The 72089-nt window shown below is 38.5% G+C and overlaps 1 protein-coding gene and 2 pseudogenes across 3 annotated transcripts; all 3 read right to left on the reverse strand.

The window, feature by feature from the left end:
• Positions 1-7512: 7512 nt before the first annotated feature.
• On the reverse strand, positions 7513-45992 carry LOC146466281 (allene oxide synthase-lipoxygenase protein-like; annotated as a pseudogene). The gene is made up of 11 exons (XR_014868069.1): positions 45959-45992; positions 45535-45899; positions 25777-25918; positions 24952-25058; positions 23957-24161; positions 16805-16911; positions 14483-14737; positions 11895-12001; positions 10143-10233; positions 9370-9590; positions 7513-8180 (listed from the first exon to the last, which is right to left on the reverse strand). The product of XR_014868069.1 is annotated as an allene oxide synthase-lipoxygenase protein-like (transcript).
• On the reverse strand, positions 26920-33743 carry LOC146466282 (uncharacterized). Its single transcript, XM_085127543.1, has 3 exons — positions 33588-33743; positions 29022-29128; positions 26920-27286 (listed from the first exon to the last, which is right to left on the reverse strand). The coding sequence occupies exons 1-3, from the start codon at positions 33741-33743 to the stop codon at positions 26920-26922; spliced, it is 630 nt and encodes a 209-aa protein (XP_084983669.1).
• On the reverse strand, positions 45756-54084 carry LOC146466283 (Golgi SNAP receptor complex member 2-like; annotated as a pseudogene). Its single transcript, XR_014868071.1, has 8 exons — positions 53939-54084; positions 52629-52693; positions 50496-50606; positions 49920-49998; positions 48994-49047; positions 47773-47916; positions 47193-47279; positions 45756-46166 (listed from the first exon to the last, which is right to left on the reverse strand). The product of XR_014868071.1 is annotated as a Golgi SNAP receptor complex member 2-like (transcript).
• Positions 54085-72089: the final 18005 nt, after the last annotated feature.

The raw sequence follows: 72089 nt of genomic DNA on the forward strand, positions 1-72089 counted from the left end.
TAAAAAAATAACCCCCAAAAATAAGAATTACTTACCCCCAAATGTAAGAAATCTAACCCCCATATGTAAGAGTTACTAGCAACCAAACATAAAAAATCTAACCCCCAAACGTAAGAATTACTAGCCACCAAACATAAAAAAACTAACCCCCAAACGTAAGAATTACTAGCTCCCAAAGGTAAAAATTAGTAACCCCCAAACGTAAGAATTAGTAACCCCGAAACGTAAGAAATCTAACCCCCAAACGTAAGAAATCTAACCCCTAAACTGAAGAATTACTAGCCACGAAACGTAACAAAAATAACTTCCAAAAGTAAGAATTACTAACCCCCAAACGTAATAATTTCCACTAACCAAACATAAAAAAAACTAACCCCCAAACGTAAAAATTATTAACCCTCAAACGTAAGATATCTAACGCTAAAACGTAAAAATAACTAACCCCAAAACGCAAGAAATCTTACCCCTAAACGTAAGAATTACTAACCCCCAAACGTAAGAAATCTAACCCTTAAACGTAAAACTTACTAGCCCTTAAAGGTAAAAATTACTAACCCCTAAACGTAAGAATTACTATCCTTGAAACGTAAGAAATTTAACCCCCAAACGTAAAAATCACTAGCCCCCAAAGGTAAAAATTGCTAACCTTCAAACGTAAGAAATGTAAACCCCAAACGTAAGACTTACTAGCCCCCAAACGTAAGAAAACTAACCTCTAAACGTAAAAACTTACTAGCCCCCAAAGGTAAAAATTACTAACCCCCAAACATAAGAATTACTAACCCCCAAACGTAAAAATTACAAGCCAACAAAGGTAAAAATTACTAACCACCAAACGTAAGAAATCTAACCCCCAAACGTAAGAATTACTAGCCGCCAAACGTAAAAAAATCTAACCCCTAAACGTAAGAATTACTAGCCACTAAACATAAAAAACCTAACCCCTAAACTTAAGAAGTACTAACTTCCAAACGTAAGAAATCTAACCCCCAAACGTAGGAATTACTAACCCCTAAACGTAAAAAAATGTTACCCCCAAACGTAAGAAAACTAAACCCCAAACGTAAGAATTACTAACCCCCAAACGTAAAAACTTACCAGCCCCCAAAGGTAAAAATTTCTAACCCCCAAACGTAAGAATTACTAACCCCCAAACGTAAGAAATCTAACCCTCAAACGTAAGAATTACTAGCCCCCTAAGGTAAAAATTACTAACTTTCAAACGTAAGAAATGTAAACCCCAAACGTAAGAATTACTTGCCCCCAAAGGTAAGAAAACTAACCCCCAAACGTAAAAACTTACTAGCCCCCAAAGGTAAAAATTACTAACCCCTAAACGTAAGAAGTAGGAACCCCCAAACGTAAGAAATCTAAACCTCAAACGTAAGAATTACTAGCCACTTAACGTAAGAAAACTAAACCTTAAACGTAAGAATTACTAGCCACCAAACGTAAAAAATTGACCCCCAAACGTAAGAACTACTAACCCCCAAACGTAAGAAATTTAACCCCAAAAGATAAGAAAACTAACCCCCAAACGTAGAATTACTAACCCCGAAACCTAAGAAATCTAACCCCGAAATGTAAGAATTACTAACCCCTAAACGTAAGAAATATTAACCCCCAAACGTAAGAAATCGAACCCCCAAACGTAAAAATTACTAGCTCTCAAAGGTAAAAATTACTAACCCCCAAACATAAGAAATCTAACCCCTAAACGTAGGAATTACTAGCCATCAAACGTTAGAAAACTAACCCCGAAACGTAAGAATTACTAACCCCAAAACGTAAGAAATCTAACCCCCAAACGTAAGAATTACTAACCCCCAAAGGTAAGAAATTTAACCCCCAAAGGTAAGAATTACTAGCCCCCAAACGTAAAAAGTACTAACCCCCAAACGTGAACAGTTGATAGTTTCGTGTACCATTTACATATTACTACCGATGGAATAGGTTTTACTGATAATTTTGTGAACGTTAAAGCGAAAATTTTCAACAACTAAACTGATTCTGTTTTTAAACTGTAGTCGCGGCAAGATTTGGGAGTCACTTTTGCAAAAAATGCCAAGGAGGGAAGGGGTGGGGAAAAGCAGTGACTTCATTTTGGAGGTACTGGACGAGGGACAAAATGGAACGTCTTTTGAAAAAACAGCACTCGTAACTTGTAGATGTGTATAAGCCTTATGGGTATGTGTGGCCCCCAAGGGTATGGCTTTTGAGCCCTTTTGCTGTGAAAATGGTTATTTTAACCATTTTGGTCTGAAAATGGGATGGATTTTACAGAAACGGGCAACCATTGTAGAAAACAGGTCTGAAAATGGGTATGAATTCTAGATGCCAGGGGCCCGTTTCTCGAAAGTCCCGGTAACTTATCGGGCCCGGTAAGTGGCCCGTTAAGTCCCCGATAAGTTTACGGGTGTTTCTCGAAACTCCCGTTATTTACGATCCCGGTAAATTTCCCGGTAACTTGCCCGGTAATTTACGGGAGGTCATGACCTCCCGTAAACTTACCGGGAAATCGCAAATGTTGCGACACTAAACAAAATGGCGGCCGGAGGCGGACTTTTTTGTTTAGTTAAAAGACCTCGGTCTTGTCAAAGACAGCTAATTCTGGCCGATATGGCTGACTGTGAAGTCATAGAAAGATTCAGGCTTTTGCGAGCGAGAATCGAGTGGCTCGTGAATGAACTTGGAGACGAATTGCGGAGAAATAAAGCGAGAAGGTGCCCGCTGGCTCCGGAAGCAAACGTGAATACAGGCGTAGTACTATTATTGCTGTTGTTGCTGTAAGTGTTGTTTTAAATGTTTGAAAAGCGCTTAGGGTGTTTGCATATGGGCGCTATATAAATTTGAAATTATAACTATTTTATTGTTATAAATTATCAACCAACGGCGGAAGAAAAATAAATATTTTGTCATGTAAACACGGCTCACTCGCCGCACATTATTACTTCGAAATGGCTTCCTTTTTAGCATAAAATGGATTCCTGTCATGCAAAACAAATCCTACCGTAAGCGATATTGTTTGCTTTCTTGTAATGTACAGAATTTTCATAAGAAAGAGGAAGTTAGAAATCTGATATGCTGCACTGAGATAAATGTAAACATAACCATTGATATAAACAGAGCGATGGCGATGAGAGTCGAATTGTGCGCCGGCCGTCCTCGAAATACACAAATGCAGTGTTTGCTGCATTAGCTAGAGGGATAAAGAATAAGAAGCTTACACACGATAGATAAACGAGAATAAAGAACTTCAAAATCGTTCCACTTTCGCAAAATAGGTTCAGTCGCATTTCAATTGATCGAGCCTTGTGGTATTATACAAAAGCCGATTTCGGATCGGTAAAAATAGTGCTTGATGTCTGCCGGCGAAGACGATCAAATCACGCCAGTTGAACTATAGCTATTCAATTTTAAAACTTGTACGAGATCCTTCCTTATTGCCAATATTCTCTATACTAAGGCTGCTAAAAGTAAATTTGTATCAGTACGAACTGTTGAAATAGAATAGGACACTCGGCACGCAGACACTGTTTCCCCGGCGATCGCCATAGCTTGCTTAGCTTCATCTCTTCTACAACTTTGAAGGAATTACATACTGATCCTGACTATTAGTGTAATGCTCACAACAAGAATTCATGATGATAACATTCATAATCCTTTTCAGGTTCTATTTCGCATCAGGGAGTTTCCTGAAAGTAATTGCCGATACCATGCATGATGCAAAATAGTGATCTCTCTTGGTTGCTACCCTTTGATAAAACGAAAAAGTTAAACTTAGAACGTATTGTATTGTCCTTCAAAAAGCATGAAGACAATCCTGTCTCATCCATAACCGTGCTTTTCCGCACAAATGAATCGAATGGATTAGTGTAGTCCTAAGTCGTTCTCCTTGTCTTGCGAACGAGCGTGAAGCGCGCAAGAGCCTGGCAATGGCTTCTATTTTACCGGGCCCGGAAATTACCGGGAAAGTTTACGGGTGCTTCGAGAAACGCATCATCGGGCCCGGTAAAGTTTCCCGATAACGGCCCCGATAAGTTAACGGGCCCGGAAGTTACCGGGACTTTCGAGAAACGGGCCCCAGGCCCCAGTTTTTCAAAGAGCGGATAACTTTATCCACTGGATAAGTCACTATCCAGAGGAGCAAATATTAATGTACTCCAACGAATGCTTTTGGCAAGGTTTCCACACAATTTCATTCTTAAATTTGACATATGCTTGTACTCTATTCACAAATCATAGGACTATAGGGAAAATCTTGCACACTTTCTCATTTCATGATCATCTGGCCCCAGTTGTTCAAAGGCTGGATAACTTTATCCGGTGGATAAGGCGCTTTTCAGGGTCTAAAAAATTCTTCACGTTAAATGTTGTCCAAGGTTTTCGTACACTTCCAAACTATGCTGTGGTTAGAGCGTTCATATTCGCTTGTACAAGAGGAAATACTGAAATCTTTGCACATATTGAAACTGGCGGATAGTGACTTATCCACTGGATAAAGTTATCCGGCCTTTGAACTATCCAGTGGATAAAATTATCCGCTCTTTGAACAACTGGGACAGGTCTAAAAAAGTGAAGCAGAAAATGGTATATTTTGGTCTGGAATAAGGTGAGGGATTAGAGAACCAAGCCGCAACCCCCCCCCCCCCCCCCCAAAAAAAAAAAAAAAAAAAAAAAAAAAAATTCGAGGAGTTTCCTATCCTCCCCCCTCATCTTTATCCTCGACATGATCATGAACTCCTTTTTGGTTCTAGTTTAAAAATAGTAAACTTTCTTGGTAGTCTTTTGATTACATATTGGTAATACATTAGTGGAACTATTGCGTAAATCATTTCAACTTGTGTAATTTATTAATTAGTGTAATAGGTTTTCAATTGAGTGTTGTAAAGCCAAAACCAAAGTAATTTCGCTGGCCAATCACCAAAGATGTAAACAGCACAATCAGCCAATCAGAACTCGAAGCAAGTACATGTAATATGCGTCAAGCGCGGGAAAACGCGTGCTATCAAGCGCGATTGGTTTTGGTCCTGCTGTTGATTGGTTGAGAAAATGGCGCGAGCTTTGATAACCAATCATATAGTCTAGAACTGTGAAAAGCAAAACCAAAGCAAACGCGAAATTACTTACGACACTCGATTGAAAACCGCTCTAAATTAAGGAGTGCATTTGCAAACTCCTCACGTGGTAGAAAATGGTATTAAAAGATTGAACCTTGCACCGCTTAGCGTGTTTTATTCAATTTTTCAGAAAGTGCGTAAAATTAGTAAAGAAACTACATGATGCTTTAGGCACAAAATATGGGAGAACATCCAAGCGAGTTTACTATAAGCAAACATGACGTAGCGGTTACCAGCAACTTATGCGTTGAGGGCGTACGTATGCGCGCTCGATAGTTGACTTGGCATGTCCTAATCCTTAGCGCATACCTACAATTGAAAAATGCGTTGAAATGCGTTGAAATCAAATGGCAATTAATCAGCAACTATATCGAACATCCTAAAGAAGACTTCGACCCCTGAAATCATCCCTTCCCCTGAAGAGTTAGTGGGAATGTTCTTTAGGTTGATAGACCCACCAGATTCCCAGAATGGCTTTGCAGTTTTACCATACATCAAAGGCGTTACTGAAACACTTACAAGAATTCTTAACAAGAACGGTATCCGAGCCACCACCAGACCGGTCAAGACCCTGCAACAGGAATTTGTGTCTCCTAAATCTAGACCCCCAACAGATCGGGAAACGAACGTTGTCTATAAAATCCCCTGTGCGGACTGCACATGGAGTTACATTGGAGAAACGAGCAGATGTTTACACACTAGAAAAAAGGAACATATTCGAAACACCAAAGTTTTTAAAAGTGGTTCCAATGTTGCCAGCCATGCGTGGCTCGAAGGCCATACTATTGATTTTGAGAATGCACGTATCATCGACAGAGGCAATTCACGCGTAAGAAAAACGCTGGAGTCTTGGCACACAGCGATAACTAGCCAGGCAGACAATAATGCTAAACATTTGCCAAGACAATACTCAATTTTATTGTAACTTTATTCATGTCATCAATATTTTTTCTTCACACTAGTATTTCCCTTGTATTATTGTATTTATTCATATTTTTCGTTATTTTTTCTCACCTCTCTGTATATATATTTCTGCCTTCGCTTTGAACATCTCACTTTTTAAAGATTGCTGACTGGCAATCGAAAGCTTAGTGTTTTTATAAACTTTTAACCAGAGAAAGTGTTTAGAAAAAAAAAATTTAATTATACCTGGTTACTTATCGATTTTTAAACAGCTGTAATATCGCAGGAAACTTGGATTTATCATTGAAGGGTCGCATTTCTCAAAATTCAATGGAACAAAATACATTAATTGGAGGGAAAATGGGAGCAACATGCTCTTTTAAGAGAAAACGACCGGTCATTACTCCTTCATGATATTGAGCCTCAAACCAAACCGTAATGTCGTATATGTGCGCGCTCTTACGGCGTAAAAAAATAATCATGCCGGCGCAATGCAATAGGCCATTTCCAAGTTATTTTGAGCCTCATTATGAAAGCGAGGCTTCGTGTAAAGTTTTTATTATGAAAATTAGTTTTTATTCCTATGCAAAAAAAAAAAATTGTCAATGAAAAGCTTTGCACTTTGCCTCGCCTTTGCAATGAGGTTCAAAAAAACTCTGAAATGGAAATAGTATCCCTCGAATAGAGCATCTGCATATTTTTAGTCCGTGATAATGAGATTGCTTGGGATCATTAACTACTATCACATTGGTCATGAAAATTAATTACTCGCTCACCCTTGAATGCAATGAAGAATCCAGAAGAGGTTCCTTCACCCTGATCGATTGAGTTCCAATCTCAGCCATTCTATGCATTCCTCACCCCCCCCCCCCGCCCCACCCAACTCATCTCCTCCCCCACCCCTTTCCGCTTGTTAAGAGCACTGTGGGTTCCCCACTACATTGAGGTTTTGTGTTTAGGATGGAAGCTATCAAGTTGAATTTCATCTTGGATCTGGGGAAGGCATTGTGCAGTTAATCATGTCTAAGAAAAGAATATGAGGTCTATAGCAAAATAAAAAACGAGAACAATATCTTTGTCAATATGGTCCAAACAAGCTACTACATTGGACACAAACCGTGTTAAAGTCACAGCTGAATGTTGTTGTAGAATCTGATCGATTGAGTTCCAACATTGAAGGGGATGCAGGAGAAACCGGACCAGTAGTCACGAAACGTCCAAGGATTTAGTTCAATTAAGGTTTTTTTTTCTTTCAGGAATTTCCAACAGTTAAAAACATGACATCGGTAAGCTTTAAGCTTTGCACGAAAAAGACTGAGGGAAATTCTTTCACACTACTTTCGCAGACTTAATTTTGCCAAAATGGTAGACCAAAACCCTTGAAAAACATTCTACTTTAGTAGAAACAGAGGCCGACGACATGTCACCTCTTGTCATAACATGATAGAGTTTACTTTGATGGAGCAACCACTGAATACCTCAAACAAAATCTGTCCTGCAAACACTGTTTAATTTTTGTTTAATCTTAGCTCGAATGACTGAAACGTCAACACACTGATCCTTACTTCATCCCGCGTTTCGGCTGCAAACTGAAAATTCACACTCAAGTCAAGTGTTACACTCTTATGCTGTAACTTAAACACGATAAAAACCTGACTACGAATCGATTCATGGCTGGCTTGTTTGTTTACTATTTTTTTTGCGCAGCAGACTTACAAAGTGCAAAAGGTAACTATAACGACCGTTATAACCTCAACTAACTAATCCCTACTGTTATTACAAGATCCACTCTTGTGGACAATGAAACTTGACACATGCCGGCTTATTAGCTATTACCATTGCAACTAAATTACGCTACTTTTTCTCGACAATCTTGGTTACGCCTCAAAACGTATGCGCTGATCTAAGCACTAAAATGATCAGCTAGGTCTGAATTCCACTGGGCAGCCATTTTGGAATAAGATAGGGATAGGTCAGGTCACCTCTCTCTTTCCGCTCTTCATTCTTTGCTTGCATACGAGGCTGAACATAATATGTGAGGTGACTATAGGAACTGTTCACGAGTCTCGCCGCCTTGAGATCCTCAAGATTCTTCCCGTATTCGAACAAAGAGTCGAATCGATACAATCCCAGTTTGTTGGTAAAACTCGCTTCGATCTGTAAAATTATAAAAGCCAAACCATTTGATTATAACTGACGGATTAACTGCAAAGAGCCGTGAAAATTACGGGTAATTAAAACTAAAACACGAAAATATTAATTGGTAAAGAAATTCTTAGTCTTAAATTCACCAAGAGTTGAAGAAGACCTAATATAATCAGAAAGGGAATTCCAGAGATTTTAAAGGGGCACTGTTACGGAGATTTTGAACCTAAAAACCTCTTTTCTAACATGAAATTGCTCTCACAGCATTGGGAAGAAAACATGAAATAACTTCTCCGAAATAATAATAATAATATAATCAACTTTTGGCAGTTTTTCCAAAATAGTCAGAAGGAACTTGAAAAAACTGGCCAATTTTTTCAAATTGCAATCCATTTCCATCCTAGCCATCCACAGTCAAACATAATTGATACTAGTTTCTGTGCACTAGTAAGGTTGTTGTTAACAAAACCGAACCATTATTTTACAATAACTGTCCAAATTCACGCGCGCTTATTGGCTCGTAGGTATTGTTTATAAGAGTACAGACAATAAAAATGACGTCAGATGTAAAACGCGCGCTTTCTCAACGAAAAAATAACCAATTTTGCTCGTACTTTTTGCATGTTATTGTAAAAAAAATCGACGGCAGTTTTCTGTGGTCTATACTTTTATAGACCATAAAATGACGCCATAAAATGTCCAAAACTTGACAGTGAAACCACTCGCCTGTGGCTCGTGGTTCCACTTGAGTTTTGAACATTTTTTGACGTCATTTTATGGTCTATTTAACAATTATTCCAAGAGCGCGCGTTGTGTATGAGATGATAGATAGACAACGAGGCGCGTAGCGTCGAGTTGGCTGTGATCATCTCATATCCAACGCGCGCTCGTGGAATAATTGTCAAGAGACTATGAGGTAAGAGCGCGAATCCCTGTGCCACATGATAAATATTTTCAATCTTTTTTTAGTTCGCGCCATGCTATTTTGGGAAATTATAATCCGCCATTGAGTTTAAAATTAAATGACGTCACTCTAACTGACCAATAAGATGTCGACATTAAAATAGCAACGCAAACAAAAATAGATTGAAAAAAATTTTCATAGGAAGAGGGGCATATATGGGGGATTCGCTCTCTTACCTCATAGTCTCTTGCGCAAAATGCTATCCAGTCTTCAGGTAAACAATGAAATCACACTTACAGCAGAAGTCTTCCCATTTGGCAGCCGCAAAAGAGAAAACTTGTCATCATGTACCACATTGGTATCATCGTAGAGCTTGGTTGGTAGGTTTGGCGTGTATTGAGCATAGTCTGTTAAAGGGTAGTTGACTGCAGCATGTTGAATGCTCACATGTGAGATGATGCGGGTTACAATATCACAGAGTTCGTCTTTTTTTGAATGCTCGCCGGCAATCCTTGAATCTATTAAAGTTAAGGGTGGTTCAATGTTTCAGTATTCTGTACTGAGAATAATTTTATTTGAACAGTTAATTAGACTGTGACGTGATATATCTTATTACTCCCCAAGTATCTTGTTTGTTTTTGTTGTTGTTTTTTTATATTTTGGTCTAACAGCCCCTGATTATTACAATTCGATGGCCCAACGAAGTAAAGTCATGTTACAATTTAATCAACAGTTCTGTAGTGACCTAAACCACTAAAGAAAAAAAATTGTAGACCAGCATTAAAAAAATATATATATAAATCAATCAATCGATCAATCAATCAATCAATCAATAGAAGAACCCGGAACATTTCAGGGAAAGAGTATATTCTTTTCGCTAATTCTGCATAATGATGCTCAGTCTATTTCAAGGCGGCAGTGCATTCAAAAAGCAAATGTGCATGCGTCATAAACCGGTAATTAAATTTAAGTGTTAGGAATTCCGTAGGACAACGTTGTAGTTAAGGAAACAAAAACAGAAAACAACAACAATTTGATCAATAAAAACACATGGGTGATTTTGTACTTACTCTTCCAATACCTCTGCCGTTAGTAGACAAGTTATCGAGGTACCTTTGAAGTTCGTGATCTTTTATTGCGTCTTCATCGTCGTGATAATACCTTAAATAATAGTTTACACAACACAGTGAAACAGTTCAATCGACGATTCTCTCCAGGAATTTTCGGAGACAATGAATGATTAGACTCAGAGCGAAGTTTATAATAAGTTTACAATAAAAAAAAAACGATAAAATGCCAGTAACATAGAAATAGGAATAAAAGCATCACATAATTTTGTAAAAACTTGATTAACCAGACTCCTGAGCGTGAAATATAAATGATAATTCAAAAGCACCGTGTCATGATTTTTATCCATGCATATTTACTAAACTTAAATTTACTTAGCTAGTACCTTGCTCATATATGACTTGTACACTCCAATGACATGAAATCAAGTGAATTTTGTTCAAAACAGGATGCGCCCCAAAACTCGTTTTGGCAAACTTCAAAAAGTTGGCAAACTCGTACCTTCACACGTCAAACTCGCGTCTAATCACAACACGTTAAATTTGCAACATGGTCGACGTAGTGCAGTGGCACTCGCGAAGAGTTGCCGCTTGTGTCTTGGTCCGATTGTATGTTAATCGCCGAAGAAGAAACAGAAAGCGCTGGAAAAATAGAAAGGTTTGAACGAAACCTTACATCAGTAGAAATCCCACCCTTGGAGCGTCAAATACGAGTTTACCGACACGAAAAAATTGGAGAAAAAGTTGGCGAGAATAGAGGCTAGTTCTATTTGTCGCCGACAGTTTGTCAACGTGTTTGCCGACTGTTTTTGTGCCGTTAACACACACCAATTTGAGTTTGCCAACACAAGTTTGCCAACTTTAGTTTGCCGTGTGAAGGACGCTTAAGACACGAGGAAAGAACTTAAAATAGTCCGCCCAACTTTTTCCAAGCTTTGGCCTGTTTACAAGGAGGGAGCCCTAGTGCTATCTGCCTTGTAAACAGGTCGCGTAAAAAAGGAAGAAATGTATTCATGAGTGCTAAGGCACCCTAGGACAACCTCTTGCTAGGATTACCCTTCCCCCTTGTAAACTAGCTCTCTGTTTCCATTCCGTAGCCAAAAACATTAATGATCCGTTTTCAAGAAAATTTGGAGATTATTTTTCGATTGCTAACAAAAGTGAGCAAAGGCAGGTAATGTTATATTTCTGTAGGTATATGTTTAATTTTACTACGTATTAATATGTTAATACCTTCCCCTCCTTATTATGTTTTCCTTTTACCTTTAAACCTTCATATTTAATGTACTAATTTCTCCAAACATCAAGAAACTGAATTTAGGAAGGCAGGAAGGAAGGAAGGAAGGAAATATATTTGTTCTGTCGCGTATTTACATGTTCTGTAAAATGTCTTGAAATGTCCTAATCTAGTGATCGAAATCTTCTTACTTTAATTATCTCAGCCCTCGGCAATTGATCAACAACAACAACAACAACAACAGCAAGACTTTATTACCACGTTTTAAAGTTATTCATACATTTAGTTTAAAAGATTTTGAAATGTAAAGGGCTTACCAGCCCCCTGAAATAACTAAGAAGCTAAAAATGACAGGGAGCTGGTTTAAATAATGTAAATTAAATATTTACAACGGAGGTAGAACAGTTAAACAAAAAACACTTTCTAGCAAAGCCAAACACACACACACAAACACCAATAACAATATTTAGAGCAAGACAACTTGTCTGTGTCTGTGGCCGATAATCGATCATACTTACAAGTCCACGTAGTCCTTCACTATCTGTTCAATGACTTCTAAGATTTCCTTGCCGTCATCCCGGTAAGGAAAGTATGGCAGAAGATCACTGTCATCAACTCCACGTTTCTGTTGAAGCAAAAACAAAGTTAAGAGATTACTGACATATATTCTATATCAATTTTTTCGCCTGCTTAAAGGGCCAGTGTCACCTGTTTTAGTATTACTGTGAATGGCCACAAAACATACTTCAATCGATGGAATCGTTCAAATAACGGTTCGTTCTTGTTAACAACAACCATTCTAGTGCACAGAAACTAGTTTAAGTTTAATATGTTTAACTGTAGATGGCTAGGATGGAAATGGATTACAACTTGAAAATTTTTCTTGGATTAATCTTGAAATATCTGCTTGTGTATTTTAGAGAAGTCGCGAAAAACTAATTATGGTCAGTTCTTCCTTGGAGAAATCCCTCAATATTTTCTTCCTGGTGTTTTAAGAGCAATTTCATGTTAGTAAAGAGGTATTTCGTCAAATGTCTGTGCAGTTTTGACCAAAGTACAGCAAAATCACCGTGACACTTCCACTTTAAGGGGAGCCATGTGGCGGACACGTTAAACAGCTCAGTTTCTCGTTCAATATCGTGGCCAAGAGAGAGCTATCGTTCCATTTTTTGGAGCCTGTTGCGGCCGCATCCTTTTTAACGAACTTATTTGTTTTCTAGGAACATTTTTGTGTCACGCTGGTATGTCGTTTTTAACTCGTGAATGCGCGCATGCGCAATGAACGAGTTATAGCGATAGCTGACTCTCGACTTGGTCGATCAGTCGATCAGTCGATCAGTCGATCAGTCGATCAGTCGGTTTTGTCGTTAACTTTCGGGCGTGCGCAGTGAATGAGTTTTAAATTCAATTAGTGGAAAAAACACGCGAACATTTGTTGTTCATGGCGCATCAGGAAATTCTTATTCAATATGTAGAGAATAATTTGACGATCATTTAGTGCAAGAATGGCGATTTTTCGTTCAATCTGAGCAAAGTTTCAAGTTTTTTCAGTTTTTCAGAAAGTCCAGGGTCGTAAACTCAATTAGTGAAAAAAAAAAAAACGTGAAAATTTGTTTCACGACGCGTCAGAATTCTCTCATTCATTCTGTAGAGAATAATTTGACAATCATTTTAGTGTAAGTATGGGGATTTTTCGTTGAATCTGAGCAAAGTTATAGGATTTTTTCGTTTTTTTCTACGAAGTGCGGTTTCTTTCAAGAATTAAAAATAATTTAATTTAAAAATAATTTAATTAAAAAATAATTTAATTTGTCAGTTTTCACGCGAAAGCGGAACGTGCCATGTCACGCATCATTGACGTCGTAAACAAAATTATGCAAATTTCTGGTGAAATGAACACTTTTAAGATCTTGTCAGCTTTCATAGAGGTTTCAAAGGGAAAAAATGTTTCATTTTCGAAATTTACAACTGGTAATTTATGGGAAAGCAAAAGGACGCGGTCGATAAATAATTCTTATTTAGCAAGAGCTTGTCATAGTTCATTATTTTTACTTGATGATTGCGTGGACTGAACTCCAAAGGAAAAATTTCATGCATTTATGTCGGGCATGAATCGTAATGCGATACTTTGTTGAACATATTTCCCTTTGTGAGATCGGCTTGCCCTACAGTAATTTTGTAATTTTAATTCCCAAAAAAACTTCACTTGCCCATCGGGCAAGTGATGGTTAGAATCCACTAGCCCGATCGCGAAATCCAGTAGCCGCGGACTATCACACGAATTTGCATGACGTAGCTGCACATGGCGTGCTCCTATAAACTTTGAATAAAAAGAACACGTGATATTTTTTAATCGGCGCATCAGAATAATCGGCTTATTCAATCTGTACAGAATAATTTGACAATCATTTTAATAGTACAAGAATGGTCATTTTTCGTTACATAATCGGGCAAAGATATAATTTCTTTTAGCTTTTGAGGAAGTTTCCGTAGCCGTCTAAATTGCAATTACTATGTGTCATCTGCATTCACGAGTTGGCTCACAGGAGCCTTTGATTATTATTATTATGTTAGCTTTTTCTGCATAACTTCGTCTATTGTTCCATAGTTCATTAGTATAAAAATTCGCGTCTTTGCTTTTTTATTTATTCTCGTTTTGTGCTTTGGAGAATACAGTTTTAGGTTTTTTGCGTTTTCTAAATCACTTTGTTTTTCCGCTTTTAGAGGTCATATAACGTTTGTAAGTATCACTTTAGCTCTTTCTGCTTATTTTGTTATTCCTATGTTTTTTGCTATTTTTTTGTTCGCCCTTTTTGCAGTTAGTAGTAACTTGTATTTTCTTTGTTTAATTTTCTAGCAACCGCATCGATTATCGCATCCGATTGATTTTTGCAACGTTTGCCGTATCGTTTTCTTTTTATAATTTACGGATATTTAGCATTAAAGAACAACAAAAATAGCGAGTTAGAGTAAGGCTTTCATGGCCCCTTCAGAGCCACATTAAGTTGAACTGAAATGGCACCAGATTTAAGCTAACCGTTATTTACCTCTGCTATCCCCAAGTCACAAAAACAGTAAATAATGGAAAGATGATGGAACAGCGCACCTTTAATTCGCTTCTAAAATCTGTGATGTCCCACGTGGATAATGGATATGCATCTTTAAGGAGTCGATATGTTCCTTCATGTCCAAATGCAAACAACTGATCCATCAATGCTCCGTTGTCAACAAGTTCTGGAGTTCCAATCGTGTTCGGGACCACTACCTCTCTGCAATGATACCTCAGTATTTGATGCAAAGGATGAAGGACCGACATGGTGAATTTTAATATCACACAGAATGAATCCATCAGGAAATGAACCTTGAAAAGGGGAAAAGCAAGGTTAATCATATGGTAAAAGAGAAGTTGAAGGTTACAAATTGAAATGTACGTTAAGAAAATATATCAGTTATTATTATTATTATTATTATTATTATTATTATTATTATTATTTTATTTTTTTTTATTATTATTATTATTATTATTTTTTCGTTCTTTTGGAATTTTTATTACTTAAACTAAGGGCATTTGTTGATGCAATCAATAAAATACCTACTAATCCTACTTCCAATCGTAGTTCATAGACCTCGAAATACAGTTTTGAAAACTGAAAACAAGAAATGCATCACCGCCATTCGGGGTACGTAGGCATAAAGAGGTTAAAAAGTCTAAGTAAGAATTCAAGGCATTAGAATTCAATGAATTGAACAATTACACTCTCCTATGCTTTTTGTCCAAGGTCTTTGTTGTGCGTCGAAAAGAAAGGTAAAAAGAATTAACTGAAAAACATACCTCTTACTAACCGAGTTCGAGGTTCGTACTGTAAGTTATGGAGCGATTTTTTTTCGCGCGTTTATAAATCAACGGGAATAAAACGAGGATCCGTAACTTACAGTACTGACCCAGAAAACGAGGTTAGTAAGATGTTTATCATAACTCTGAGTTTAATTGGGTATAAGACGTTCAAATTTAGCGGGTTGTACAGTGAAATACGGCAAGCAAAATTGACCAATCACACCGCGCGTACTAAGATAAGATACAAAAAGTTAAATTAAATTATTTTAAACATTAGATGTAAAATTCCTTTTAGTAAGAACTTTAGTAAGAAATTTTCTTTGACAAACAAAGCGAAGAACCCATCAAGCAACTGGTCAAACGTGGTTTTAGCCGCTATTCCCTACAAAGAGATGCAAATCGCGTGCGAGCCATCCCACGTCAAGCAACTGACTACAGTCACAAAAACAGAAAGCCACAAAAACAGACAGAACACCCTTTGTCATATCCTTCAATCCTGCTCTTCCCAAAATCTCATCTATTGTAAAGAAGCATATCAACATCCTCCAGTCCTCCGCCAACTGCAAACAAGTTTTCCCTCATTCGCCAGTTATCGCCTACAAACGCAACGCAAGTCTACGTGATCTCCTGGTGAGTGGTCCATTCCAAGCTACGTGAAAACGAGCCCTCCAATCAACAACCCGCAGGTATTCATAAATGCAACCACCCACGATGCCTAACTCGCTCATTTCTCCGAGAAGGTCATTAGAACTACACGTTTTTCGCCACTAACGAAACACGTAAAATTACTGACTACATATCTTGCCATTCCAAAAACCTCATCTATTTAATCCAATGTAAGAAGTGCCACTCGCAATACATTGGGGAGACAAAGCGCCAACTCAATGAACGTTTCGGGGAACACCGCAGATCTATTCTGAATCACCATCAACTAATCAACCCTACTCCTTTTGCGCTACATTTCAACCAACCTGGCCACTCAATCAACGACGTCCACCTATTCCCGCTTGAACTTATACGCAGCAAACGTGACTCAGTCTGGAAGGCTCGTGAAGCTCTTTTAATCAACAAAGCTAAAACATTGCACCCTCTTGGTATAAAATAGACGTGACGAAACACGCCAATGACATGTCTCACATTTGTAACTTAGTCCTAACCAACCAATCATTGTCATGTATTTTATATTTTAAATCTTCATATGTAACGATCCTTTCATGTTTCTTACTTTTCCTTTTCGTTCAGCCCTCGAGGAAGGTTTGTGTTGCAAACCAAAATATCCGGAAAAAATTGTTTTTTACAAACAAATATATTTCAGTTATTCTAGCCTTTGTTGTTTTTATTCTATCAAGCTCGTCACCTCTGTCGTTGGGATCAGTCTGCCGTTAGTACTTAGTCTTTAATGTCCCCACAACTGATTTATTTATGGTTGAACTCTACTTTGGGTGATGAAGATATCAAGAAGTCGATCCGAGATCGATAAATTGACTGTCTTGAACTTTAAAGCCTAAACGGCCGAACTCTAAATCGGATGGGGTGGGGGTGGGGAGTGGGGGTGGTGAAGTCTCGAATTGATTAGAGCAGAAGAAGGTATACCTTCGCAAGGTGCTCCACAATTTGTCCATATCCGAGATCAGTGACCTGAACATTCAGTTTGGCCAACATCCAGTTGCCACCATCGTCTGGAGTGTACACAGGCGAATCTGAGGAGAAATAAATTACAATTTTTAGCCGGTTTAAAATCTAAGCTGTGTTCACACTTGTCCCCAATTATAATTAAGTTATATATGGAGGGCGTTCACATCAACTAATTACAGTTCTAGGTTCGGTTGTTCGAAAGCCGATTAACGCTAATCCACGATTAAAAGTTAATCGAGTTTTTCATCTTGCCCGTTAAAAATGATTTAAAAGGCTTATTTCAAGCAAAAGGCTAAGAGATCTAAGGCAAAACTGACGCACAAAAATCTTTTGGGAAAATATTTATTAATTATTAATTAAACTCGCATCGAAGTTCACGTTAATCCGGGATTAGCTTAATCGGGCTTTGAACAACTTGGCCCTGGATTATAATCGGATTATGATTAGTTCAAACGAGCTCAAGGAGGTTGTTTGAAGTAATTACAGAGCGCCGGTGATTGACCAAAATGGCGGACATGTGGTAACACGCGTACAAAGAGACGAAACTGCTTATTGGCTTGTGGAGCGAAAAGGCGGTGCAAATCGATTTAAATATCAGGCATAATAAGAAACTCGTGTGGGCTCAAGTAAGCCAAGGAATGGCCAAAGGAGGGTACACAAGAAGTGCGCAATAGTGTCGTGTTAATTAAATTAACAACCTCAAGCAGAAATATCGCAAAATCACGACGGCAGCAAAATATCAGGCAACCTTCCGAGCCTTAATTCTAGCCTGAGAATGGCTTATAATGGTAGTAAAATCAAGGCCGCCAAGCCGAGATTGGGCACCATGATTTTTTTTAACTTCGATTGTGAGGTTATGCTGCCAGTTTTGTTACATGTGAACCGAATCATAATTGAACAAAATAAAATGGAGTATGATAGCTTCAAGCATACTGCAGTTGAATATAATTAAAGTTCAGTGTGAACACAGCTTTGGATTCCACGCTGAAAATAGCAGCTATTCCATTTAGACAGTTCAAAATGAAGAGCAGAAAAACGGATAAAGAAGTGTATCTTTTTTTAGCAACACTCTAATATATATATTTAGCCAAGTCTAAAAGCGGAGCTCCAATTTTTTTCATAGCATTTATAAAAATCTGCTTAATGTATGAACGTAATAACCTTACCAGTTCCTCATCAAATCTGCACTTATATTTTTAGTGCATATGCAGCAAACTGCCCAGACAATAACAATGCAATGCAGAGGGCAAATTTTTTTTGAATGCTGATTTGTTACAATGGAGGTTGGCTGAACACGCCAGTTCTACATTCCGTTGGTTTCTTAATTTTGTGTCCAAAAACAACGACTTCTCTAAAGTTCTTTGGAGTTCGACTGTTTAAGCCGGGTTGTTTGTACCACAAATACATGGAAATCAAGTGCTGCAGCTAGAAAGGGAATTCCTAAACGTTAGTTTTCGTGTTTCTTACAGGAATCAGCAAAAGCCGGATTATTTGTGTCAAAGCTAAAAACTTGGATAGGATTGACATTTGTTCAGTTTAGAAACTAAAATCAGTCATGGCGACCATGCAAGTGCTTTCAACTCGCTACTTCTTCTTACAATTAGCAATTATCCTGCGAAATCGCGCGGAACAAGTATCGCCTGATACTTAGCCGATGAGGCCGTAGGCCGAGTTGGCTAAAATGAGGCGATATTCCGCAAGATTGAGTAGGATAATTGTTTTATTATTCAACACATTGATGACAAAGCACAGATTTATAGCAGAAAAGCTGAACTTTATTTGTCAAAAAAAAAAAAGAAACTTGTAACATTTTCCCGCGCGCGGACCGGCATGAATGAAAGTGGCAGCTTTGTTCAAGTTTGAATGAAATCGAGAGCGTTTTGCATCAAGCTCAGTAAAAAATTGAGTATTCGTCTTGTGCGCCAATCGCTCCGGCAAGATTTTCTACAAATTTCTAGCACCAAAAGCTAAAGCCAAACAGTATTTTGAAGCTGCGAAGGATTTGTTGTGTCAGTTCGGCCGAGCTGAAAGACTGGAAATGCTTTTCAACGATTTCTCGGGTGAGTGTTTCTTTGTTTACTACGCAAGCAATTTCACGATTTTTCCTCAGTGTTTTGACAAACGCACCTAGTGCCTTGTTGCTTGCAAGAACTCTGGATCTTTTATGAAACTAAACGGTTTTTCAAACGGCTCTAGATCTGATGTTTCTGAGAACAATTACTTTGTACGAGTTCCGTCTATCTTTTTGTCTGCCAGATAACGAAAATTTCTCGAGGCTCTTCAGTGAGAGCTCGGATTTCCTCAGGTGGTTTTCCCCATCTCTTCAAGACGAGTCGAGATCTCTGTTTAACGGTTGCGAGAACCAATCTAAGGAAATACATGTACTGGAAGAAAGAATTTTCGTTTACAAATGATTTGTAAACGACCGTCGAATGATAATATTTTTTTGTGTAAGAGCAAGTTACCGGCCCGGGGGAAAATGAGTGGAAATTCAAAACTGTGTCAATTCTGCTCCTATAGTAATAATTCTAGTCTCGTCAACCAAATGGAAAATAAGGGAAAATAGTCTTTGGTGTATGGTAGAATTATTTCAGAGCTTTTAAACTTGTGTCTGTTTACAAACGCATGAGAGCCGTGTGGTGTGAATGAAAAAAACACGGCCACGAAACAATATTGTACAAAAATTAATTTCTAAACGAATATCGATGGTATCGAGAATTTAATAAACGATAAAAGCATCTGCGTAAAGCTTTAAACACATAACATAAATAAAATTATCGATTGATGCCTGGAAGAAAGCATTTTCGTTTACAAATGATCTGTAAACGGCCGTCGGAATCACGTAAACATGACATTTTCTGCGAGAGCAAGTTAGCTTCCGGGGAAAAATGTTTGGAAATCCAAAACTGTGTCAATTCTGGTCCTATAGTAATAATTCTAGTCTCTAAATAAACGTTAACAAATGGAGAATACGGGAAAATAGTCTTTGGTGTTTGGTAGAATTATTTCAGAGCTTTTAAACTTATGTGTGTTTACAAACACATGAATGCCGAAAGGTGCGAATGAAAAAAACACGGCCACGAAACAAAATGTTCAAAAATTAATTTCTACACGAATATCGATGGTATCGAGAATTTAATAAACGATTAAAATATCTGTGTAAAGCTTGAAACACGTAACATAAAGGGAAGTTATCGATTTTTTTCCGGGAAGAAACCTTTTTGGTTTACAAATGATCTGTTGAAACGGCCGTCGTAATCACGTAGACATGGTATTTTTTGCGACGGCAAGTAAGCTCCCGGCGAAAAATTATTGGATATTAAAAACTGTGTCAATTCTGCTCTTAATTAGTAATTATTCTAGTCTCTAAGTTTAAGAAAAAGAGAATACCGAAACGTACTCTTTGGTGTTTGGTAGAATAATTTCAGAGCTTTGAAACTTGTGTTTGTTTACAAACACATTTATAAGGTTAAGGGCCGTGCGCTGCAAACGAAAAAACACACGGCCACGAAAAAAAATTTTTTTAAAATTAACTTCTCGAATATTGCTGGTATCGAAAGCGATTAAAGTGTCCATGTAATGCTATTTTAGAGTTCGAAAAGTTACCATAACTGATCACGAACGGGTGATATAGGCAAATGTGAGGCTTCTTTAAACTTAAGCTTACTTTTCTTTTCCGGTCGGCCTGCTCTAACTTGCTATCCGTCGCTCTCTTCCACGTTCAACTATGCTTGATCATCTCCGCTTTTTTTTTTTCTTTTTCTCTCTCTTTCTCTTCTTTCCACGTTTGTCAACATATCCAACAAATACGTATAAATTGTCTTTGTGTTTTTTGTTCTTTAGCATTTCTGTTGTAAACGCATCTTGCCAAACTATCTCGCCATGCAACTTCCCGCCAAACAAACACGGGCTCATTAGCATTGTGGGATTGCGTACGGACGGTCGGATGGACAGAAATGACGTCATATCCAAACCAAAATTCTCTTAGCTATGGGGCTCTGCTGCGCGCGCCTGCGGCGCGCGCGAGAGCTCCGCTATTAACTTTTGTACTATTGTTGTTTTCTTTCTGTCTCTTTCTGTTAGGTCGTTCTGTAGTATTTTTTTCTTCTTGTGAAAAGATTTTAGTTTGCCATCGCACAAGGAGAGTTTCACAAACAAAATAGCAGTAAGCGCGTATACAATACCAGTTGTTAGAGTTCATCAGATGTTTAGAAAAAATTTCTACGATTGATGATTGCTTATTATACAATGAACTGTGTAAAACTCGCGTTTTGATTGGTCTAGAGGAGTGTGTGATTAGAGTATAGACGCACGATTGACGTCATCGAGTGGTGTGACCGGCGCACGTGATCAGAGTCTAGAGTCCAGCCAGTGCGACTGGTCAACAAAGTTTTGCAAACTGTTTTTGCGAGTAGCGGACAAAAACAGGCAAATTTTCGCAGGAAAGGAAAACTGCCCAATAAAAAATTGGACGAAGACCGTTGAGGGTGACCTCAAACAGGATAGGAAAGCTAGAACTTTGATGTGACGTGAAAACGAAGCAAATATTTGTCGAAATATGTCGCCGATAAAAATCCGGTAATGGCGAGTAATCGATTACAAATCGCAGTGAAGCGACTTACATGCTGTAATATTTTGGGGTCAGGATTTCCTTCTGGAATAAAGGTTAGTTTTGAAAAAATTGTTAGTGAAAATCTTTCCGATTATACTCTAATTTAGAAGATCACAATTGCTTGTGTGTAGTAGTCTAAAACTGAGTTTGCTGGAAAAGTTTTGACTCAGCTCAGGCAACGCGATGCTCGCTCACGAAATGTGTTAAAACGTCTTGGTTATTGCATAAAACAAATAGATTCCATTTTGCCGTGAGTCTGTACTCTGATAACGCACAGAGGACGTCAAAACGTGGTGAGAACATCAGTCACGCTACTCGCCTGCGGCTCGTAGCGTACTTCTTTGTTCTCACCACGTTTTGACGTCATCTGCGCGTTATCAGAGTACAGACGCACGGCAAAATAGAATGTATTTGTTAAATAACATTCGGTAAGAGAGGTCAGTATGTTGTCATCATGAAAGCTTGTCCCTTATTAAACAATTAGACGGCGAGCTCGAGGTTTCTATCGGCTGATAGTTGGCGAGGGGCGAAGCCCCGAGCCAACTATCAAAGGCGATAGAAACCGAGAGCGAGCAAGCAAAAAATCTTTTTATTTCATAAATTTTGATACGTTTGTGCAATGATGCATGCTAAATCGCGCGCGCTCTGACAAACTGGCGCATTTGCAAAGTTCATTCATCAAAGTTCATTCATCAACAAAGCTACACAGTGATCTCGCCATACATTGCGCAGTCTCAGAAACTTGCAAACCGTAGAAGAAAAAATGATGTTAAGCTCAAACTAAGTTTAATTTCAAAGTCCTTGTCATTTTCAAATTCTGGAAACGAGTTGACAAACATTTTGCCGTCTGCTTCGTCGTTGTTGTCGTTTACGCCGCCTTGGTGGCCGGCTTTTTGTCAACAAAACCGCCCCCGGAAAGTCTCTTCGCAGCTCAAAATATCGTCTACCCTGGGGTGTTTGGCGGATCGAGGATAAACATCTTTGGAGTGAGACTGCGTTGGTTTTCTCTTCCTCTCCTCCCGAAATACAGGTATGTGTAAAACCACGCGGTTTGCTGTAATTGTTTAGGATCTTTTGTATCTGCATTTCCTAGTTGACCACTTTCAAAAAGCTTTGCAATAGCTCGCTTGTGATGGGAGTTTTATGAACAACTGGACAAACTTTTCCCTCTTTCATCAGATTTTTACACACTGCATTTAGCGTATCATTTGCCTTCTTAAATTCCTAATCACCGACGATAGACCCCGGCTTGTTAATAGGTGCTTGCTTCAAATAATAATCTATCAATGGCCGCTCGGATGGCTTTTAGTGAAGAAACTTTAAACGGTTCGCCATTTGTTTGTCTCACTGACACATAAAACCTCTGCAAACACGTATTTAATTCGACTTTGGTTTGTTATTCAATAGGTGTTGTAATTTCTTTTTGGGTTGAAAACCAATTTAAAACAAAACAAGAACCGCAATGTTACTTTTCTTTGACAACTTTGTTTTGTTTACTTACGAACTTAGGTAAACGCAATTTGCTGTTGGTTTTAAATAAACACTGAAGTAAAGCATTTTATTTCGGAAATTGTTCTGCACTTACCTTAAAAAATCTTTATTCCATACTTTGTAGCTTTCTTTGTTTTTTTCTGGCATGGCTTTTTGCAAAACATTTTGTACGTTTTCTTCACAAACTTTACGAAAACACGAAGGGGAAGCCATTTTTCAACAGCTCCAGGTGCAGTCTATTTAACAATTAGATTATGAGCTCGAGATTTCTATCGCGTGATAGCTGATGAGGGCGCAGCCCGAATCAGCTATCATGCATAGAAATCGAGAGCGAATAATCTAATTGTTTTAGTATAAATATACTAGTCGTTTAAAACTAAACAAGTAAACTAATTATATCCTCATCGCAGACACTTCGAAAACGCGACGAAGCGGCCGCCATTTTGTTGAAAACCGCTACTCACTATCTATCACAGAATAGATAGCGAGTAGCGTAGCCAATCAGAGAGCGGCATTCGTGATAGAACAGTAGTAGATTTATACTAACGATCGATAGACGGCACCTGTGTAGCCAATCAGATTGCGCGTTTACGTGATAGACGGTCACTGAGGTATGCTAAAGTTGAATAACTTTTGCAGTAGAAGAGAACAACAGTTTCATCTTTGATTTGCTTATATTTGCAGGAAGGGCAAAATCTTTGATCTCGGGAAATTTTGTTTTATCTGCCAAGTAGGGTGATTAATTTATGATTTCCTAGCCGAAGTTTCACTAATGGTCTCCACTCATTTCTTTCCTTGTAAGATCCAAGTAATCAGTTAAAAAGGTTATATTCTGTAACAAATGGTTTAATGTAACGACTCTTTAATTTGTGTTGTTATCCACTTATACTCTAATGCACCACAGTCAATTAAGGATCTGCAACCACAAGCGTTGGTCAGTTACCAGTATAAAATGCCTATTTGTCCCCAATTGGTATAAACTGAGTGAATTCTTAAGGATACTGAACCTGGTTTGAAGTCCATTTGAATCGCCACAGGCACAAGATGGTTGCCTTGTGTTTTGTTATCTGGCGCAGACGCAAACAGAGCAATGGGAGACAGTGTGGCCCACATAGTCCGGTTAGGATCATTATCGGTATAGTCCTTCGGTTCCTTGGGCAGATCGTCACACAACTCATAACGAAGAGCATAAATGCGGCCCTGATTAATGACCTAAAAATCAACCAACATATGGGCACCAATAAAACCTTACTCTGGTAAAAAAAATATAATATATATATATGATTAAGGACAGTGCCTTCTTCAATTGCAACTGCGCATACGCTCTGCGCATCTCGGGATGGTCCGACCCGGAAAGTCGGGTTTCTTTACGGCGGTGCCTACGGAAAAAAAGATAGTTTTACGCAGTTTATAACTACGCGGGAAAAGCAGATATTGGCAAAGGTTATTAGACTCCGAAAAGAAAATTAGGGTTAACTACGCATTTTTTCAGAAATAATTAAGCTTTAATTTGGGAAAAAAATGTCATACATTGTTTTGTGGAGCATGAAGGTCTTAGGTTCGACTCCTGGTAGGAGCACTCGAATTTCCTTTTTCCGAGTGTGCCTGTGTCGCTTACTGAAAAATACATCATTCTCATTGTTCTTTTTAGAATCATTTTCGCTTAATCATTTTTAAAAACTGAGTGGTTACCCACCCACCCCCCATTATTCTTATTAGCCTTTGCTTACATCTGCTTTTCCCACATAGTGATAAACCGCGAAAAAAATACTGCTGTACTAGTAGGCACCGTCCTCAAATGTTTAAAATCCCAACGTCTCGTGCAAACACCTTTTTCTGAGAACTTAATTACTTCTTTAACGTAAAACGTATTTCCATCGAGTTGCAAACTATTTCATGTCAGCGTTTATTATCAGATGTACATACAGACGCACACAAGACAGCAGGCAAGGACTCCTTATAACCTTTTGATACAAAATGAACTGAAAGAAAGACAAGGTACCTCTTCCAATGTGTCTTGTCTTCCCAAAGTCTTTTGTACAGCGGCTTCCCAGGGAAACGTGGGATTCAGTTTTTCCTTCAGTTTGGTCCAGTCCAATCCAATGTTTCCTGGAAGAAAAGTAGCAAAATCATGAATGGGAAAAAAACTCGCGCTGGGTGGCGGCAAAAAAACGCGTAAACTTAACACTTTATTTCCTCGTTCCTGCACTCAGTGGCTCACCCAGACTTTAACCTTCGGAATTTGTAAGACAAATCACAATCTCGTACCCAGAGTCCTCGGGCTCTTTGGCCAGCGGTTGGCCGCCAGGAGAGACTCTGGAGACTTCGAAAATATAATTCCAGTTCCCAGTCTCTCCTGGCGACCAGTCGCGGGCCAAAGAGCCTGAGGACTCTGGGTAAAGATTCCACAAATCCTTTAGGCGCTGTTTAGTTGTTTTGTAAAGTGATAACCTGGGCCGGTTTGTTCGAAAGCCGATTAACGCTAATCTAGGATTAAAAGTTAATCAAGGTTTTCATTAGAAGTGGTTTTAAAGCCTAATTTCAAGCTAAAGGTAAAGGAAAGTCTAAGTCAAAACTGAGTGACAAAAATGTTTTGGAAGACTCTTCACCAATTAGTGATTAAAATTGAATCAAAATTCACATTCATCCAGGCTTAATCGGGCTTTAAACAACTGGGCCCTGGGTATCAGGCCTTCCTAAGGGGAGGAGAGGTAGAGAGAGTCTGATACTCAGGCTAGTGAAGTAGCCGCTATGCTACATTTGTACACTTTTTTTATGACAAAACAATAAACTGAAATGAAGTGAATGTATTTGAAGGATCGCCCACCTTTACTTCCATGAAAAGTCACTCGTTGCAGGGACATAGGGTTGACTCCTGCCAGACGCTGTTGAGTGAAGAACTTGTCACTAATCCATTCACTCTTGTCTTCAATGAAAGCCTCGTTTTGGGATGGCCGCTTAGTGTGTTCCTACAAGGAACCTTAAAGGTGAGCTTTGCATATAGATTTTTTATTAAAGAAACTCGATAGGAATCTAAGAATTCCTATTGAGTGATTAGTGAAAAACTAGAACAGAGGACTATTAGTCATTAGTTTTATCCGGGAAAGTTGTTTTACATGCCTCTGCGTAATGCATCGGTTATTTTTTTTTTAAATAAATATTTACCTTTTGTTCTGCACATTCGGTTGTTTCTCAAAAAAAGAAACAAGCGCCCTCCCTTGAGGCACCAGAAGTAAACAAGAACCTCGAGAGCTAAATCGAATCATTAGGGTACTCGGAAAAAGAAAATCCGAGTGTTCGCCATCAGGAGTCGAACCTAAGACCTTCCCATTACTAGTTCGGATCCTGGGGGGGGGGGGGGGGGGTACTCCCTTTTATGGGCTATAAAGGTATGTGCGGCCCAAAAGGATATGGTTCTTCAGCCGCTTTGGTCATAAATAGGGTACGATTTTAGCCATTTTGCCGCCATTTTGGTAATAAGTAGGGTATCGAGTTTTACCCTCTAGTCTTGAATGGAGTTTTTTTTTAGAAGAAGGTACTTCTTCATCATGACCATTAAACTAAGTTCATGGAACAAACATCCTGCAAACTGTTGGGGTTTGAATGTCGATGACTGGTATTTGTTAAAAAAAAAAGGTCGTGTTATGTTCTTAGCCCAGTGAATAAATAATAGCGAAATTTTTCCTTCGGTGACAAAGGATACTATCGAGAGTCGAACCTAAGACCTTCCTTCGTAGTAGTAGTAGTAGTAGTAGTAGTAGTAGTAGTAGTAGTAGTAGTAGTAGTAGTAGTAGTAGTAGTAGTAGTAGTAGTAGTAGTAGTAGTAGTAGTAGTAGTAGTAGTAGTAGTAGTAGGAGTGGCAGTGGCAGTGGCAGTGGCAGTGGCAGTGGCAGTGGCAGCGGCAGCGGTAGTAGTAGTAGAATAATGATCATTCCAGAAAGGCTATTAATAGGATAAAATTGATAAAAGTTTATAAGATTCTGCCTACCCCCCCTCCAAGTATCGCAATCGTCTCAACATACTCTGACAAAGTCTCGTAGTAATGGTAGCTGAATTCCTTGGGAAAGAACTTCTTATCTAAGTGGTACACTAAATCGCTGCTTTTGCTGAGAACTACTGTTTTAATGTATCCCTCAATGTAAAATCTTGTGAACGGATCAACGAAAGAACCAGCTGTTAGCTTCCATGGCGGCATATCCAATAAAGCGAATCCAGAGCGATCTTTTTTCACCTTCCATATCTTCTCCAGTCCCTCAAGTTCCCAAGATCTCTCTTTTTTGCAGAGGAATTTGTCGTTCTGGGGAAGGGACACTTTGTAGCAATCTTTAAATAATGGCCTTGAAAACAAACAGAACTTCATCCTTAATTTCATCAGTACATTTCCCTCAAGCCTGGGGCTCGCGGTTCCATTTGAAGTTTAAAGATTTTATGACGTCATTTTCTGGTCTATAAGAGTATAGACCATAGAAAACTGCCGTCCGTTTGTTTTTTACAATAATTGTTCTAGTATATACCACACAAACTGAATAACTAGTGGACCAAAAAATTATTTTATTTCTGACAATATACCGACAAATGGTATGCAATTTTAAAATCTCGCGCGCCACGCGGTAGGCGACTTCTTATTGTAGAAAGTTCCGTCTTGCTTTCTCGCAGAGAAATAAAACTTTTGGAGACCATTGTTTAGTTCCTACAGTGTCATTTCTTCGATTTTTCTGTGAAATTCGCCTTGTTGTTGAAACCGTGCTGAAAAATATTAGACGTTTCATTGTTTTCATTGTAATTGTAGTGCTCGGCAGTTTTAGTAAACAAGGGATTGTATTTTTATTTTTCGCCTTAGAATATGAGGTTGAAAAGATTAAACAACTTACCATTTAATGCCGTCAAACCAAAGTTTGCTGCCATTTATGTATTTTTTTTAACAGCCGCCTCGTTTATCGAAATAGTTTCCTCTTAAGTAACCGTGGCGAAACGGGAAGCCATCTTGTTTCTCTTCGGGTGCTCGGAGATGAATAGTACTTGGCTAATCACCTCCGAGCTAGCCAATCAGCGCGCGCGAAAAGCACTATTCACTTGTGCGGTATATACTAACACGGAAAAGTACGAGAGGAATAGACCTTATCACGGTTTTCGACGCCATTTCGACGAGTAGGCAAACACGCTTGGAATAACAGTGTTTGTCTGGAAATCCGATGTCAAATAATTTTCATAAAACATCGCTTCTGAAAAATTGATGAATTGGAAACTTTTGGCACTAGGAAAAGGATTTTAAGAAAAAAATTGTAGGGATGTAGCTGTGCCACAAAGCGTCCGTTCGTGTTTTGAACTTTCCATACATCTGTCTGTATAACGAGCCAGCCGTGAACTGCTACTAAAATAGTTCGCGGGAAAAAATACAAGGAAATGTATGGAAAGTTCAAAACACGACTGGACGCTTTCTTGGACAGCTACATCCCTCCAATTTTTTTCCTAAAATTCTTTTCCTAGTGCCAAAAGTTTACAATTCATGAATGTTTCAGAAGCGATGTTTTATGAAAATTATTTGACACCGGATATCCATACAAACACTGTTATTTCAAGCTTGTTTGCCTACTCGTCAAAATGGCGTCGAAAACCGTGATAAGGCCTATTGGCTTTATTTTTCCGTTGAGCAAGCGCTCGCGTTACATCTCTGACGTCACTTTTATTGTAAGCAATAGCTACCAGCCAACGAATCAGCGCGCCGGAAGTTTGACAGTTACTGTAAAAAAAATTTCAGTTGTTCTTGTGCTATTAAGTAGCCTCCCTGCGAGCAGAGCCTCCTTTTGTTTTTTTCAAAATCGAGCAAGCAAAAGAAAGGCTCTGCTAGCAGGGTGTAAAGTAGCCTGCATGGGACAGGCACAGGTTTCATGACGTTTGCGCAAGGTTAAAAAAGTTATTCAGGTTCAAAGTCGCGCGGGCGAATCCAATATCCGCCCTTCCCCACCGGTCTAGATGGAGTCAGCAGTCAGATCATCGTTGTATGAAAAACTGATGTAAAGGTCACTAATAAGGGAGAAATTAATAATAATATAGATAAAGAAATAAACTTACCCAAAAAACAAAATCGGTAAAATGATTGCGATAAAGACGGTTATCACTGCAAACAGAATCTTGTAGTCCACAACTAATGCCGAAATCTGCGGCTGACTTGCTGTAACCTTCGCAATATCAGGGAATTAAGATTCTCCGCTGTATGCACAGTCGTGTACTTGTCGTTCAGATAACTTGTGCGGTATCCTAAAATACAATAAGATTTTTCTTTTGTTTTTCCTGCTCTCCTATCTTAATTATTATTCTTTGTTAATTTAACTATTCACTTGTACTTGTTTGTTTCTCTTTTTCTTTCTTGTGTGTTAAAACCCAGATAAGGTATAAATCCGATTTACGTGGGATGCCTGTGGCAGACCGCGTTGGGGTTTCGGTCGAATTCCTTTCTCCTTTGTTCGTATTCTTCATTGTAGTGACGAATTTCAATTTGTTTAATTAATTTGTTCATTAAACCTGGATTAAACCCTCTTCTCCCTTATTGCTCTAATTGCCTTCAGCAAACACGGCCCAATCAGAATCCAGAAGGGCTTTTGTCCTACGCGTACAAGATCCAAGTTCAGTCAAAATGGCGGCCCTGTTTTTCACGCGTAAATTTTGAAGATATTCCGTTTTCAGAAAGAAAACAAAGCTTTTTAGAGCGGTGAAACGGAAAAAGAACTTCTAAGAATTACTCAACAGTTTAAACAGTGGCGAAGAAATCACGCTTTGAGGACAGCGAAGAAAATGTGTCATCGCAAATCGATCATAAGTTATCATTGGCGCTTTGGACTTTGTCCGCGTGTGCATAATTGTGCCGTTCCTGTTAAAATGCTTAATCCCGGAAATAATTACCCTGCTAAGTTTACGTTCTTCCATGGGATGGAAAGAGGCTAGACCCAGGAAACAAGCTAAGGTGCAATTGCTTGCTAGCTGCTCTGCTGTATATTTACCTGACAAGTTTACAGAAAAGATTCGAGGAATAAGAGAAACAGGGAATGACCTGTCGTGTATAATGAATAACGCGGCAGACAATCCAGTCAAACTGGGCGAAACCGGAAAATTGTTTCAAAAGAAGTGTTTGTTCTAGATATTACTTTCTAAAGATAATTGAAAATCTGTCTAGTTTACACTGAACATCTCAGATTTCTTGCTACACATTTGACAAGTATCTCACTGATTTAACGTTCTTTTAAGTAGTATATCTTCAGCAAAGATAAGCCTTGTTAGTGGATCCCCTTGGATCCCCTTGGATCCCCTTAATTAATATTCCTAAGCGTCGAGTCCATGACGTCATCTATTGTTATAACCTAGGGAAAAAATGCGTTCCTCCATACTAATGAAGTGTCGAGGTTTACTAATGAGCGTCACTCTTGCACAAAGGAAACAATAGACATGCCCAGGCTTGCCCGCTCTATTCCCACCCTGATTGGATCTTAAGATTTGTATGGCCAGTTTGAATAAAAGCGCGCTTTCTCTTGGTAGCGTCACTCTTGCAATCGCTTTGCTGGGAAAACTTTTTTTCGATTTTTAAAACGTTAGTACCGTTGAAAATGGCTTTTTTCACAAACGTTGTTGATCTTCAAGCTGCCTTGAGCGCTTGTTTAACTGTCCGCGACTGGGAGGTGTTGTTTGAAGCCCCGTTTGCTGGGAAAATTTATCTCCGATATTTCAGGTTATTCGTGACGATTATCGATCATTACCGTCAAAAAACAAAACACACACACACATATATACACAAAGTGGCGCTGAAAACTCTATATTTCAAGTTTGTTTGACTATTACAAGACCGTTTTCTCCTACCTATCTCGAGGAAATAAAAAACTATTAAAGTCACGCACCGTTAGTCAGTTAATTGTGCGGATCCACGAGTCTTAAGTTGCATACAAATTAGTTCAGTTCTGCTGGAAAAACCCAAGGGAGTATCTTGACGCATTAGTATATAATCAATTTTATATAACTTAACAAGGATCAATTAAAACACGCGACTTATAATTGCTAGCAATAGAACCAGACAAGAGATACCGTTTAAAAAACTTTATTAAAAAACAATGAGGAAAAAGAGTCAAATACTCAGCGATTTGAAAGGAAAAGGAATGAAAATGAATCATTTGACTGACTATTACAAATCCGTTTTTTCCGTTTTATTTCGAGGAATAATAAATATTCCTTCCGTGTCTACACAATTTTCCTATGGCCTCTAAGCCAAGAGTTCGACTTTCTTTGTTTCTTGCGGTTTGCCTTGTTCTTTGAAGTCGGTCTTTTAGTTTTTGCTTTAAAAGAGGCCTCATTTCTCCGCTGTTTTGACAGTTCGTACACCGTTTCTTGTGTCTGTGCTGGATTGTGAAAGTGATTTTTTCCGGAATTATCCGCTTCACTTTCGTAAACGACGACTTTAACTTTAGGTTGCAGTTTCGCCTCTTGTAAATACTGTCTTCGCTGTATGTGCCCTAACTGATGAACATCCGCGAGATGGTTAGCTAATCTGACAAGGTATTTAGCCCCGCACGATGGAATCGGACAGTTTCTGCAAACTCTCTTGTAAACCATGTTGACAGTTTGGTGACTGAACACAAATGACATCTTTTTCGCAAATAGTCAGGTTATATAGAGTGTCAGAAGGGCCAAACACAGACCAGAAAGGCCATAACCAGGCCAAACACAGGCCTGAAAGGCCATAACCAGGCCTGAAAGGCCAAAACAACGCCAAAAGGGACAAAAGGAGACAAACGGGCCATTTGCAGTTATATGTTTTTATTATTATTATTATTATTATTATTATTAGTAGTAGTAGTAGTAGTAGTAGTAGTAGTAGTAGTAGTAGTAGTAGTAGTAGTAGTAGCAGTAGTAGTATTTTTTTCAGACACACGCGTGGGTGTCGCGCGTCGCTAGTCACGCAACAGCTCTCAACTTTGGAATCATCATCTTTATTTAAAAGTGTCATCACAAATAACAGTGTTTAATTAAAAAGTTTTGATCTTGCTTTAGTAATTTGTATTTCAAATTTTAGTTTTTTTTTAAATTTTTGTACAAGTTTACCGATTATTGTTATTATTTTCAAGTCATCAATCAACACACTTAAAGTTTGCTTGTTTACAGTTTTATTGAAATGCAACAATACAAAGATCCAGGAAATAAAAAAAAATCCATAACAGTCATAGTAGGTTTAGTCTTGATCTTGTGGAATGGGCTACTTTTCGTACAATCGATTGAGTAAGAATTTCCGCTTATCGATAGCAAGTTCCGTCGATTCCAACCAATCAAATCCTTCTGTGTCTTTAAGCTCTTTTTGAGTTTCCATCACTTTTTTGAAGGTGGGATCTTTTTTCATTGCACGCATCCATTGTAGATTCTCTAAGAGCACTTTTCTCAGCTCTTTTCTGTAAACAGGAACGAGAGCGTTTACGGCTTTACTACGAGCCACATCTTCTGAATCGCCGTTTTCTTGGTATTGATTGATCAAAGCGTTAAACTGGGTCTTGTGGCGGTTCTCGGCTTCATCAAGAATGCGTGACCACGGCTCTAAGTTTTCTGTTTCTTCTTCTTGGGAAGACTCCGTTCCTTGACTAGAAACTTCGCTTTCTTGGGAGAAATCGCTTTCTTCATTGTCTTCATCATTTCCAGCACCTTGTTGCAGGTATAAGGTATAGTTTGTGCTCGTCATCTTTGGTTTGAGCCGCACGCCTTCTGACAGGAAACTAAACTTCAGGAAGTAACGCGTCTCTTTTATAGAAAATTGATGAAGGCGGGCTTACTAAGCGTTCTCCTTCATAAATAAAAGAAGACCAGAAAGGCCATAACCAGGCCAAACACAGGCCTGAAAGGTCATAACCAGGCCTGAAAGGCAAAAACCACGCCAAAAGGGACAAAAAGAGACAAACGGGCCATTTCTAGTCATGTGTCTCTATTTTCTCAGACACACGCGTGGATGTCGCGCGTCGCTAAGTTTTAATTGTCTTATAAGCTCTCTGTGATAATTCCCTTGTTCCGTTCATGGTTTTGAAACAGGTCGCTAATAGTTTCCGATATTCTATTTCAATATCACCATTCTACACTTTTTCGAGGGTGTTTGGGGTTCCAACAGTAAACTTGCTAGCCATGTTGTTAAGGAACTGACGGTCTGAGAATCGAAGTCGATGAAGATTTCGCATAAAATAGATTGCGTGTAGCCGGTTCGGGTATTGTTATCGACACTGACTCTGGGACTACCCAATCAGAGTAGGTGTTGGATATGACTTATTGTTTCTCAAACAAAAGACACACGAGATAATTCACATGCAAATTTTAGAGCTCGAGTCAAAGATTTGTTAAACATAATTAGTGACTAACGCGGTGTAAAGATGAATAAAACTTCATTTCACTCAAAAACTTTAACAATCTTTCAAAGGATCTCAAGACAGCTCTATTTCTACAAAGACGGTAATGCAATATTTTTAATTCGAACAAACAGGAAGATCTTGGTTCCTTATGTTGTTAAGTTTGTCTCCCCTTCAGTTGGGAGCTGCGAAAGAAAAGAACTGCAACTTAGCTGAGAATCAACGTTTTTAAGAAAGCAACAGATCGCAAAATTCCATTTGAAAGATCAGAACTGACCTCGATTTCCTGTAGAGTCAAGTCAGTGAGCCTAGTATAAACCATCGGAATCCATTCTTCGGGAAGTAAAACAGATTCAGTTAACATCTCCCAATCTTGGACAGACACACAGGCGTTCAAAGCAGCTTGAAAATCATCAACGTTCAAGAAAGCCATGTTCACAGTTATGATAGCGATAATCGTAACGAATAACCTGAAATCTCGGAGATAAATTTTCCCAGCAAACGGATTGCAAGAGTGACGCTACCAAGAGAAAGCGCGCTTTTATTCAAACTGGCCATACAAATCTTAAGATCCAATCAGGGTGGGTATAGAGCGGGCAAGCGTGGGCATGTCTATTGTTTCCTTTGTGCAAGAGTGACGCTCATTAGTAAACCTCGACACTTCATTAGTATGGAGGAACGCATTTTTTCCCTAGGTTATAACAATAGATGACGTCATGGACTCGACGCTTAGGAATATTAATTAAGGGGATCCAAGGGGATCCAAGGGGATCCACTAACAAGGCTTATCTTTGCTGAAGATATACTACTCTTTTAGTAACATTTCTGTCTCTCCTACTATGTATTTTGGAATAGTTCAAAGCTAAATAGTATTCACTTTATAATCGACAGTTTGGTTTAACTGGTTTGTTCACACTTGGGTTAACACTTCCTGTTTATTGAGTACCAGGGTTAACTCCTTAATCAATGACTCAAGAGATGATTGGAGGAGACGGACAATACGTTTGCTTGGTCTAAATGGTTTTCAAATGAGCTCTCATTTATTCCTTTAAAGTATCTGTCCACAAAGTAGCGGTTCACGGTTTTGCATGTTCAGCCAACAGTCTACAACAAATTGCAAACAGCCACGTTCACGGCTCTGTTTGTTGTGGTGTATTGGAAGCAGTTCCAAACCCTCATCCAAGTTGGAATTTGGTCGTGTAGTAACAATAAAAGTACTCATGAAGCTAAACTGAAAGTTATGAGAATCGACCTTGAACAGCACTAGAACACATTGCCTCTAACATATAGCTTTTAAAATTCTTTCACTTACCTTACTTACGTTGGTTTGCTGCTTAACGTCTTTGCTGCCGAACGCGCGCAAAGAAAAGACTTTGTAGAATAAAAACAGGAACGAATGGCGTGACGTTTCTAGAATGAAGAACTTGAAAGACAATCTAATCAAACTGGGCGAATCCAGAAAATTGTTTCAAGTGAAGCGTGGCTCGGATGTATTACTTTGGAAGATAATTGAAAGTCTGTCTTGTTTACAGTGAACAACTTTGATTTCTGCTACATATTTTATAGATGTCTCACTGATTCAATGTCATTTTTTGCGTCTTTTCTTAAGGATACACAGCTCTGCTACAATAAATTCTAGAAAATTTCAAAGCTAAATAGTATTTATTTGATAATTGACAGTTTGGTTTAACTGGTTTGTTCACACTTGGGTTAACGCTTCCTGTTTATCCTGCATCAGGGTTGACTCCTTAATCAGTGACTGAAGAGATGATTTTAATTCATGTAATTAAGGTAGAGAGAGGTTTTCAGTTGACCCTCTTAACGATTGCTCTTTGCCTTTGCCCCCGGGCCTTTGCCTTACCGAAAAATCATTTCATCTGGTAACAAGAAACATTAAAAGCATGAAATATTACGATTTAAAGTTCTTTAGACCATGCAGCCGGCTCTTGTACGTTGTTGGATGGCACTACTCTATTGACGTAAAAAAGTTGGTAGATCCACGATTTTAAAATATATATATATAAACTAAATGATAATGCGTTTGTTTTTACGAAGTTGCCTGAAAATTTTATTACGAAATTGGCAAGAATTGTTCTAAACACCCTGGCGGAAACGGAAAAACGTTTGCTTCATCGGTCTAAATGGTTTTCGAGTGACGCTCGGCTTTACTCGTTCAAAGTCCAACATCTGTCGCAAAGTAGCGGTTCAGGGTTTTGCATATACAGCCAACAATCTACATTTATTTACAAACAACAACCTTCATGGCTCCGTTTCTTGTGGTGAATTGGAAGCAGTTCCAAACCCTCATCCAAGTTGGAATTTGGTCGTGTTGTAACAATAAAAGTTAGTCATGCAGCTAAAGTCGAAAGCATTTGAATACAAAACAGCTAGTACTGAAAGTTATGAAAATCGACCTTAAACAGCTTGTTTCTTAACATATATCTGTTTAAAATGTTTAATCGAGCAAACACTTACTCTGCAGAGCTTATGCTTTTCCAGGGGACATAAAGAGGAGAGACATTAGGAACGAGATTGCTTGATTGCCGCTCTACTATTTCCCTGATGAGCTCGCAGACAAGGATTCGAGGAATAAGAGAAAGAGGGAATGACCTGTCGTTTGTAACGAAGAACGTGATAGACAATCCAGTCAAACTAGGCAAAACCGGAAAATTGTTTCCAGTGAAGTACATTATCTTCAAACTGAAGTTATGACAATCGCAGCAGAACATCTTGCTGCTAGCGTAACAGCCTTTAAAATTCTTTCACTTACCTTCCTTACGTTGATTTGCTGCTCCACGTTTTTGCTGCCGAACGCGCGCAAAGAAAGAACTTTGTAGAATAAAAACAGGAACGAATAGCGTGACGTTTCTATAATGAAGAATCCAGTCAAACCTAATTAAGGCGAAACCGGAAAATTGTTTCAAATGTAGCGTGGCTTGAATGTATTACTTTGGAACTGAGATAATTGAAAGTCTGTCCAGTTTACACTGAACATCTCAGATTTCTTGCTACATATTTGATATGTATCTCACTGATTCAATATTTTTTTCGTAATATTTCTCACGGATACACTGTTCTGCTGCTATAAATATTGAAATAATTTCAAAGCTAAAGAGTATTCATTTGATAATCGACAATGTGACTCAAATTTAAATTTGCCTCCCCCTGGGGTTAACACTTCCTGTTTATCCTGCACCGGGCGTTTCTCGGCCGTTGTCATGGAAATGATTGAAGCAAATAAAGAGTTTTGTTATCCTTTACAATCACCTTTTTATTTTACAAGGTTTTGCCATACCGACAAATCATTTCCTCTGATGGTCAGTATCATTAAAGGAATGGCATGGAATTTGTTGAAAGCAACACTCGAAAACAGTTGCATTGAACACTTCACCGAATCGCTCTGACTCCTTTGGGGGAAACGGAAGAATTGTTTGCTTTCTCTATGGTTCTTATACGATTTTTATTTAATGAAAAATCACAGTCCAATATCTGTTACAAAGTGGACGCTGCAAAAAGCGACTCAGGGTTTAGTATATGTAATCAAATGGTATACTCGTGAGATTAGGAAATAATTTCACGCGCGTTTTGTCAAAATTCTAATAATTTCCCTCTCCTTATTTCACGAGTACACACTTTGATTACCTCTTAATTTCATGGGTGACAAATTACGCTCACAATCGTGGTCGGTTCCGTCTGTTACACACGCAGGCATGAAACCGCTCAAGTGCTTTTATCCCACTGCTCAGGACGAACCGTCTCAGGGTATTTTTCAAGGTCATTTTCATCACACCAGTTCTCAAAACCCTCACCCAGTTAATTGACTGTGCTCTTTCGCGTATTTAGGTTTTCTGTAGTGTCTTTTGATGCGGTAACTTCTTTCATCCGTAACATCTTTAAACCTGGACGCCATCTTGGCAACTGAGATATAGGGAACGTTGCCATAGCAATTTTTGCAATTTCACATGCATGTGAAATTATAAATTAACGATGAAATTTCGCGCCAAAATTAAGGAGTAATTTGTCACCCATGATATTATTTGCTTTAGCCAGCAATCTACAGTCATCCACAAAGTAACCGCATTCGAGGCTATATTTGTTGTAGGAAATTGGAAGGAGTTTCAAACACGCATCGCAACTGGGATCAGTTGTGTGCGTAACCCTAAAAGATAGCCATCAAACTCAACTGGATAGAAATCTTAACAAAAGTGAACCTAGTTTAATGGCCTTAGCTCCCACGAGTCTCCTGTAGCTCAGTGGTTGAGCATCCAAACTAGTAATCGGAAGGTTATCGGTTCGACTCCGGATAGGAGCACTCGGATTTCCTTCTTCCGAGTATGCCTGTGTCATTCACTCACTGAAATACGTCACTCACAATGATGTATCATCTTTAAATTGAGAGTCATGACAATCCAACGTGAAAAGCTTTTTTCTTAATAGCATAGTTAATACTAACTATGTTAATAGATATCTTTCTCCGAGCTTCTTGTTTGCCCCTCTAGATTTCAACTGATTTGAGTAATACGAGAAAGAGGGAATGGCCTGTCGTCAGTTTATAATACTGTTACCGTACCCTGGGTTCGCTAACACAGAACGCGAAGAACACTTTATTCTTCAGTTTTAATATCGTCTGCGAGCAACACACTCTTACAATCTGCTCTGCTTACACGACCACATGGCATGCCCTAATATGGACCTACCATATTTGGGCACTATGTAACACAACAGCCCGTTACAAAGCAATCAAATTGTTACAGGGAAGTGGTGCTAACTACACGGCAACAAACAATAACGCTGATGACTTCTTATATTTTTGATATCTTAACTGAATATATGTGCTATGTTTGTAAATACCTTTTACGTTACTTAACTATTGCTTTATTTATTGGTTTATTCAGAAATCTATTTAACAATTATTCAATGAGCGCGCGTTGGATATGAGATGGTAAATAGCCAACGAGGCACGAAGCGCCGAGTTGGCTATAACCAATCTCATATCCAACAAGCGTGAATGGAATAATTGTTTTATTAAATTCTCCCCGTTTGGATATTGCTGTTGAAATTAAAACGACTGGATGTTGAGGCAACTTCCGACCAAAGCGACAACGTAATGATCACATGACACGCGCATGCAGCTCTTTGCGAACGGAGTTGAATGAAAAATCGAAAGCGAAGTAAACTCTGTTTTTTTTTATAAGAACCTTTTTTATAAGAACGTTGATATTTTGCTAATCTGTATATAAAATCAACGTACCAAATGTAAATTAGCCAAAATACTTAGTACATGTTTTGTATAACATTAACAATGGTAACACACATCTCGGTTTGTCATAATCAGCAGTTCTTGATGATCTCAGCACGTCCGCATTGATTTACTGAAATACATGTAGTGTATACCATGTAATTTAAGAACATCTTAAGAACGTTTTCAGCCTCAGATCGCAAAAAAATATAAGAACGTTCAGCCTCAGCTCCAAAATTAGACGTTCTTATAAAAAAAACAAAACAAAAAAAAAAACAGAGTGTACATACATTTCAAATTCAAGAAACGTTCAAGTGTATGAGTAACAGCCTTTCTGAGACAAGCATTCAAGTGCTTTTGAAGTTTCAGCTCATCGAGAAGCATAACAGTTGTGCACATTTGAGCAAATGTTCTGCTGTGTGGTGCCGAGCGAAGGAAGGGATCCAGGACGCGGCTTTTTTTATGCTGAACTGAATTCCTCGCAGACGTTTTAACAGACTTAAGGCAAGCCAAGTCCAAGTGTACGAGGTACAACCTCACAGACACAAGCATTCAGTGCAAGTTCTTAAACTTCAAGCTTATTTAGAAGCGTAAGAGCTGTGCACATTTGTGCAAATGTTTTGCTGAGTGGTGCCGAGCGACGGATTTCATACGTACGGATTACATAGATGAACTAAGAACTTTTGCGACTGGAGTCCTCGTAAACGCGTAGAAACATAAAGGCAGGCATTAACCTCTTCTTGAGAATTTTTTTGATCGGCTTTAACCTCTCACCACCAGGATTTGCAAGTTATCCTGAAATTTAACCGGTTGTTATTGTTATTGTTGTTATGTAATCTAAATCGTAAAATCAGGCAATTTTTCTGATTTTAAAGGAAACTTCAGAGATTCGCGAAAACTAATTATATAACAAGTGGTTGTCAAAATGATGTTTTTTTCTCATTTTAAGTTAAAATGTTCAGAGAAATCAAATTTTGGGCCATTTCAGTTTAAAGAAAAGCTATTTCTTAAAGCGTTTTTGTCTCATTACACTTAGCTTGAGCATTTTATTTCAAAACGCCCTTCAATGAACAGCGCAGTGCATACGACATAGACCTTTTTCATAAATATCGGCCGATTTATTATTCTTTTCAATACATGTTAATTAGCCCTGCTAACCTCATTTCAGAGTAAAAATTCTTTTGAATTTGGACATGCTGACGAGGCTAGTAGGGCTAATTTTTATTAATACTTAACAATTATTCACCAAAGTGGAGGTAAATAGTCGCGGCGAGGTAAATATCCATCACTTTCACCGACACTGAGGTGAATAATAGTCCTTATCACGGTTTTCGACACCATTTTGACGAGTAGGCAAACACGTCTGAAATAACAGCGTTTGTATGGAAATCCGATGTCAAATAACTTTCAGCAAACATCGCTTCTAAAAAATTCATGAATTGGAAACTTTCAGCACTAGTAAAAGGATTTTAAGAAAAAAAATTGGAGGGATGTAGTTGTGCTAGAAAGCGTCCAGTCGTGTTTTAAATTTGCCATACATTTGTCTGTATAGCGAACCAGCCGTGCACTGCTACTAAAAATAGTTCGCGAAAAAAAAAAAATACAGACAAATGTATGGAAAGTTCAAAACACGACTGGACGCTTTCTGGCACAGCTACATCCCTCCAAATTTTTTTTTTTTTAATTCTTTTTCTAGTGCTAAAAGTTTCCAATTCATGAATTTTTCAGAAGCGATGTTTTATGAAAATTATTTGACATCGGATTTCCATACAAACATTGTTATTTCAGACGTGTTTGCCTACTCGTCAAAATGGCGTCGAAAACCGTGATAAGGCCTATTGTTTTAGTATATACCACACAAGCTGAATAAGAAATGGACCAAAACTAACTTAATTTTTTCAATATACCGACAAATGGCGCGAAATTTCAAAATCTCGCGCGCCGCGCGGTAAGCGATTTCGTATTGTAGAATTAGTTCCGTCTCGCTTTCTTGTAGACAAATAAAACTTCTAGAGGCACTTGTTTAGTTGCTACGTGCTTTTCTTCGATTGTTGTGTGAAATTTGTCCTGTTGTTGAAACCATACTGCAAAACATTAGATGTTTCATTGTTTACATTGCATTTTTATTTTTTGCCTTAGAATATGAGGCTTAAAAGATTAAATAATTTACCATGTAATGCCGTCAAACCAAAATTTGTTGTATTTTTGGTAATAGCCGTCTCTTTTATCGAAATATTTTCCTCTTAAGTGACCGTGGCGAAAAAGGTTATCATCTTGTTTCTCTTTGGTTGCTCGGAGGTGAATAGTACTTGGCTAATCACCTCCGAGCTAGCCAATCAGCGCGCGCAAAAAGCACTATTCACTTGTGTGGTATATACTAAAAAAGAATAATTTATCAGCCGCCATTTATGAAAAAGGTCTATGATAGAACACGCCCGATTTTTGGAGGTCCAAATTTCCCGAGAAACTGTCGTGGAGTCTTCTTCTTTTGTTGTCGAGGCTTTTTTTTTTTAAATTGTTTGTCTGTACTTTCAATTGTTTTCTTGTCACTCAATGACCCCAAATGTTCTCAACCTTAGCCATTTTGTAGCCCTAAACTCAACAATTAACCCCAAGCTTCCTTCCACTCCTAAGCCCAAAAGTTAACCTAAAAGTTTCTTAAGTCGGGCCATTTATAAACCCTAAACTCAAAATTTAACCCTAAGCTTTCAAACTCTAGCCATTTTTTAGGCCTAAGCTCCAAATTTAGCGCTTTCTTAGTCCTAGCCATTGTTTAACCCTAAGCTCAAAAATGAACCCTTAACTCCCTTAACCATAGCCATGTTTTTTAAACAAAGTTAAAAAATTAGCCCCTAGACCTAGAGGTCTCAACCTTAGTCATTCTTTCCATACATTTGTCTGTATAGCAAACCAGCCGTGAACTGCTACTAAAAATAGTTCGCGGGAAAAAAATACAGACAAATGTATGGAAAGTTCGAAACACGACTAGACGCTTTCTGGCACAGCTACATCTCTCCAATTTTTTTTCTTAAAATCTCTTTCCTAGTGCCAAAAGTTTCCAATTCATGAATTTTTCAGAAGCGATGTTTTATGAAAATTATTTGACATCGGATTTCCATACAAACACTGTTAATTCAAGCGTGTTTGCCTTCTCGTCAAAACGGCGTCGAAAACCGTGATAAGGCCTATTTCGAAAGCTGTTGATGAGGTCCCTGAAGAGACGCCCTGTGATGACACCTGTAAGCCTGAGTTGTTTTCGCCATCACCTCAGGATTTGGGTGATTGTTCTATGCCTGAGAATGCGTCCCAAGACGTTCCTGAAAAACCTCTAGGCGCACCGAAAGTTTTATGTGATTTGTTTAATTGTTGTACGAGATACGAATCAGCTCCGAAGTTTACGTAGAACTTGAAGGATACTGACCGCCGTGGGCGACTTCGCAAAGGATTATCTGTTGTTTTTTTGGTCGATACACTGACAAGTGAGCAGCCAAGAGATTATCAATGGTTTTGATGCGGCCGGTATAGACGTAGATGAAATTTTGTCTATCCAGCGACGGGCGTCAGATAACACGTGGATGGTAAGCTTTCGATCGACCGATGCGAAAAACGTTGCCCTTGGTGTCCTGTCCGTATCGATTGCTGGCTGCACAGTTTTCTTAGACGACTGTGAGAATCGTGTGATGATTGTTAAGATCTACGGAGTGCCTAATGAATTACCGGACACTGTTTTGATCAATCGACTTTGGCATTATGGCAAGGTTTTTTCTTTTCGTTGGGACAGAGTCGCCGCTAATATCTATAATGGTGTGCGTACTGCTAACATGCAGTTGAATTTGCCCATCCCGCCAACTATTTTTGTTGCGGGCGAGTCAATACGAATCTGGTATCCATCTCAGCCTAAAATGTGCCGTCGCTGCGGGGATGTTGGCCACGTGGCCGCAAAATGCTCATCGTTCCGGTGCTTTAATTGTGAAGCGCCGGGCCATAGGATTGAAGATTGCCAGTCACCGCCCCTTTGCTCTATTTGTCTTGAGAAAGACCATGACGTTTCAGTATGTCCTTTTTTCAGTGTTATACAGCGCAAATGTGGTTAACGAATCTGGCGGATCTCTAAACCCCGATGATGTGGAGACCATTTCGGACTCAGCTTCGTCGCCTGCTGCATCGCCTTCTTACGCCAAGGTGGCCTCTCGTACACCAGAGCAAGCGGAGGCCATTAAAGCTGCCGAGGCGGCGAGATCGGTCTCCAAGTAGCCTTCGTCCAAGTCTTCCAAGGACTCAAAGGATTCTGTAAAACAACAGCCCAAGAAGCCACCCAAGCCGAAAGCAGCGAGTGAGCCACCGCCTTCAAGTGTCCAAAAACCATCCTCGGACTGTAAACGTACTACACAGGAAAAGGCGGAGTGTGAGCGCCATCGTCATCATCATAATCACGAGGAGGACTCTGATCATGCGTTTGTGAAGGTGAGGGCTAGGCGTCATTTTAGACCGCCGCTAGCAGCACCAATGTCGTTGAAAATTGTATCTTTAAAGGTTGGGGGTCTTGGCACCCCTGCTAAGCGATTCGCTGTTTTGCGCGAGCTTGGGCATTTGAATGTATGATTTATTTTTATTACAAAAAAACTCATGTGTCCACTAAGAAGGTCGCGGACGAAATCGCTCTTTGTTGGCCTGGCCAATGCTTTTGCTCTTCTGGGAGAGGCAAATCTGCTGGCAAATCTGGTAGCTTTATTTGTCTCTCCCAGATTTTCGGGCCATATCTTTCGTTTTTTATTTGATTCTGACGAGCGCGTTTTAAGTGCATTGGTGCTACTAGGGTCTATGAGTCTTAATGTTGTTAATATCTATGCTCCAAACACTGTCTCGTAGCGTAAAACCTTTTTTGAGTGGTTACATGATTATTTTATTTCTAATGGTTCTCGCGTTATTGCTGCTGACTTTTTTAAAAATTGTATTGATAACAAATTAGATCGCTATTCTGCTAATACTTTGCTGTCGGACAAAAAGTGTCTTAGGGCCTTTTTGTCCGATTTTTTTTGAGCGATGTTTGGCGCAAATTGAATCCGCGCGGTGTTTCTTTTACTTGGTCTAATCTGATCACTCGCTGGCTACTCGTATTGATGGTTTTTTGCTGTCTCGTTCTTTGTTTAAATTTGTTTGTTCAAACAAGGTTTTACCGTGTGTTTTTTCCGATCACGATTTCAGTTGTAGTTCTCGATTTTTCTTTTGATGGTTTTTCAAATAATCGAGATGGTGTTTGGAGATTAAATATCGCTCTTTCGGCTGATCATGAGTTTAAGCGTGAGATTTCTTCTGTTTTTGATCGCCAAAAGAGTGTTATTGCCGACTTGGTGGGATGATCTGAAACTTGTCATTCGTTCTGCTTGCATTAATTACTGCACACGTAAGTGTCAGTCTGTAAATCGTGAGCGGAATTTTTTAACTAAGCGTTTAATTCTTGCTAAAATGCTTTCCATGCTGGTGACAATTCTGTCGTTTCCGAATTGCGAGATGTTGAAAGCGCTCTTTCGTCTATTATTTCTCGTGAGGCGGAGGGCGCTAAAATTCGATCGCGTGCCAAGTGGATCGAGGAAGGAGAAAAGCCCACGCGGTATTTCTTTCGCCTCGAGCAACAGCGTGCGGAGAAAACTTCGTTTGATTCTGTTGTAGATGCTGATGATAGCGAAAAAACTTCACAGGCTGATATTAAGCGGGTTTTTGCGAATTTTTAACGTGATCTGCATGCCAAGGATAATTCTATTGACATGCAGATCCAAACCGATTTGATCGATAGTTTAGAATTTTCTTTGAATGATATTGAGCGTGCTAGTTGTGAGGGCTTATTTACTAAGACGAGCTTTTCTCCGCTTTGAAAGGCCTTCAGACCGGCTCTGACAGCCTGCCCACCGATTTCTATTTGTCTTTTTGGGATGACCTGGGTGATATTCGCGTTCTGGTTCTGAACGAGAGATATCGCCTGGGTGTTCTTACGTATATCCAGCGCGAGAGTCTCTTGCGCTTGCTGCACAAAAAGGACCGAAAATTGGCGCCCCATATCGCTTTTGAATACGGTTATAAACTTATAGCTTTCTCCAGAAGCTTGGTGATTATATAACCCTCTAAAACACAAGCAATATACAAGCTCTGTTAATAGATCTAAAGAACAGCTGATTACATAAGTTCACCTGGAAGACCACAACTAATTAAGTACCCTAACAATTAGGTGGTTTACTAAATTACATGAATGGGTTGTTTCTGGAAAACGACCTGCTCACTGCAATGGTCTGGAAGTGTTTTTCTCCCCAATGTTGATCCATTTACCGAAACCTTTTCACAAATAGCTGTTAATTCTGTGCAAGCTGATGGACTGGCCACTCTAGTAAAACTTCAGCGTAATTTAAGCAAATATTAGGAGAGATATTAATTTAAAATATTTATAAGGCCAAGGTAACGAGGAACGTCTGAGCACAGCTGTCAGACGTAAGCATGCAGATTCACATTTTTGTCAATGATATATAAATACCTGAATTATTATTTTTTTTAAATTAAATGCAATTATAACAAAATGGTTAGAATATGCAATTAAAATAATTTGATATATTTCCGACTTATTTTGCCATAGTTTTTCAACAAGTTATCTGATGAAATATGCTTAATCAAGGTCTTCAACTCTCACCAAATACAAAGGGTTTATCTTATTTAATTATTACTTATTTAAGCTTCATTTTAACCACAAACGTACATATTTCATTGACGCCTAACTAAAATGGAAACATACCGGGATTTTAAATTGAATTCTTAAACATAAAAAAGGAGAGATGTCCAATTACATTTACACAACAAAAACCTTTTATGTCAGAGTAAAACAGCTGAAATAGAAAGGGTTTGAAAACAAGTGCGCGCGATTGTTAACTATTGTAGGCCACGAGAAAGGAAAAACATAAATATTAACAAGCAGAATTACAGCAAAGTTTAAAAGACCTACCGAGTTTAAAAGGTCACGTTTGGTTGCATTAACCTTGTGAATTTTTCCCTCCTTGCGCTGTGATGCTTGACTTTGTGAATTGAGCTGTACGCTGCAGATTTCGCAAAAGAATTGTTGCGCCGCCTGCTTGAAGGGAACACCGTTGGGTTGTTGATCATCCAATGCTTTTCGCTTTCTTCCCACACTAAATACCTCAGCATTGTTTGACTGTGTAGCTGGAGGAGGTGGAAGATTTGCTGGCGGTATGCCGGCTGTTTCAGTGACTGGAAAAGAAGAGACGTACTGTTGTAGAGCTGTAAGATGTGGAAGAGCCTTACCTAATATTGTAACCTGCACACTGCAATATTTTTTAATATTGCAGCATGCTTATTTAGCGCATTTAATTATATTACCCCTGATAATTTCCCTGCTGACAAAAACGGACCGCCTCCGTTTTCCTCAGACAGTTGTTTTGTCATCTTAAAGACTACAATCGTTGATTTTATGCAGAGAGAACAATAGAATTTCATGGGGATCAGTAATTATTATTTGATAAGCTACTGGCTTATCCTTGAATATCATGTGAGGTACTTGACGACTAAGAACATAATTATACAGGTTACGATCATTCCTCCAAACGCAATCCATTTGTCCTAATAGGAAATACAGAGAAATAAACACATCATTAGGCTATCTATGGAAGACATATAATAGTTGCGTATCTAGAATTTCTGTAAGACAAGAGGCTAGAACTACAGACAAACTTTAGAACAGTCGCTTTTTTTCCCTTGACATTCACATACATGTGAAGAGTAAAGTGAATATACGAGGTAAAATACATTGAAAGCATAACTTGTGATGTGTAATTGCGAGATATGAACATGCAAGGCAAGAAAAACTCTCCAGTCTCTTTCTATTTTCGCACTTGTTCCAGGCTTTCCCTTCAAAGGCCGTGCATTGATACGACATGCAACGCAAAAAATTTCGCAGTCTACCATTTCAGTCTCATTTTTTTCTGAACAATGAGTGGGACCCTAGCTCCCAAGCATCCCCAGAAGGCAATAGTGTTTTAGATATCAATGCAAAATTTTTATAGCATGCACAACGGGTTCATCTTGTTTCCCTACTTTCACGAAACGAATGCACAAGTTTTTATTGTAATAATCCTGATTTGATCATGCCCTACATACGCAGCACTATTTTGTATTAATTTTTATTGCGTTTTCGAAGTGACCTCTTTATATAAGCTTGATGGTTTCTTGAGGTCTCCTCGCCAAATCGTTATTGCTCCTTTTGTATTACTATATCATGTTTTACAGCAAATAAAATAAAATAAAATAAAATAAAATAACTTAATAAATAAATAAATAAATAAATAAATAGCATTTTCCTTTATCTTTTTTGTGCTGAGCTTTTGACTTGTGATGAGTCAATGACAGGATAAAATGCTGACGCCAGGCACAAGTCTTGAAAAACTGGAAACTCACAATCAGCTTGTTCTAAATCCTAATATGTTTTAATTGCAAACGAAGCAATGGATAAAGCAATGGATAAAACATTGGGACAGTGTTTCCTGAAGGAACTCAAGGCCACTTGCACACATTCCTGTGAATGTGAGCTGAAACAGCAAAAGCGCAATCTGCACCAAGCCCTTCATTTGCACCAACAAACAACGATACTTGTGTTGCCCTCTTGTCAATCAGCCTCATAACAGTGTTAGACAAACCAAGCGTGCTGGCAATATCCAATATTCTTTTATGAGCTCCCTGTTGAAAGACAGTTAATTGGCAAATTTGCTTTGATGGCCAGTTGGAGAAAACTAAGCGTAAACCAGTGAATAAAACCAAAGAGCAAGGTTCACTAACAAAACCAAAGGCCACATGCAAATATTTAGCCACTTTTCAAGCGAAATGAAAAAAAAAGCAGCCTAAAATTTGGAACAAAACGGTTATGCAATCAGCCTTCAAATGTTTTTGATACAAATGGAAAAAATATAGACACCAACTTCAAGTTAATGTAATATGTTCTTGATTTCCTTCCTATATAAAATTTGTAATAACTTAGTGCAGCTTGTTTTTTCTTTAAACATTTACTTCACGGGTGAAAAATAAAAAAATACAGTAGATATAAACTACATCATAAAAAGGTGTCAAATAAGAATCAAAACTACCTTAAAGTTCCTTCGTCAAAATACTACTCAGTGGAATGTCATGTGTAAATGAATTTATTATTAAGTTACTGGAAATTTAATGAGCTTACTTTTAAAGTCATACGTTAACCTTTCAAACTTGTCAAAATACTAGATCCACTGCTCAATAAATCACTTATTCCTCTGTCTGCATTTTGAAGTGAGGTGTTATGCTGTAGTTCATGGTCTATCATGATAGATGTTTCGCCACTATCCTAAAAAACAAATAACACAATCTAAACAGTCAAGTACAGCTGTTCACATCATCATCATTAACGACATCATCATCATTATTACAATCTTTGACATCATCATTCTAAAATGAAGTAATGTTTGAAACACAAGCAGCAGTGTTTAATCATGCGCTGCGAGTTTTTGAATGCCTTCAAAAACATTCCTGGAAAAGCTGTGTCAAAAGAGTTAATAACAATGATGCTTTTGTGAACGTTGGAAATTAACAATACAAAAAAACATAAAACACCACATACTACATTACTTGCAAAAAATTTCGGACGTTTAATTTCCGGCCACTTTTTCCCTCATTTCGGACAACTTTCGGACAAAAATTTCCGACACTGCGCTGAAACATACCCAAAGTAAATTTACGACTAAAAAACATGAATTTGACTGGAAAAAATCTGTGAAAATGATAGTTTTACTGTACCTTCAAGGTTTTACACCAACCAGAAAATAACACAAACTCAATCAAGCTTATGCCTCAAGCAGTGTCTCAAATACTTACCTCTCCAAAGATAAAAAGAACAATTGAGCACAGCCACCTAATCCGAATTCTGAACATATCATGCATATTGGCTTTGAATATGTGATGCTGTCGCCCAGAAAGTACTTTTAAAGTTTTATACTATACTGTAAAAATTTCGGACGGTTTTATTTTCGGACACTATTTTTGTCCGAAATTAACGCTAATTTCCTATAAAAACCTTTGCAAAATATCAACATGTATTTACTCTCCTTTCTGTTCTATGATACCTAGCTGGGAAAATTTGTTTAAATATCAGAACATGTCATCTTTTGTGATCATTTATTTGTTTCTCATGACCTGTATGTTTGAAAATGTAGTCATTAGGTAAGGAGAAATTAGATTCTGGTCGAGTTAGATGGTTAACCTATAACCCCCAATATCACCTAGTAAGCTTAACACGGGGCAAAACAGCATTCATAAGAATTCTGATTCTGATGGCTTACATCTGAATGGTAACACTTGGGGATTTCTTCCACTGATTCTGGAAGTAAAAACACACATCTAACATACTAAAAGTAACGTAGCTTACATTAGTTGTAAACCTTCTGTTTAAAAGTTCCTCTCTTTCTTTTCCCTCTTGTTCCTGCCAAAAGAATCAATGTTATCAGCCACAAAAACAACAATTTTAACACAAGGTCTTTTTATTCCAAAAGAAGAGGACTCTACATGGCAACAAGTTTGTCATTATACGGTGCTGCTGCTCATGAAGACTGGATGATGATTATTTTTTTTTTGTTAAAATAATTTCTGAGGTTAAATTTTATTATTGGAGGCATCCTTACTGACAGATTGTTGTTGTATGTTTAAATAGCCTGTCTCATATTTTACAAGCTTTTACTAAAATTTAGCAAACCAGCCAACCACCCAATGCTATGAAAAGTACACAATGAAAATTCTCGGAAAACAATTTCCAAGCCCCCAGCAGGAATCAAACCTGCAAACTTCCAGATACTAGTTTGGATGCTCTAAGCACTGAGCTATAGGTGACCTCAAGCCTGACCTGTTCACCATATGAATGACCCATAGATCAGTTATTAGAGCATCCAAACTAGTATATGGAAGGTTGTGGGTTCGATTCCTGCTGGGGGCTTGGAAATTTTTTCCTAGAATTTTCATCGTGTACTTATTGTTGTCTATTTCATTTTACTAAAATGCAAATAATAATAAAATAATCAAACTTAATCCATGGAAGATTTAGGATGTGTTTCTTTGGAAAAATCCAAATCCGGATTTTTGACGTAAGGTCACTTGGGCCATGTTGCATCCAAGGAACCGACGTATCTTTACCCAGAGTAGATTCATTAGTTCCTTTGATACACCATGATCTGAGTGATCTTGAATCAATAATCCGGATTCGGATTTTTCCAAAGCTAATTATGAAGAACAGGTTAAGAACTTGTAAGCCAACATGCATACTGGCAGTAAAGGTAACAATGTCATTATTGTTATATGTACCTTCATCATCTTCCGATGTTTGTAGTTGTTAAGGCCTGTTTTCAAATGTCTCAAATCATACGTAAGTTGATCCACTTTTCTGTGAAAGCATCAACATAAAAAAATAGTATATCTCAGTATCAAGTTGGTATAAAATTTGGGGTGAGATTTGGACATCAGCATGACCTTAATCTTTTCAAACAGTGTGTAGGTTCTTTCACGTCCTACAGATTATATCTCTCTGTAATGTCCTGTAAGGCAAATAATTAAAAAAAGAAAAGGTTTGTCAGAGGGTGTAGTCCTACACCTTAAGTGGAAGAATTCATCAATAGCAGTTCACAAGGGTTTGTGGAAAATGTCTTTTTTTTGTCCATGGTTCTCAAGATTATAAACCCCATTCCAGTTTCTATTGGTGATCAATAAATTAATTTTCCTTTAAAGCCATGTCTGTTATTTTGCTTTATCTTGTTGCTGCAATAAGTTGATTTTGGATGAATAATTTCAACCCTTATACCTAATTTTGTGCCAATGAGAAGAAGATTTAATAACCTTACAATTATTTCATTTTAAACAGAAGAAACTTTCAGAAAGACTTACATTCGAGCACTCTGCTTTTTCTGTGGCGGTTCTTAATGTTAATAAGGATGGTGAGTCGGTCCCAGTTCACTTAAGCTTGTTCCAAGTTGTGTTCTATTTCTTGTTCAACAGCTGCACGACAAAAAAAAAAAAAAAACAAGTGAATACATACATCAGTCTATATCTAGACACAGTTAAAGGGCTAAAGCATGGGGAAGGGTTGGAGGCAGTTGTTTGATCACAACCTTAGAAAGACAAATTAAGAGACAGATTAAAGCAAAATAACCCCTTATGCCCCAACAAAATAACCAGCATCTAATTTCTTCTCACAATGTCACTACCCTAAAGTTTGGATAGTAACGACGCTCCGAAAGTAACGACGCCCCGAAAGTAACGACCCCCCCGAAAATAACGTCAAAACATTGTGGCTTCTAATAAATCCCGAAAATAGCGAGTCCCCAAAAGTAGCACCCCCTCCCCACCAAAAAAAGTAGCGACTCCCCCAAAAAGTAGCAAGACAAAGTTGGTTTTTAATTATGTTATACCCATACTGAATGCCTTTATTGTTTTCCAATCCATAGTCAAATTATTAATATGCAATGCTAATATCTTCAGTTGGTGCATTGACAAATTGATCATGATAAGGCACTTTCAACAAAGGAAAGCCTTAAACCATTATCCGCCCTTGACATCAGTTCACTGATGGCATAACGTGAAAACTAAACTGGTACAATTTGGTATTAACAAACAGGAACGTTTCTTCAAATTAAAATTAAAAACTCTATATACTGCAATATAAGATGCATTGGACTGTGCCATGGAGTAAAAACACTGAGTTTAGTTTCCTCCCCTGAGTCAGAAAAGAATTTGATTTCCTCTACATCGGCTGATTCATTCATGCAGTAGTGCGGTAGACCATGGATGTTTATTTCACTGTCCCTGCTACCAGAAATGGGCAGTGCAGTACCACATTTTACGAATGAATCGATAACTGTCTTTCAGCTGACGTGAGAACTCTTGCCATGCTGTGCCCACCCATTTTGTGAAAAGCACACATTGATAACCAGCGCTTAATTTTTCACTCATAAATAGCTCTGGATTTGTGAACAAGTGTTCCGTAGTGAGTCTGTCAACACTCTTCTTAAATTCTGCATTGAATGCAACATCGAGTAATTGAATCTTGCTTGGTGGGCCTGCGTGGAGCTGCAAGCCCCAATGTCATCTGGCACTCTTACATCAGAATGGTCTTTATTCTGTATGTTGTACTTTGAGCTCTGTGCGAATCATATAATTTTTCATTTTGGAAAAAAGAGCTAGCGCTAGCTTTGTTTCATGTTTTCTTTTTTGTTCCCCGAAAATAATGTCTCCCCAAAAGTAACGAGCCCCAAAAGCTGATAATTTTTATAATGAAAGTAAAGAGGGTCGCTACTATCAGAACTTTATGGTACATCATCAAACATTCAGATCATAAGAGTAAAGGAAATGATCACCAAGAATGAAAATTGTTTTTTCTTCCCTTCGGAAAGAACCCTGGTTTTGGCTGGTTGCATGACACCTAAAATGTGTTCTGGATGAAATTCCCTGTAAAGGAGGGGCATTAAAGTGCACAATATTAACGCTTTATTATTTATTAATTTTTTTTATCAATGGGCGGTAAAGTGTACAATATTAAATTGCTTTAAATAAATGTAAATATGCGAAAGATATATTTTGAACAGTGGATGAAAGATCAAATAGAAGAAAGATCCTCACAGAACACAACTAGGGTTCTTGATTTCTTGAAGAAGGAACAGAAAAGGACCCTGGGAAGAAAGTCTCGGTGTTCTTACAGTATGGCTAACAAAGTGCTTGAGGGGGGGGGGGGGGGGTTTCTCCTATATAAAAGTAACAGTGGTGATCTTCAGTAAATTTTGAAAAGGTCCCCTAAAAAGTACCAGAATTCTGTTTTGTGGGCATGGTCTGAATAAATTTTTTACTCCCAAGAGGTACCAAGTCAGTTGACTGACTGGGACTGGGATGAGAGGGGGGGATGCCCAATGCCCAGCTAGTGTTGTGGAATATGAAATCCTTGGCAGAAATGGGGGAAGGGTGAGAGGGACACAAAACCAGTTGGGAAATACGGGAACTATTGTAAACATGTTAATGCTCTCTTACCATGTAACAAGTCTGGATGTGTTGTACTTAGCTTGCTCAGCAGTCCTTGTACCCCAACAATTAGCCTTAAGTAAGAACAGATACAAAAACATCCAGAGCATTAGTTTTCATGGATGCAACAACTGAACTTGACAGTGGCTTGCTTTATTTATGCGTCAATTTTACACTTGTTTCATGTATTTTTCCTATATGAAAAAATGAGATTCAATTATAAAAGACCATAAAATAAAGGCATAAAACCATGGTCTATTTTTTACTTCGACTTGTTCGCAGTTAATCCACAAAAGCAAAGGCCATAATGTTAAGATCATAGGGTGCTAGAGTAATAAAACAAAATAGGATAAATTAATAAATTGACCATGCAGTGGTGCAACTCTATGCTAATAACTATAAGCTTATATAAAATACGCTGAGAGCATATTTCTTAAATCTACACTGTAGCCATCAGTTGTGTAAGTGTCCCATGTCATTTAATTTAAGTGTTCTTGAAGATCATAGAGGCTCCTTTTATAAGCTTTTGTACTACATTTCATAAAGTTAAGGACGGTGCCTACTTTGTTACTGCGCATACATTCTGCGCATCTCAAAATACTTGGGTTTCCAATGGGTGATGCCTACTAATATGGGGATATTGTTATGCCGTTTAAAACTATTTGTATCCAGAAAAAAAATTGGGGGTAACCATGCATTTTTCAACAAAGCTTCAATTTGGAAAATAACGCCATACATTACTTTGTATTTTTCTGTTTTTTAGAATAATTGTTGCTTGATTATCTCTTAAAAATGCGTGGTTACTCCCAATTTTCTTTGTGGATTCCAGTAGCCCTTGCTGAGATCTGCTTTCCAGGCATAGCCATAAACCACACAAAAATACTTCTCTATTAGTAGACACCGTCCTTGATTTTGCTTGGATGATCTGCATATATAAGGGCACATGTGCTCTGGGTAGTTGTGTCAGTTGAGACGGCAATTTTAAAATCCATGCGCAATTTTGTATGTCACTGTGTTTTATTTTCCTCAGTGGTAATGTTGCATTTATAGATTTTAAGTCACAAAATTTAAATTTTATTTCATTTCATGATAACCATCATTACCAGATTGAGAAGTCGGTATTATAAATATCTACAGTTTCTTTAAAATAAAATACAGAGCTGTACAGTAACTAAGGGAAGTTTCGGAAAGGTTTAAGTTTTCTTTTCAATGACCGAAATAACGCAATACTATAAGGCACTTTCAATAATTTTTATAGTAAGCGACACGTATCCGTAGCTCGATTTAAGCTATGAACGAGAACAGGACAAAAAACTCACCGATCAGTCTCTTGATTAAGACTGTCCATGGCTGAAAAACGACTGTTTAACTTGATCAGGATAAAAACACTTCTCCCTAATTCTCAAAAATTTTAAAATCTATCCGTCAGCATTTCTGAACCCATCAGCCAATCCGCCATTTTGTTTTCATGGACTCTTCCGCTGACACAAAACGAGACATGCTCGGAACATCTAGCCCTGTCGCCCGATTGGATTTCACTCGGATAGAGCAAGGCCCAGTTGCTCCGAAGCATGGTTAGCGCTCACCCGGGTTAAATGCCATGACAACCTATAGGTTTTAATACCTCTTAACCAATGGTTAGCGCTAACCATGCTTCGAGGAACTCAGCCCTGGCCAGCCCCGTAGCGCGGGGAGGGACAGGGGGGGGGGGGGGTGGCTTGAGCTTCCCCCCCCCCCCCCCAGAATTTTTGGAAGATTAAAAGCAATGTGCCCAAAAATATATAATTAAAACAAATTAATGTTGAATTCTGACGCTGCAAGTGCCTTTTCACAACCTTTAATAGTCTGTTTACTACCAGTCAGTTTCCTTCGCTAACAGGCACTCCTACCTTGTGAATCGGAAATAAGAATCAAAATGGATTGGAATCAACCAATCTGAAGCCGTGAAAGCTGTCGAAATAAACAACTTGTTTTCTAAGACATCCGCTCATTTTAAGCAATACAAATGTCCTTAGTTTATACAATTTAGTGTTCCCGCGTTGTCACACAAAAAAGCAACACAAATATGTTCTCAAGACCAGAGGAAAAAAAATTCTCCTGCAGTCGGATTCTTACTGCCCGATTCTAAATTTAAAAAGGGAAAGAAAAATCTGTCGTCGTTTGTCTACGCCTTTCAAACGTGAAATTAGGAAACTTCACGTAGTAGTCCACGTTAAAGAAAGGGCAAAAACATGACCTGAGAGTGTCACTGATCCAGGTGCAAAGTTATAGTTTTACTTACTAAATCTAACGGTTTTTTATGTTCTCGTTACATCTTAAACTCCCAAGTCAGTCCGTTTTTGAGTGACAGGGGTGGAGGACGTGGGGTGAGGGGTTGGGGAGTTAGAGGTGAGCTAATGTTCGACAAAAAGTGTACGAAACGAAATGTAAGTAAGCGGACTTCATTTAAGACAGGGTGGCCCAATCAGCTACGGGGCTGTTATCCTGAGGGGCCCTGTATACACCTAAAATCATAATAGCAAAGTAATGAATTACAATGAACGCTTGTAGTCTAAAAACTTGTGGTCTGAGAGAAAAAAATACAATATATATGACTCTAATAAACACTTTTGGGCTAAAATTACAAGATAGAAAAAATAAATAAAACATTTGCAAACTAAGAAAAATCTATGCATAATCGTGTTTCATCATAAGTCGCTTAAAAGCCTCCAAGGACGCTTCCCGTTTGTATGTTTCAGGTAATGAGTTAAATAAAATCGCTCCGGAGTATCTAAAAGTTCCCTTTCCGGGGCTAAGTTTGGGTCTTGAAGGATGAATGTCTTCACGCCGACGTATATTGTAATTATGGAAAATGTGGTTTCTATTAATGATCAGAAAGATACTAGGGCACTAAATCATTAAGACATTTGTAGACTAAGATAGATTTGTTCCCTTTCTTGATAGTTTCTAAGTTAGGCCATCCTAGTGTCTTGAGAGCTTCGCTGGTGCTTGCTAGTCTGACAATTATGCGTGCAGCTCGATTTTGTAGGCGCTGTGTCGCTGTTACCTACTCTTGCACTCAACATACAATTCACCCCAGGCCGTGTCGGTGTAGCACACTACTGGTAATACGAGACAGTTGTATCCGCATTTCGCTGCGTTAGACATGATCGGATGCGGCCGAGTAGACCCAAGCACTTGTTAACATTGGTAAACACTTTACTAACATACTCTTTCCATGAGAGGTGTTCGTCAAGGGTGACCCCTAAATAGCAAAAATTTCTCACCCTTTCGATGGCATTTGCAAGTTTCTGCAAGTTAGTACCAAAAAGCATACATTTGGTCTTCGCGAGATTTAGAACAAGCTTGCTGTTTTTCATCCACTGTTAAACTCTTTGGAGGGCTTCTTGTATTTCTGTCATGATGCAGTCTGACTCCGAGCCAGTGGTATATATGACGGTATCAGGCATACATGCTGATATTGGATCACAGCAAGCACTGAGTAAGGGGTCCAGTAAAAGTGAACCCTGAGGTACACCATAATCCAGGGGAAGGCTAGATGATAATTCCTTCCCAAATTTTACTCTCTGTGAGCGGGTGCAGAGATAATCCAGGAACCGGTTATAGCTTGGGTCTCGAACTCCATAAGGTTCTAATTTATGGAGAAGGCACTTGTGGTCCACGAGGTTGAAGGCTTTCTTTGTTTTTTTTTTTTTTTTAAATTGGATGAATGAATAAAAATTTATTTCAATACAATTACAGTCAAGACTGTAGTTTCCCTTATTGGAGGTATTGTTTCTTTCCCCATTTTGCCGAGATCTGAAACGCATGTACCTGACCTTCACTAAATATTACGTCGATGTTATTTGAGAATCCGTGTGTGTTGTAACGTGATACATGTGACACTAATAAGCGCTAGCGCGAAAGGGATCTGTCTCACATATGGTCTAGGAGCCGACTTTTTCCTCCCTCACTGTCTTGTCGTAAGACAAATTATCGGACTAAGCAGCAAGATTCATCTCCGCTGGCATAAGAGGTCTGCGGTGTCCGAGGTTTCTTTTGTCAGCTGTTGTATTATTTCAGAATAAAAAGTAGCGAGATTAAAACATTACGTTTCAGCGACGATATGTCACCAAGGGGTATCGAATTGTCTCATTCAATTTAAGAGTGTTCGCAAAATTTGGCCTCTGCTCAAATTGCTCGCAAAAATTACACGGGTGCTCGCTTGCTCGTGCTCGCAAAATTTTTGCAACTGCTTGCATGCTCGCATTCTCGTTAACATGTGCTCGATTGCTCGAAATTTCGTTAATCCTCCTTTGTAGTCATTTTTTATACATATATTAACAATAAATCAGTTATGATATCGTTAAAACAAAAAGGTTGAAACATCCTTACCTCTGGCTTGTAACTATTGCTCCGTTTTGGAGGTGTCAGCCAGATTATTAGCTATTACTTGGCGCAAAACAATGTATCCTATTTTAAATAAAAGAGAGATTCCTGCTAGCGGAAAATTTACGAAGTACTCGAAGTGTTCACTGCTCGCCATCTGTATTTTCTAAAGTGCTCGCAGGAAAAATTTTTCAACTGCTCGTGCTCGCAAAAATAAACACACTGCTCCCATGCTCGCAAAGACCATTCGATACCCCTTCACCATTATTTTGTTTTAATTATGCCATGTAAAAGACAGTAACTACATTTTAGTAACAGGATGATCACTGAAAACCTTGTTGGCTTTGGCTGATGACCGCGTTAGCCCTGAAACGAATTCGTTCAACCACGTGACCAAGTGACGAAGACAAAACCGACATTTCGGAGAAGCGAGCAAGTGAAGCGAGCGTATTCGAAGCTTTACCTAATGGTTTTCTTTTTTGCTTGAAATATTTTTGGCCGTCTGGTGATGGAAGGGCATCATTAAGCCTGGAAATCTGCAAATCACTAGCATCCCTCAAAGAAGCGAGGCATGTTTTGCCTTTCGACTGATAAATAGTGCTTTTTTCAGCGCTCGAGGTGACAGTTTACAGTCGGAGGCAAGCCGAGCCAGACGAAAGTCTATTATTACCTCTTCTCTAAAAGCGGACAGTATCACTCTCAAAATGGTACCAACGTGAGTTGTGGCTCATTTGCCAAAGCGTGTGGTGGTCGAAGTCTGTAAATGAAGAGGTGATTTTAGACTTAAAATATTTTTGAATAAATTCGAGGTATGGTGTTCCCCGCGCAAAATTGTCACAGCTATCCCATAATGCATTGCAATATCAGCAAATCGTTTTTGACATCAGGCCGAGACGAAAATAACTAAAAAACAGCTAGCGAGAAGACGTAGGGTCCTTAACCTGTAGAGTTTCAGGCCTTCTTTGCGATGAGAAGTCAGCGCGCCGTCAGTGGCAGCGATTGATCGATGGAACGGTATCGGCTGACTTTGCTGGGGAGCGAATCTGGCGAAGCACAGCGGCGCCGCTAGAAAGTTCTCTTCTGACAGGAAACAACTTAAAGATCTCAGTAAGTCTTGAACAATCGTGTTTTATTCAGTTAGAGTTTGTACTTCTCTTTCACATATCGCTAAGTAATCAAAGTGTTTAGTTAAGGCCATGTTTCTGCCGGCAATTTTTTTCGTCTGCTGTTCAGCTGTGTTGTTGTGTTTAACTAGATTCAGTGAACTTTATTCAGGGATTCGGGGCCACCTAAAATGCACAATCGACTTAAATAAACTGGTTTACTCCAGTTCTTATTATGTTCTTTCTTTTCACTGTCATGTTTGCTTTAGAGCCGGAGAGCAAGATATTTTCGTATTAGCCTGATGTTATTATTCTAGCTATGAAATTGTTCGTTTCAAGAACCATCGCTTAATCAAATTTTTGGCCATTTCAGTTAAAAGAATATTTGTTTCATTACAAAAAAAAAACTTACCTTGAGCATTTCATTTCAAAGCGCCCTTTGAACAGCGCAGTGCATACGACATTATAGAACACGCTCAATGTTTGGAGGTCAAAAACCTGCTTAATTTTCGAAGTTTACGGCCTAAAAAATTCTTTAGTAGACAGATCTAAGTTGGTTTCATACTTATCCAACCGTGCGTTAGTAAGATATCAGCCGTTCTTGCAATCAACAGCCCTAATTCTTACTTAGCGTGCTGGTTGATCATTAACTATTATGACATGTGTGACCTGAAAAAACTAATTTTGAGGCCAGGGCGTGAATCCCTATAAAGTGATGGTAAAAGTTTCCGGCAAAGTTCTTTTCTAAACAAATTAACTCTTTGAGTAAGATAAAAAATGAACTACGACGTCGATCTGTACGGATGCCAAGGCTTGGGTAGAATGAACAATCACATACATTGAGCGTTTTTTTTTTTTTTTATTAAACAAAATTAAAATAATGAAAAGATTCCCTCGTCGTTAAGTGACTTTATAGACTAATCACAAGTGTGTTTTTTCCCCCTAGCTTTTCATATTTTTGATCATTGCCTGATCATTTTGTTGAAATAAACAACGAGATATTTCTCTATTCGTTATATGAGGTTCACTACGTACGCATGCCCAAACCTCAAGACGTACCACTTGGAAGACGGCTAATCATGTTATATATAGATGAAGCTGAATTTGAGACAGTCGGATGTGAGCGCTAGCCGAAAGGGATGTACTTATTATGGTCTAGGGGCCAGTTCATCTCTCCCTCCCTGGCTTGTCGTCAGACAAGTTATCGGACTGAGTGGCAAGATCATCCCCGCTGGCATAAGAGACCTTTGGTGCATGGGGTCAGGCTTGTGCCAGGACGGTTGTATTATTTCACAATAAAAAGTAGAGAGATTAACCCTTTAAGCCCTAACAGTGATCAGCATCAAATTTCTCCTGCTAAAATTAACGTTTATTCAATCCCTGAGGTCATGAGAATTAAGGATACGATCACCCAAGATGAATTCTCTTGATATTTTAATAACTTCTACCCAGTCGGCTTTTATAAGAAAAATATAGGGACAAGACAGGAGAGTTTGTCCTTTGATATTAGGGCTTAAAGGGTGAAAACATGAGGTTTCCGCGACAACATGTCACCATTATTTTGTTTATTATTATTACTATTATTATTTTAGTAACAGGATGATCACATTGACTTTCAGGCCTTCTTTGCGATGAGAAGTCAGCGCGCCGTCAGTGGCAGCGATTGATCGATGGAACGGTATCGGCTGACTTTGCTGGGGAGCGAATCTGGCGAAGCACAGCGGCGCCGCTAGAAAGTTCTCTTCTGACAGGAAACAACTTAAAGATCTCAGTAAGTCTTGAACAATCGTGTTTTATTCAGTTAGAGTTTGTACTTCTCTTTCACATATCGCTAAGTAATCAAAGTGTTTAGTTAAGGCCATGTTTCTGCCGGCAATTTTTTTCGTCTGCTGTTCAGCTGTGTTGTTGTGTTTAACTAGATTCAGTGAACTTTATTCAGGGATTCGGGGCCACCTAAAATGCACAATCGACTTAAATAAACTGGTTTACTCCAGTTCTTATTATGTTCTTTCTTTTCACTGTCATGTTTGCTTTAGAGCCGGAGAGCAAGATATTTTCGTATTAGCCTGATGTTATTATTCTAGCTATGAAATTGTTCGTTTCAAGAACCATCGCTTAATCAAATTTTTGGCCATTTCAGTTAAAAGAATATTTGTTTCATTACAAAAAAAAAACTTACCTTGAGCATTTCATTTCAAAGCGCCCTTTGAACAGCGCAGTGCATACGACATTATAGAACACGCTCAATGTTTGGAGGTCAAAAACCTGCTTAATTTTCGAAGTTTACGGCCTAAAAAATTCTTTAGTAGACAGATCTAAGTTGGTTTCATACTTATCCAACCGTGCGTTAGTAAGATATCAGCCGTTCTTGCAATCAACAGCCCTAATTCTTACTTAGCGTGCTGGTTGATCATTAACTATTATGACATGTGTGACCTGAAAAAACTAATTTTGAGGCCAGGGCGTGAATCCCTATAAAGTGATGGTAAAAGTTTCCGGCAAAGTTCTTTTCTAAACAAATTAACTCTTTGAGTAAGATAAAAAATGAACTACGACGTCGATCTGTACGGATGCCAAGGCTTGGGTAGAATGAACAATCACATACATTGAGCGTTTTTTTTTTTTTTTATTAAACAAAATTAAAATAATGAAAAGATTCCCTCGTCGTTAAGTGACTTTATAGACTAATCACAAGTGTGTTTTTTCCCCCTAGCTTTTCATATTTTTGATCATTGCCTGATCATTTTGTTGAAATAAACAACGAGATATTTCTCTATTCGTTATATGAGGTTCACTACGTACGCATGCCCAAACCTCAAGACGTACCACTTGGAAGACGGCTAATCATGTTATATATAGATGAAGCTGAATTTGAGACAGTCGGATGTGAGCGCTAGCCGAAAGGGATGTACTTATTATGGTCTAGGGGCCAGTTCATCTCTCCCTCCCTGGCTTGTCGTCAGACAAGTTATCGGACTGAGTGGCAAGATCATCCCCGCTGGCATAAGAGACCTTTGGTGCATGGGGTCAGGCTTGTGCCAGGACGGTTGTATTATTTCACAATAAAAAGTAGAGAGATTAACCCTTTAAGCCCTAACAGTGATCAGCATCAAATTTCTCCTGCTAAAATTAACGTTTATTCAATCCCTGAGGTCATGAGAATTAAGGATACGATCACCCAAGATGAATTCTCTTGATATTTTAATAACTTCTACCCAGTCGGCTTTTATAAGAAAAATATAGGGACAAGACAGGAGAGTTTGTCCTTTGATATTAGGGCTTAAAGGGTGAAAACATGACGTTTCCGCGACAACATGTCACCATTATTTTGTTTATTATTATTACTATTATTATTTTAGTAACAGGATGATCACATTGACTTTCAGGCCTTCTTTGCGATGAGAAGTCAGCGCGCCGTCAGTGGCAGCGATTGATCGATGGAACGGTATCGGCTGACTTTGCTGGGGAGCGAATCTGGCGAAGCACAGCGGCGCCGCTAGAAAGTTCTCTTCTGACAGGAAACAACTTAAAGATCTCAGTAAGTCTTGAACAATCGTGTTTTATTCAGTTAGAGTTTGTACTTCTCTTTCACATATCGCTAAGTAATCAAAGTGTTTAGTTAAGGCCATGTTTCTGCCGGCAATTTTTTTCGTCTGCTGTTCAGCTGTGTTGTTGTGTTTAACTAGATTCAGTGAACTTTATTCAGGGATTCGGGGCCACCTAAAATGCACAATCGACTTAAATAAACTGGTTTACTCCAGTTCTTATTATGTTCTTTCTTTTCACTGTCATGTTTGCTTTAGAGCCGGAGAGCAAGATATTTTCGTATTAGCCTGATGTTATTATTCTAGCTATGAAATTGTTCGTTTCAAGAACCATCGCTTAATCAAATTTTTGGCCATTTCAGTTAAAAGAATATTTGTTTCATTACAAAAAAAAACTTACCTTGAGCATTTCATTTCAAAGCGCCCTTTGAACAGCGCAGTGCATACGACATTATAGAACGGTATCGGCTGACTTTGCTGGGGAGCGAATCTGGCGAACCACAGCGGCGCCGCTAGAAAGTTCTCTTCTGACAGGGAAACAACTTAAAGGTCTCAGTAAGTCTTGAACAATCGTGTTTTATTCAGTTAGAGTTTGTATTTCTCTTTCACATATCGCTAAGTAATCAAAGTGGTTAGTTAAGGCCATGTTTTTGCCGGCAATATTTTTGGTCTGCTGTTCAGCTGTGTTGTTGTGTTTAACTAGATTCAGTGAACTTTATTCAGGGATTCGGGGCCACCTAAAATGCACAATCGACTTAAATGAACTGGTTTAATCCAGTTCTTATTATGTTGTTTCTTTTCACTGTCATGTTTGCTTTAGAGCCGGAGAACGAAATATTTTCGTATTAGCCTGATGTTATTATCTAGCTGTGAAGTTGTTCGTTTCAAGAACCATCGCTTAATTAACTTGTGTTTTGATGTGTTGTTATTGTCGCACTTCTTTGTGTCAAAACTGCCTTTCAGTTAAATACCGTAAGTTAAGTTTACCTAGCTAATCAACACAATCAGACTTTCCGCGAATGTCTTAGTTACTTTCTAGAATTGCGTGAAAATTTTGCCTAGCCCGTCGCTCGAGATGCTCGCATTTGTCAAAACTAATTATATGACGAGTTGTTGTCAAAATGATGTTTTTTCTCATTTGAAGTTGAATTGTTCAGTTCAGAGAAATCAAATTTTGGGCCATTTTAGTTAAAAGAATATTTCTTTCATTACAAAAAAAAACTTAGGTTGAGCATTTCATTTCAAAGCGCCCTTTGAACAGCGCAGTGCATACGACATTATAGAACACGCTCAATGTTTGGAGGTCAAAAACCTGCTTAATTTTCGAAGTTTACGGCCTAAAAAATTCTTTAGTAGACAGATCTAAGTTGGTTTCATACTTATCCAACCGTGCGTTAGTAAGATATCAGCCGTTCTTGCAATCAACAGCCCTAATTCTTACTTAGCGTGCTGGTTGATCATTAACTATTATGACATGTGTGACCTGAAAAAACTAATTTTGAGGCCAGGGCGTGAATCCCTATAAAGTGATGGTAAAAGTTTCCGGCAAAGTTCTTTTCTAAACAAATTAACTCTTTGAGTAAGATAAAAAATGAACTACGACGTCGATCTGTACGGATGCCAAGGCTTGGGTAGAATGAACAATCACATACATTGAGCGTTTTTTTTTTTTTTTATTAAACAAAATTAAAATAATGAAAAGATTCCCTCGTCGTTAAGTGACTTTATAGACTAATCACAAGTGTGTTTTTTCCCCCTAGCTTTTCATATTTTTGATCATTGCCTGATCATTTTGTTGAAATAAACAACGAGATATTTCTCTATTCGTTATATGAGGTTCACTACGTACGCATGCCCAAACCTCAAGACGTACCACTTGGAAGACGGCTAATCATGTTATATATAGATGAAGCTGAATTTGAGACAGTCGGATGTGAGCGCTAGCCGAAAGGGATGTACTTATTATGGTCTAGGGGCCAGTTCATCTCTCCCTCCCTGGCTTGTCGTCAGACAAGTTATCGGACTGAGTGGCAAGATCATCCCCGCTGGCATAAGAGACCTTTGGTGCATGGGGTCAGGCTTGTGCCAGGACGGTTGTATTATTTCACAATAAAAAGTAGAGAGATTAACCCTTTAAGCCCTAACAGTGATCAGCATCAAATTTCTCCTGCTAAAATTAACGTTTATTCAATCCCTGAGGTCATGAGAATTAAGGATACGATCACCCAAGATGAATTCTCTTGATATTTTAATAACTTCTACCCAGTCGGCTTTTATAAGAAAAATATAGGGACAAGACAGGAGAGTTTGTCCTTTGATATTAGGGCTTAAAGGGTGAAAACATGACGTTTCCGCGACAACATGTCACCATTATTTTGTTTATTATTATTACTATTATTATTTTAGTAACAGGATGATCACATTGACTTTCAGGCCTTCTTTGCGATGAGAAGTCAGCGCGCCGTCAGTGGCAGCGATTGATCGATGGAACGGTATCGGCTGACTTTGCTGGGGAGCGAATCTGGCGAAGCACAGCGGCGCCGCTAGAAAGTTCTCTTCTGACAGGAAACAACTTAAAGATCTCAGTAAGTCTTGAACAATCGTGTTTTATTCAGTTAGAGTTTGTACTTCTCTTTCACATATCGCTAAGTAATCAAAGTGTTTAGTTAAGGCCATGTTTCTGCCGGCAATTTTTTTCGTCTGCTGTTCAGCTGTGTTGTTGTGTTTAACTAGATTCAGTGAACTTTATTCAGGGATTCGGGGCCACCTAAAATGCACAATCGACTTAAATAAACTGGTTTACTCCAGTTCTTATTATGTTCTTTCTTTTCACTGTCATGTTTGCTTTAGAGCCGGAGAGCAAGATATTTTCGTATTAGCCTGATGTTATTATTCTAGCTATGAAATTGTTCGTTTCAAGAACCATCGCTTAATCAAATTTTTGGCCATTTCAGTTAAAAGAATATTTGTTTCATTACAAAAAAAAACTTACCTTGAGCATTTCATTTCAAAGCGCCCTTTGAACAGCGCAGTGCATACGACATTATAGAACGGTATCGGCTGACTTTGCTGGGGAGCGAATCTGGCGAACCACAGCGGCGCCGCTAGAAAGTTCTCTTCTGACAGGGAAACAACTTAAAGGTCTCAGTAAGTCTTGAACAATCGTGTTTTATTCAGTTAGAGTTTGTATTTCTCTTTCACATATCGCTAAGTAATCAAAGTGGTTAGTTAAGGCCATGTTTTTGCCGGCAATATTTTTGGTCTGCTGTTCAGCTGTGTTGTTGTGTTTAACTAGATTCAGTGAACTTTATTCAGGGATTCGGGGCCACCTAAAATGCACAATCGACTTAAATGAACTGGTTTAATCCAGTTCTTATTATGTTGTTTCTTTTCACTGTCATGTTTGCTTTAGAGCCGGAGAACGAAATATTTTCGTATTAGCCTGATGTTATTATCTAGCTGTGAAGTTGTTCGTTTCAAGAACCATCGCTTAATTAACTTGTGTTTTGATGTGTTGTTATTGTCGCACTTCTTTGTGTCAAAACGTCCTTTCAGTTAAATACCGTAAGTTAAGTTTACCTAGCTAATCAACACAATCAGACTTTCCGCGAATGTCTTAGTTACTTTCTAGAATTGCGTGAAAATTTTGCCTAGCCCGTCGCTCGAGATGCTCGCATTTGTCAAAACTAATTATATGACGAGTTGTTGTCAAAATGATGTTTTTTCTCATTTGAAGTTGAATTGTTCAGTTCAGAGAAATCAAATTTTGGGCCATTTTAGTTAAAAGAATATTTCTTTCATTACAAAAAAAAACTTAGGTTGAGCATTTCATTTCAAAGCGCCCTTTGAACAGCGCAGTGCATACGACATTATAGAACACGCTCAATGTTTGGAGGTCAAAAACCTGCTTAATTTTCGAAGTTTACGGCCTAAAAAATTCTTTAGTAGACAGATCTAAGTTGGTTTCATACTTATCCAACCGTGCGTTAGTAAGATATCAGCCGTTCTTGCAATCAACAGCCCTAATTCTTACTTAGCGTGCTGGTTGATCATTAACTATTATGACATGTGTGACCTGAAAAAACTAATTTTGAGGCCAGGGCGTGAATCCCTATAAAGTGATGGTAAAAGTTTCCGGCAAAGTTCTTTTCTAAACAAATTAACTCTTTGAGTAAGATAAAAAATGAACTACGACGTCGATCTGTACGGATGCCAAGGCTTGGGTAGAATGAACAATCACATACATTGAGCGTTTTTTTTTTTTTTATTAAACAAAATTAAAATAATGAAAAGATTCCCTCGTCGTTAAGTGACTTTATAGACTAATCACAAGTGTGTTTTTTCCCCCTAGCTTTTCATATTTTTGATCATTGCCTGATCATTTTGTTGAAATAAACAACGAGATATTTCTCTATTCGTTATATGAGGTTCACTACGTACGCATGCCCAAACCTCAAGACGTACCACTTGGAAGACGGCTAATCATGTTATATATAGATGAAGCTGAATTTGAGACAGTCGGATGTGAGCGCTAGCCGAAAGGGATGTACTTATTATGGTCTAGGGGCCAGTTCATCTCTCCCTCCCTGGCTTGTCGTCAGACAAGTTATCGGACTGAGTGGCAAGATCATCCCCGCTGGCATAAGAGACCTTTGGTGCATGGGGTCAGGCTTGTGCCAGGACGGTTGTATTATTTCACAATAAAAAGTAGAGAGATTAACCCTTTAAGCCCTAACAGTGATCAGCATCAAATTTCTCCTGCTAAAATTAACGTTTATTCAATCCCTGAGGTCATGAGAATTAAGGATACGATCACCCAAGATGAATTCTCTTGATATTTTAATAACTTCTACCCAGTCGGCTTTTATAAGAAAAATATAGGGACAAGACAGGAGAGTTTGTCCTTTGATATTAGGGCTTAAAGGGTGAAAACATGACGTTTCCGCGACAACATGTCACCATTATTTTGTTTATTATTATTACTATTATTATTTTAGTAACAGGATGATCACATTGACTTTCAGGCCTTCTTTGCGATGAGAAGTCAGCGCGCCGTCAGTGGCAGCGATTGATCGATGGAACGGTATCGGCTGACTTTGCTGGGGAGCGAATCTGGCGAAGCACAGCGGCGCCGCTAGAAAGTTCTCTTCTGACAGGAAACAACTTAAAGATCTCAGTAAGTCTTGAACAATCGTGTTTTATTCAGTTAGAGTTTGTACTTCTCTTTCACATATCGCTAAGTAATCAAAGTGTTTAGTTAAGGCCATGTTTCTGCCGGCAATTTTTTTCGTCTGCTGTTCAGCTGTGTTGTTGTGTTTAACTAGATTCAGTGAACTTTATTCAGGGATTCGGGGCCACCTAAAATGCACAATCGACTTAAATAAACTGGTTTACTCCAGTTCTTATTATGTTCTTTCTTTTCACTGTCATGTTTGCTTTAGAGCCGGAGAGCAAGATATTTTCGTATTAGCCTGATGTTATTATTCTAGCTATGAAATTGTTCGTTTCAAGAACCATCGCTTAATCAAATTTTTGGCCATTTCAGTTAAAAGAATATTTGTTTCATTACAAAAAAAAACTTACCTTGAGCATTTCATTTCAAAGCGCCCTTTGAACAGCGCAGTGCATACGACATTATAGAACGGTATCGGCTGACTTTGCTGGGGAGCGAATCTGGCGAACCACAGCGGCGCCGCTAGAAAGTTCTCTTCTGACAGGGAAACAACTTAAAGGTCTCAGTAAGTCTTGAACAATCGTGTTTTATTCAGTTAGAGTTTGTATTTCTCTTTCACATATCGCTAAGTAATCAAAGTGGTTAGTTAAGGCCATGTTTTTGCCGGCAATATTTTTGGTCTGCTGTTCAGCTGTGTTGTTGTGTTTAACTAGATTCAGTGAACTTTATTCAGGGATTCGGGGCCACCTAAAATGCACAATCGACTTAAATGAACTGGTTTAATCCAGTTCTTATTATGTTGTTTCTTTTCACTGTCATGTTTGCTTTAGAGCCGGAGAACGAAATATTTTCGTATTAGCCTGATGTTATTATCTAGCTGTGAAGTTGTTCGTTTCAAGAACCATCGCTTAATTAACTTGTGTTTTGATGTGTTGTTATTGTCGCACTTCTTTGTGTCAAAACGTCCTTTCAGTTAAATACCGTAAGTTAAGTTTACCTAGCTAATCAACACAATCAGACTTTCCGCGAATGTCTTAGTTACTTTCTAGAATTGCGTGAAAATTTTGCCTAGCCCGTCGCTCGAGATGCTCGCATTTGTCAAAACTAATTATATGACGAGTTGTTGTCAAAATGATGTTTTTTCTCATTTGAAGTTGAATTGTTCAGTTCAGAGAAATCAAATTTTGGGCCATTTTAGTTAAAAGAATATTTCTTTCATTACAAAAAAAAACTTAGGTTGAGCATTTCATTTCAAAGCGCCCTTTGAACAGCGCAGTGCATACGACATTATAGAACACGCTCAATGTTTGGAGGTCAAAAACCTGCTTAATTTTCGAAGTTTACGGCCTAAAAAATTCTTTAGTAGACAGATCTAAGTTGGTTTCATACTTATCCAACCGTGCGTTAGTAAGATATCAGCCGTTCTTGCAATCAACAGCCCTAATTCTTACTTAGCGTGCTGGTTGATCATTAACTATTATGACATGTGTGACCTGAAAAAACTAATTTTGAGGCCAGGGCGTGAATCCCTATAAAGTGATGGTAAAAGTTTCCGGCAAAGTTCTTTTCTAAACAAATTAACTCTTTGAGTAAGATAAAAAATGAACTACGACGTCGATCTGTACGGATGCCAAGGCTTGGGTAGAATGAACAATCACATACATTGAGCGTTTTTTTTTTTTTTTATTAAACAAAATTAAAATAATGAAAAGATTCCCTCGTCGTTAAGTGACTTTATAGACTAATCACAAGTGTGTTTTTTCCCCCTAGCTTTTCATATTTTTGATCATTGCCTGATCATTTTGTTGAAATAAACAACGAGATATTTCTCTATTCGTTATATGAGGTTCACTACGTACGCATGCCCAAACCTCAAGACGTACCACTTGGAAGACGGCTAATCATGTTATATATAGATGAAGCTGAATTTGAGACAGTCGGATGTGAGCGCTAGCCGAAAGGGATGTACTTATTATGGTCTAGGGGCCAGTTCATCTCTCCCTCCCTGGCTTGTCGTCAGACAAGTTATCGGACTGAGTGGCAAGATCATCCCCGCTGGCATAAGAGACCTTTGGTGCATGGGGTCAGGCTTGTGCCAGGACGGTTGTATTATTTCACAATAAAAAGTAGAGAGATTAACCCTTTAAGCCCTAACAGTGATCAGCATCAAATTTCTCCTGCTAAAATTAACGTTTATTCAATCCCTGAGGTCATGAGAATTAAGGATACGATCACCCAAGATGAATTCTCTTGATATTTTAATAACTTCTACCCAGTCGGCTTTTATAAGAAAAATATAGGGACAAGACAGGAGAGTTTGTCCTTTGATATTAGGGCTTAAAGGGTGAAAACATGACGTTTCCGCGACAACATGTCACCATTATTTTGTTTATTATTATTACTATTATTATTTTAGTAACAGGATGATCACATTGACTTTCAGGCCTTCTTTGCGATGAGAAGTCAGCGCGCCGTCAGTGGCAGCGATTGATCGATGGAACGGTATCGGCTGACTTTGCTGGGGAGCGAATCTGGCGAAGCACAGCGGCGCCGCTAGAAAGTTCTCTTCTGACAGGAAACAACTTAAAGATCTCAGTAAGTCTTGAACAATCGTGTTTTATTCAGTTAGAGTTTGTACTTCTCTTTCACATATCGCTAAGTAATCAAAGTGTTTAGTTAAGGCCATGTTTCTGCCGGCAATTTTTTTCGTCTGCTGTTCAGCTGTGTTGTTGTGTTTAACTAGATTCAGTGAACTTTATTCAGGGATTCGGGGCCACCTAAAATGCACAATCGACTTAAATAAACTGGTTTACTCCAGTTCTTATTATGTTCTTTCTTTTCACTGTCATGTTTGCTTTAGAGCCGGAGAGCAAGATATTTTCGTATTAGCCTGATGTTATTATTCTAGCTATGAAATTGTTCGTTTCAAGAACCATCGCTTAATCAAATTTTTGGCCATTTCAGTTAAAAGAATATTTGTTTCATTACAAAAAAAAACTTACCTTGAGCATTTCATTTCAAAGCGCCCTTTGAACAGCGCAGTGCATACGACATTATAGAACGGTATCGGCTGACTTTGCTGGGGAGCGAATCTGGCGAACCACAGCGGCGCCGCTAGAAAGTTCTCTTCTGACAGGGAAACAACTTAAAGGTCTCAGTAAGTCTTGAACAATCGTGTTTTATTCAGTTAGAGTTTGTATTTCTCTTTCACATATCGCTAAGTAATCAAAGTGGTTAGTTAAGGCCATGTTTTTGCCGGCAATATTTTTGGTCTGCTGTTCAGCTGTGTTGTTGTGTTTAACTAGATTCAGTGAACTTTATTCAGGGATTCGGGGCCACCTAAAATGCACAATCGACTTAAATGAACTGGTTTACTCCAGTTCTTATTATGTTGTTTCTTTTCACTGTCATGTTTGCTTTAGAGCCGGAGAACGAAATATTTTCGTATTAGCCTGATGTTATTATCTAGCTGTGAAGTTGTTCGTTTCAAGAACCATCGCTTAATTAACTTGTGTTTTGATGTGTTGTTATTGTCGCACTTCTTTGTGTCAAAACGTCCTTTCAGTTAAATACCGTAAGTTAAGTTTACCTAGCTAATCAACACAATCAGACTTTCCGCGAATGTCTTAGTTACTTTCTAGAATTGCGTGAAAATTTTGCCTAGCCCGTCGCTCGAGATGCTCGCATTTGTCAAAACTAATTATATGACGAGTTGTTGTCAAAATGATGTTTTTTCTCATTTGAAGTTGAATTGTTCAGTTCAGAGAAATCAAATTTTGGGCCATTTTAGTTAAAAGAATATTTCTTTCATTACAAAAAAAAACTTAGCTTGAGCATTTCATTTCAAAGCGCCCTTTGAACAGCGCAGTGCATACGACATTATAGAACACGCTCAATGTTTGGAGGTCAAAAACCTGCTTAATTTTCGAAGTTTACGGCCTAAAAAATTCTTTAGTAGACAGATCTAAGTTGGTTTCATACTTATCCAACCGTGCGTTAGTAAGATATCAGCCGTTCTTGCAATCAACAGCCCTAATTCTTACTTAGCGTGCTGGTTGATCATTAACTATTATGACATGTGTGACCTGAAAAAACTAATTTTGAGGCCAGGGCGTGAATCCCTATAAAGTGATGGTAAAAGTTTCCGGCAAAGTTCTTTTCTAAACAAATTAACTCTTTGAGTAAGATAAAAAATGAACTACGACGTCGATCTGTACGGATGCCAAGGCTTGGGTAGAATGAACAATCACATACATTGAGCGTTTTTTTTTTTTTTTATTAAACAAAATTAAAATAATGAAAAGATTCCCTCGTCGTTAAGTGACTTTATAGACTAATCACAAGTGTGTTTTTTCCCCCTAGCTTTTCATATTTTTGATCATTGCCTGATCATTTTGTTGAAATAAACAACGAGATATTTCTCTATTCGTTATATGAGGTTCACTACGTACGCATGCCCAAACCTCAAGACGTACCACTTGGAAGACGGCTAATCATGTTATATATAGATGAAGCTGAATTTGAGACAGTCGGATGTGAGCGCTAGCCGAAAGGGATGTACTTATTATGGTCTAGGGGCCAGTTCATCTCTCCCTCCCTGGCTTGTCGTCAGACAAGTTATCGGACTGAGTGGCAAGATCATCCCCGCTGGCATAAGAGACCTTTGGTGCATGGGGTCAGGCTTGTGCCAGGACGGTTGTATTATTTCACAATAAAAAGTAGAGAGATTAACCCTTTAAGCCCTAACAGTGATCAGCATCAAATTTCTCCTGCTAAAATTAACGTTTATTCAATCCCTGAGGTCATGAGAATTAAGGATACGATCACCCAAGATGAATTCTCTTGATATTTTAATAACTTCTACCCAGTCGGCTTTTATAAGAAAAATATAGGGACAAGACAGGAGAGTTTGTCCTTTGATATTAGGGCTTAAAGGGTGAAAACATGACGTTTCCGCGACAACATGTCACCATTATTTTGTTTATTATTATTACTATTATTATTTTAGTAACAGGATGATCACATTGACTTTCAGGCCTTCTTTGCGATGAGAAGTCAGCGCGCCGTCAGTGGCAGCGATTGATCGATGGAACGGTATCGGCTGACTTTGCTGGGGAGCGAATCTGGCGAAGCACAGCGGCGCCGCTAGAAAGTTCTCTTCTGACAGGAAACAACTTAAAGATCTCAGTAAGTCTTGAACAATCGTGTTTTATTCAGTTAGAGTTTGTACTTCTCTTTCACATATCGCTAAGTAATCAAAGTGTTTAGTTAAGGCCATGTT

This window comes from Pavona decussata, unplaced genomic scaffold, assembly GCF_977016875.1.
Source record: "Pavona decussata unplaced genomic scaffold, jaPavDecu1.1 SCAFFOLD_146, whole genome shotgun sequence".
NCBI classification, from domain to species: domain Eukaryota; kingdom Metazoa; phylum Cnidaria; class Anthozoa; order Scleractinia; family Agariciidae; genus Pavona; species Pavona decussata.

Bases quoted from the DNA above. Each gene is read 5' to 3' on its own strand.
- LOC146466282 (XM_085127543.1), bottom strand. From the start codon at position 33,743: ATGGCTTTCTTGAACGTTGATGATTTTCAAGCTGCTTTGAACGCCTGT. The intron at 29,129-33,587 runs GTCAGTTCTGAT...GATATTGCGAAG, and splicing joins TGACTCTACAGGAAATCGAG to GTTACAGCAAGTCAGCCGCA. The intron at 27,287-29,021 runs GTAAGTTTATTT...TTTGTTTTCAAG, and splicing joins TTACCGATTTTGTTTTTTGG to GCCATTATTTAAAGATTGCT.